This window comes from Cyprinodon tularosa, unplaced genomic scaffold (genome assembly GCF_016077235.1).
Source record: "Cyprinodon tularosa strain WSP-4 unplaced genomic scaffold, ASM1607723v1 ctg569, whole genome shotgun sequence".
Classification (NCBI taxonomy): Eukaryota; Metazoa; Chordata; class Actinopteri; order Cyprinodontiformes; family Cyprinodontidae; genus Cyprinodon; species Cyprinodon tularosa.
In genome coordinates, this window is record NW_024039306.1 from 56460 (window position 1) to 112206 (window position 55747).

At 36.8% G+C, this 55747-nt stretch overlaps 1 protein-coding gene across 8 annotated transcripts; it reads left to right on the forward strand.

Annotated features, from left to right (window-relative positions):
- The first annotated feature begins 25222 nt into the window (after window positions 1-25222).
- Window positions 25223-51833, forward strand: add3b (adducin 3 (gamma) b). Of its 8 annotated transcripts, none has more exons than XM_038305885.1 (17): window positions 25223-25313; window positions 25427-25498; window positions 25633-25675; window positions 26068-26288; window positions 31176-31320; window positions 32159-32310; window positions 32668-32748; window positions 35589-35738; window positions 36042-36185; window positions 38286-38384; window positions 39357-39530; window positions 42178-42438; window positions 42631-42747; window positions 45095-45184; window positions 47324-47447; window positions 49362-49457; window positions 51353-51833. In XM_038305885.1, the coding sequence occupies exons 4-17, from the start codon at window positions 26088-26090 to the stop codon at window positions 51601-51603; spliced, it is 2085 nt and encodes a 694-aa protein (XP_038161813.1). In that variant the 5' UTR covers window positions 25223-25313; window positions 25427-25498; window positions 25633-25675; window positions 26068-26087; the 3' UTR covers window positions 51604-51833. The 8 variants fall into 8 exon arrangements, with proteins under 8 accessions (XP_038161813.1, XP_038161816.1, XP_038161815.1 ...); XM_038305886.1 differs by having other exon boundaries at window positions 25238-25313; window positions 25427-25486; XM_038305888.1 differs by lacking the exon at window positions 25633-25675.
- Window positions 51834-55747: the final 3914 nt, after the last annotated feature.

The window sequence follows — 55747 nt, forward strand, 5'->3', positions numbered from 1 at the left end:
TTTTTTTTTTTTTTGCATTGGCTCTATTATGTGGAAGAGACTGATCATATTTTGTGTTTCGCTTTGTCTGAAAGCAGTCAGAAAAAAAGTCATACTTAGAGACAAATTTAAGAAAGACAACCCATTTGTTAAAGCCGCTTTTTCAAATTGCTGTAAAGCCACTGAAACATTTTTTTCATTGTGAAGTTTAATTAATAGCGCATATGTCACCTGAGAACTGATTCATAATTAATGTGATTAATGATGTCTGTGTGTTAGACCCTGATTGCGTGCACTGAGGTGTATATGACAATTATTTATTTTATTTTAAATAGCCCTATAGGCTCATAGGTCTGTTGTCAAAAAAAAATATACAGCACCCCATGTTTAAAATAACTTCCAGCGGCCCAACCTTTTATCCCTGCTGGTGTTTGTTAATTTGGGTAGCACTAATTTCGGTTCATTCTAAACATATTTCCAGTAAATCTATGGTCATACAGTGGCATATATGTATGTTTCTGTTGATTTTTCATACTTATATAGACAGTTTATGACCTTCTATGCATATGTGTGGACTAAATTTAGGAAACCCACGCAGGCTAAAAGGGATCATGCCAAATGCCAAAAGGAAATGCCTTGGGTGAGCTTTGAACTATAAACCCACTTGCTCCATGGTGAGTGTTCCCTCCACCCACTTACAAAAGTAAACCCAACAAGCCACCCACATTAAATACAGTGGACTATTAATGCATTCATGCTATATTGCATTACAAATGTTGAAGACAAAAAAAAAAACACAAATACTTATGCGAAAAGTAAGCCTTGAGTATTGTTGGTAAATGGTTTCAAAAATTAACTAAATTAGGTGTTTCTATAGATTTATCTCCTCTAAGCTTTACTAGGTTTAGGCAGTGAAATGTAATACATTGTCCCCTCCTTGTATCTGCTGAAAAGATTCCCTAATAATACTGTGCTTCAGAAAAAATAACCTCATGACCATTTCTCATGTCTTATGCAAGCAGCTGCTTTGTGAGAAATAAACCTCCATTCTGATGTTCTATAGTTTCACTTTTGTTTTAACTAGCCTTTCAACTTAGTAGACAAAAAATCATTAAACGTATTTTTCTCCAATTTCCACTCCAGTGTGCTGCCAGAGAGTGAATTGTAGCAGGGAATTTAAGCTGTCAGCTCCAGCTTAATTTAGGTGAAGTTTGAGCTCTGGAGATATTTTGCATTCATGATCTGATTCTCTTCCCTAAAAAGTCTGGGACTCTCCATTTACTTTTATCATTAAAGTTGCAAAAAAAAAAAAAAAAATACACAAATCAGTGCATTTCTAGTTAATGACAGAGTTTTGCTAGCTGCACCTTCTTTCTAACACTTGAGCTTTTGCGCTTTCACAAACAGATTTGTTTTTTAATACAAGTAGAAACCAGGAAGCATATAAGCAATATCCATCCATCTATTTTCCATCATTCTTTATCCCTGCTGGGATCGCAAGGGGTGCTGGTGCCTATCTCCAGCTGTCTACGGGCGAGAGGCAGGGTACACCCTGGACAGGTTGCCAGTCCATCGCAGGGCAACACAAAGACAAACAGGACAAACAACCATTCACACACACTCACACCTAAGGAGAATTTAGAGAAGCCAATTAACCTTAGAGTCGTGTTTTTGGACTCTGGGAGGAAGCCGGAGTACCTGGAGAGAACCCACACATGTTCAGGAAGAACATGGAAACTCCATGCAGAAAGATCCCGGGCGGGTAATCGAATCTGGAACCTTCTTGCTGCAAGGCAGCAGTGCTACCCACTGCGCCACTGAAAAACTTCAATATTGTTATATTAATTCTATCATCACTTTAATTCTAAAGGCAAAACTAAATATTGAAAATAAAATGGAAATCTTCAATTTTGGGGGTTTAAACTACCTGATTTCCTGAAAATGTATTTTTATTTTTAGTCTAATATCTTATTTTTTCTGTTTTTGTTTTTTGTTAATGGCTATATGTAATGAAGCTATTAAAATAAATATTTAAAGTTTATTGAATAATGATAAACTATAATTTCGCCACACTTAAGCCCCTTAACTTCCACACCTGTGGAATCAAGAGAATCCCCTCAAAAAACAGCTGTTAACATGATGTAGGCCGAAACATTTCATTTCACAAACTAAAGAAATAACAGATGTAGTGAAGAGCTTTGAAGCCATTTCCAAGGTTTTTTGACTCCAGTGAAACAAAGTCAAAGCCATTATCTACATAAAACAGCTAAATAGAGGTGAACAGTGGTGAATTTTGTGTGAGTGGTTTAGAAACCAATTACTGTAAAAGAGGGTGGATAATGCAGAACATAAAACATACACATAGATTTTGCACTGTTACACTTTAAGCGTAAACAACATCATTCTTAGTGCATTTGGTCTCTTAGCATTAAATTAAGTCTCCACATAGTGTCAATCTTACTCCAGTTCTTGTAATAACTCTAAAAGAGTCAATAAACTTTGACACTACATATTCAACACTGTGGAATAGATAGAATAGATAGAAAATGGATGAAAAATTTGCTGTCAGAATTTAATTCTACACCTTCCATAAACACTTTTGTCTTTATAATTTTAATACAGCCCTGTGATATTTCTAAAAGTTATTTTAACATAGCTGCAGACACTGAGCTTTAATAAATCAGTCAGATCTCCACAGTGTGACTATTTGACACCCTACAATGAAAAGCGATACAATGATAGCCAACAGTTTTACGAGGTGCGACAAAGCATAGCATTTAATTAAAGCTTTGTTTTTTTTACCCCACTCACTGAACACAAACCACAGCCAAATGGTGAAGCATTTCTGATATTCTATTCCTTCTTTTATGTTGAAGAGACTGAAATATTCAATGCCAATCACATAAAGAGGCACCCTGGGAACAAGCTCAGTCGCAAGTTCAGAATACGCTCACCATGCTGGAGTGTAGCTCTGAGCTTCCTCCTCAAGGATTTTTGAGAGAAAATAGCTGCAAGACAATTTCACTAAAGTTTTGGAATTATTTCTTCTTTTTTGTCATTGCACCAAAATCTAATACAAGACAAAAAGATATGGTTTATTAAGGTTGTAGGAACATAAATGGATTAGATCTGCACACAAACCCATAATTGTTTTTTTACAATCAAAAGCCCACTGGAACTAATATTTCAAAACATCCTAATTGTTATGTGGATTATACAAAACCACGTTCTGAATTTTAATTACTTTAAATGATGCGCAGGTAGATAATTGAGGACTCTGGAGGCATAGAAGATGCATTAAGGCTACACTTTGATAAATAGCAAAAAGGCTACCCTCTTATATCTAAACATAACATTCCCTATTTGCAGTGAAATTCATATATATATATATATATATATATATATATATATATATATATATATATATATATATATATATATATATATATATATATTATGCACTACAGTCAATGGTTGGTTCTACTGACCTAGAAAACAATGTGAAGATTTCTAGAAGCTTTTAAATATTTAAAATGCGCTATAGCCCCCATTAGAATGACTGTGTCCATTTTGTAACAGCATAGTATTGCTATTTTATACTAGAGTGTCTAAAATGGACATGATAATTGACAAGGTATTGGACAGACCTTAAGCCAAGGAACAATTGATTAAGTCCTGGAGACGCTTCACCTCTGGAACTTTTACCATTAGACAATTAGTGCATTAATCTATAACAACAAATTTAAGGAGGATAGAAGCTTGATTTCCAAATCCTGAGGGCATGTTCACAAAGTGAAAGAATCAAATTAACCTGTGCATGGAGTGTTCGGAAAGATGTCTTTGGAGACAAGTTTTGGCAGAACAGTCTCAGCCTTAATCAGATTTGGACACCAGCAGGATGAAGGCAATGATTGTTGCAATTGGGAATGCGGTTCTAAGGATTTCAATCTTTTTAATGAAGCATACTTTGCTCTTTTATCTCTGCCCCCTATTCTTTACAAAATTGGTAATTTCCTGTCAAGAATTTTGACGTGTAGTACACACTAAATGTGTTATCAAATATATATCTGTGTCTGTGCCCCTGGCATTATTAGGTCCTGGAGTTACCTCAGGGAATACTGTGGCTCCTCAAATTTGAAGCAATCTGTGGCACAGCGTGTGTAACTCTGCTTGCATGACCCTATTAAATGAGTTTAGTTTGAAGCCAATCCTGGTATGACAAGTATGATGAAATCAAGAACTTTGAGAGAGGAAATAAAGGTTTTTACTGAAATGTATTATATGTGTAGTGGTCCTACATTTTTGTAATGTAATTATTAACAGGTTAAGTTATTCAGATATTTTTGTTTACTGATTCTTTAGAATTTGGATAATGCACCTTTTTCTAAATTGAAAAAGAATAATAGTTTTATCACAAAATCTAAAGGCATGTTATTAAAGACTAACATCTTCAACAATGTACTGGTGCAACCTCCCCATTTTGTATTTTTTCTTTTTTTTTTTTGTAAGTCTTGTTTTATTTTCAGGTAACACTATCTTTTGTTAACACTGTTAGACATATTAAAATACTATTTTTTTAACTGATATGGTATAATAAGTAAATAAAGTTTTTAAACCACTACTTTGCACTCTAAATACACATGTAGGTTATTAAATGAAGAATAATCATTTTTTTATTAAGTGTTCTATAGGTTAATATCTTACATCGAACAACATTTACTTTGAGCCTAAATTAAAATAGTGATGTTTTTTTAAATATATCAAACACATTTTAGTATTAAAAGAGACTTTTATTTTTAATAACTTAACTGCACTAGCGTTTCCATCCAACTGAAATGCACATTTTTTAGCAAACCTTTAAAATATTGAAAATAGAAAAGAAATGCTAATTTCCATTTTGTTTTACAAAAATTGAGCAAGCATAGGAAAGGGTCATATCATCATACATCTTTTTGCATATTACATCATCATGCAGAGGCTGCAATAAAGCATTGGGCTGTCACTACCCGATCCGCACTGGAAGCACGATCCATACAGTCAGCTTATTTGCGCATGTACAACCAGATATCCGTCCAGGTCGCCATAAATAATGTAATTATGGTACTAAAAGTATTTATTTATATCCTGAAATCACTGATGAATTTTTCTGACACAATTTGATGCTTTTTACATTTTCTCCGTTAAAAAACTTGTCTGACATCATCGTCAGACATGCTCAGAGTAGTCTGGCAAAATATGATTAAACCATGTTTATCTGCATTTTAGTTGTTTATTTCTTTCGATTACGCAATATATACCATAATGTTAACACAAAAGGAAAACATGAAACTCAGAAAGACTAGATTTATGTTTAAATCCACTGCCGAGCATACTAAATATGCTTTTTCTAAAAAAAGTTTATGCCTTAAAATCCTTTCTGTTTCTTCACTCATCTGTGCCCAATCTGTATCGCAAATGGGATCCTACGCTACTTCCTGGAGCTAACTTTTTCTACTATTTTTAGGGAGGGAAAAAATGTATTTAAGTCTTTTTTACAAAGTAAAATCGAGGGCAACCCGAATGTATCTCAGGTTGCGCATGCGCAAATGAGCCGATGGTACGGATCGTACTGCCGGGATTGATTAGGTAGTGACATGGATCACAGGTCAGCAATGGGGGAAAGTTTTAATAAATGTATTGCCATCACGTAAGTTGTTCTCATGTCAATGTGTTCAGTGATAATGGTGATGTTGCTTCCAGCCATGTCTACAAACAAAATAGGAGCACCCAGGGAGACACCAACAGCAGAAACAGCTGATCAGTCATGTGAGGTAAAAGTTTGCTACATCAGAGTTGATGCAAAAAAAGTCTTTCCATCTCTGCGCATTTATATTGCAAAAGCCAGAAACCACCTCAGGCGAGTGTAAAAATGTCTGTATTTAAGGGATTTCTTTTTTATTCTGCAATTTCCATCAAGCTTATCTGATTCAATACTTCAAAACATGCTTTAGAAATACACTTACTGAAAAAAATATATATTGACAGAATCTTTGTTTCAAAGTTGACCTTAGAACTGACGGAGGTGAAACTAATCTGAAGGTGGTGACAGTGGCTTAAAGGAAAATTCCGGTTTTTAACACTTTTAGCCCATTTTCTGTAGTGTCCAGGATGAAATCGAATGATCGACACCAAAATTTTGACGATTGGTCCTGTCTCTGCTATTTGGCTCATGCAGAATCCCCCCCTGGCTGCTTCAGAATGGCTTCCATAGTGCATGTCCGATAATGTTCTTAAAACAACCTTAAACGTTCTTTTTTTTAAATATGCTACTCACCGGGTCGTCAGCGCTGTTCAATGACGTTCCAAAAAAAGTTTCGTGAAGAAAAACCGTTCCTGTCTTGTTTTATTTAGCATTTCCGGTGGCGGAGGGATATTGACTATTCCAACAGAACTCAATGGGATTTACAAAATGCTAAATAAAACAAGACAGGAACGTTTTTTCTTTACGAAACTTTTTTTGGAACGTCATTGAACAGCGCTGACGACCCGGTGAGTAGCATATTTTTAAAAAAGAACGTTTAAGGTTGTTTTAAGAACATTATCGGACATGCACTATGGAAGCCATTCTGAAGCAGCCAGGGGGGGATTCTGCATGAGCCAAATAGCAGAGACAGGACCAATTGTCAAAATTTTGGTGTCGATCATTCGATTTCATCCTAGACACTACAGAAAATGGGCTAAAAGTGTTAAAAACCGGAATTTTCCTTTAAGTTTAGTATAAATTCACAAATGTGTCACACTCAAACCTATAGATTCTTGCTTCACAACTTTAATTAACTCTTTTGTCCATACGTTAACAATCGCAAAACACATCTGGGGCGATAAATAATGATAGAGCAACAACATTAACTCACACTGGAACTGTATTCATTTCTGACTTTTTTACAGAACTTCACAATCTATGTAATCTGATATTTTTCATGAAAGGTTGATGGTGCTGATATTCAATAGTTGTGACAGAAGAAATATGAACAAAATTTAAGAGAAATTAGTAAAATTACAGGGAATTCAGTGTTCTTGAGGGATGCTGTAGATCAAGGGTCTTCAACATTTTCCAGGCCAAGGACCCCCAAACTGATGGTGAGATGGAGCAGGGACCCCCTAATTATATATATTGTATGAAATTGTGTGGAGTCATGTAACGAAAGTAATTTCACTTTGGTATTATTAAAGTATTACTGATTCGGATTCCTCTGTGATGAGACAGGTGTTGTGAATCTGTTTACTTCAGTATGTTGAATTCATGTCAATGTGTATTTCAAGACATTTCAATTAGTGGAAAAAATTACAGGGGGGATATAAAAACAAAGTCTAATCAAACAAAACTTTTGTGAACCCCATGCAGTACCTCCGTGGACCCCTAGGGGTCACGGGCCCCCTGTTAAAGACCTCTGCTGTAGAGTTATAGGCTTGCAAAAGGGGTTCTAATGGATGAAGCTGATCTTTTAGTTGTAGTTTTATTCCTTTTTACAAATATCTGATGGTGATTACAAATAAATTGGATATATTTTGAGCAACCGTAAAATAATTATATTGTTAAAAATCTGTAGTTTTAAAACGTTAACATGTTAATCACATTAAAATGTGCTATTCCATGTGATAAAGATAGAATTCAATTCATTTATGGATTTTTATAATCAAGTTTAATCGATTCACTCGTCTGAAGACAGCTGGTTTTTATAGGCAATAGTTTGTTTGCCTGTGTGCATATCGGTTCTCATGGAAGTCTTTTTGCCTGTCTTTCAAATTAATGGTTTTGTAGGCATTGATTGGATGATTCATAATCATCCAAGTAATGAAAAATAAAAAATAAACCAATAAATCTTTAATTTGCGCAAAGGAACCATGGATTATTACAGTGATTCTCTGTATTCATAAAACTTTTTATTGATTTCCATCAAAATTAGCAGTTCTCTCTGTAGACATGTTTCTTCCAAAGTTGCAAGAATCAGTGTGTTAATTCATTTCACCCAAAAGCCCAGGGATTTGTATTGCACGGCTAAAAGAATTGTGTTCCTTCTGTTTCCACTGGTCTGAAAGGGAATGGTACATTTATCTAAAGCAACCTAATACATATAGGGAGGTCTTGAAATCAACTGCTCAACAACTCTAGTCCAGTGAGGGGCAATATAAGAAACCAAATGCTAGACAATAAAAGGATAACCCTGCATCCTAGCCCATGCAAACTGGGGCTTTTACAGTGTTATTAAAATAATTATATGTGTATAGTAGGAACACAAGAGCAACAAGGCAAAACATGTCTCTGCTCCTGCGGAGCTGGTGGCACAGTGATTTGTGGGATATCTTGCTGCACATAATTCTATCCCTTTAACAATACCAAGGTAATCTTAAAATATCCAAAAGTCCAAAAGGGAAGTAATGCTTTTGAAAGCCATTACCCAGGTTTTCAAAGGTCTGAATAATGGCTTAAAGTCTCAGGATAGAAAAAAAAAAGCATCTAAGAATACTTTGATTGAGAGAATGAGGAATTTGACCAAAAATGTGTCAGTTTCCAGAGAACTACTCTTCTTTCTGATATTTACATCCATAGTTTTCTAATTCTATATCTGGAATTAAATGTGAATTCTATCTTACTCTTTGAGAATTAAAAAAAATAATACATAAAAACATTATGTCTAATTAACAATAAAAATTATTACATTACATATATAATTTTGGCTCTCATTGCGGTATAGTGGAGTCCCAATACTTTAGATTATGGCCTCATAATCCCTTCTTGACTGACGATGTCACCATACTGTAACTTCCTGATTTTTTGGGGATAACAATTTGAGATCTAGCTTTGGAGAATATTTTTGTGCATTTCACAGTTGTCCAGATGTGAGGCAACTAACCCTAACTAACATTTCACGTGTAAGTGTCTTAGTTTTTGCCTTATTTGATTTAAACTATGAAATACCTTTGGCTACCTGACTACTCTTCTGTCAATCAATCAATATATATATATATATATATATATATATATATATATATATATATATATATATATATATATATATATATATATATATATATATATATATATATATACATATAAATGTATAGATATATATACATACATATTTATTCATAGATGTCTTTGTTACTGAATTCACTGAAAATTTGCAATTCCGGAAATCAGAGAAATCTTCTTTTTTGAGTTCTTTAAAAACATTTAATGCATGTCCAAAAGCAGAATAAATGAAAAGCTGTGACTATAATGTCCACAAATGACTAAATGCTGTGAAGATGAATCTGTTGTGCAAATGTTACAAATGATTGCTTATAAGGGTATATCCAAATTCATGTTTAAGAATAAACCCATACTAGTTTCATGGGGTTTAATTTTCAAAATCAATTTTCACAAAGCACCTAGATCTGATGGAGAACCTTAGCGAGGCTGCTGATAAAGGACTGCAGTTACAAGTTTAAAGGGTTACAATTCAACCTTTATTTCCATTCATTTATTACAAACTAACCATACTATATCATTCCTTTCTATATCATCCCGTTTATTATAGGGCCTATTGTGTTCTGCCTTTGGTCTAAAATAATTGTAGTTTATCTTCACAACTACAAGGGCTGTTATCCAAGTCTCAGATAAAGTGTTAAAAGTGACCACAGAGGTGTTAGGATCAAGATGCTTTTTACTGTGTAGAAAACATAACTAGAATGTGAAACTTTAGCTCTGCTTTAGAAGACAAGAAATTACTTAGAGGAAAATGTTATACTTTAATCATATACTTTCTGAATTCATCTGCTTTAATCGATTGATTTCTGTGAGTAACAGTGAATAATTTGGCCTGAAATTAACATTTGTCGGAACCTAATTCATTTAAACCCTTTATAAGGTCAAAAAACACTCCATCCACCACTGTGGAGCTGTGTGCCTCACTTGCTCACTTGGTATTCTAGCACAGTTTGTTCACCACTCCCGGAAGGAGCTTTCAGTGTTTTGTCCAAAATGTTACAATGGGTGAGATTAGAGCATCAGGTGCATTAATATACAATACTGCTAGTTTGTGCCTGCTACTCTGAAAGCTGATCAGTTTTTGGCAGTCATTTTGTTTGGCTGTACACAGGCAGGAGATTGTTGCCTTTTCTTTATATATATATATATATATATATATATATATATATATATATATATATATATATATATATATATATATATATATATATATATATATATATATACTTTTACCCAGAAACCAATTTTATTTCAAGTGAAAAAACAAAATTATATAAAGATTTTTAGAATAGATTTTACTTAGAAATTCTGATTTTACTTAGAATTTACAAGGTTGTGCAAAATTTTAATAAATACACTTAAGCTTTTTTTTTCTTTTTTCTTTTTACAGACAATTCCAGGTTATCACAGCACCCCACATTAAAACAAGAAATCTAAACAAAGCTATTAAACAGAGCCCTCAGGAGAGATACCAATTCTAAGCAGGGTTTTTTTTCCATTTGGGTAATTTTGCCAACTTCTTTCAAGTCCAACTTTGATTTATAACTCGAGAATCTTTGCCTACAGTCTTTTATTGTTAGAATATAAACATCAATGCGGAGATAAAGTTTCCTCCTTATGAATTAAAGTTAGTTAGTGAAGCTTCAATAGAGAAATTGAACATAGAATGAATACAGATTGTAACAGAGGTAAAATGGAACTATTCACTCTCAGCCTCTCCCATCTTTTTAAGAAGCATACTGAATATTAGCTCCATTTCATCAGCCATAGTTAGGTTTTATGTTAATCGTCTGTTAATGCACAATTGTATTACAAATCATTTCCAGCAATCTCACTCACCCAGCCTTCCAAAATATCCTTCACATTAATAATTTACACATTTTGGCTGCAATTGTGGGTCTTACATGACTTTCTCGAGTTTTCCTTCTTTTTTACTTTTCTTTCTTCAAGATTTTGTTAGAATGTAATGTTGAATATCTTGTAATGTAATCTTGTAATGTTGAAAGCAAGCTACTGTTGAATATTTCTGTAACTATCTGATGGACAGAAAAATCATTAATGTTTTTTCAAAAATAGATTTTGGGATTATGAAACCATTAAGATGATGTGCTTCTATTCTAATTCTTACACCAGTAAAGGAGCTGTGTTATTTAATTAAAATTAGCAATGCTGATGTGGTCATTTTAGATTGACAATCAACCTTTATATCTCTTTTGGTTTTATTTTCACAAAATAATTGTTTCTTATGTTCACTTTTCTGGTTCTGCCAATGTTATATATAGAGGCAATGGGGTCCTTTGTATGATATCTATGTTCCCTTAATGCTTCCAACCAAATAACCCTCCTACTGAGTTAGAAAAACAAGAGCAAGTTTTACCCATAATGATGGAAGCCAAAAACATCTTTAATTCATAGAGTGATATATGTAAACCCAGTTTTAGGGGAAATTTTTTTTTTTTACAAAATAATCCTAATAATTTTATTTTAGCATGAAGTTCTAAGAAGCTTAAACACTACTGTAGCATTTGTTTCTATACAGTGACACTGCTGTTGGTTATAGATCTCAACAGCAGTTTATCCCGTCCCTGAGTTAGCTACTTTGAAAAAATGAGAATTTGTCATTCCAGCATCTTAAACTTCTTCAAACATTAAGTGAACTCAAGCTGTAACTTTGCCTCCCAGATCAAGGCCTCAGTGGTGATTATTCTAAGCAATCAATGAGAGGTCTACTTTATATATTTATCCTTCAGTACTCTGTGCTTCACATAAAGGAGTCGGCTAACCAAAGCAAACAACTTGACATGTGTTAAATGAGAACAACAAAACATCAGAATAGTCCATTCCAAAGAATCTTAAATGCACCGTTGCCCCAAACAGTTATGCCCCATGAGAGAAGCTTTGATTTCCCCTCAGCTGTTGTACTCTGGGATAACAAACAGCAGCAGAGCCGAACAGTGCTGATGCCTGTTCGTGTTGCTGCCAGTCTGAAAGCAACCTTAGAAACTGCAAGAACTTACATCTCCAGTTGTTCACAATGCGGCTCCTCTGTTCTGGACTTCCACTGTCAGCCACACCTGCCTTTGTAGCTATGGATGATAGATTTCATGTTTTCAAGTCATGCATGTGTTTTTATACCTTTATTTCTCTGCTAAGTGAGTCAGTTATACAAGGGGGTTTCCGTGTGCAATATTTTGACTTGAAATGTTTTCTTTCAGTTTTGTTATTGCAGCCAGAGGCGGCACATTATATCGCATTAAAAAGAATCTGCTGGAATTAAATCAAATTCTAGCTCTGCAAAGTTACTGTATTTGTGGAGTTTATATATAACGTTCGATGCCATATGAAGACAAGTTATATTACTTGTTCTTCTTTTTTTTCTCACCTTCCACCCACTTTTCTAACCCTTGTGTTAGCATGTCCACTCTGCCATTATGCCATGTCTTTCTGTGGCCATTTTTATTTTTTGTGATCATGCCACTGCTTTTTCACTTTCACTGAGATACAGGGCAGATCCTTCAAATGCTGAAGTCTTGTTTTGGCTGAAATCTCTATGAATATGATATTCTGTTAGAAGTCGGGTATAAAAAAAGCTTCTCCCTCTCTCTCTCTCTCTCTCTGCTTCTATATACATAAAATCTCTGACTACATATAGATAGATAGATAGATAGATAGATAGATAGATAGATAGATAGATAGATAGATAGATAGATAGATAGATAGATAGATAGATAGATAGATAGATAGATGATAGATAGATAGATAGATAGATAGATAGATAGATAGATAGATAGATAGATAGATAGATAGATAGATAGATAGATAGATAGATAGATAGATAGATAGATAGATAGATAGATAGATAGATAGATAGATAGATAGATAGATAGATAGATAGATAGATAGATAGATAGATAGATAGATAGATAGATAGATAGATAGATAGATAGATAGATAGATAGATAGATAGATAGATAGATTATTTATTTCTTTGTACTTTTTATTTCATCCTTACTTTTGTTAGATAAAATTGTGCAATAACAAAAAAAAAAAAAGATCTATGTTCATTTCTCTCCCCCTCCTGGAGCTGGAAGAGAGTTTAGCACCGCTGGATTATTATTTGGAAAACATATTTCCTCCTCTTTTGTCAGATTGTCTATACTTTGCTCTTTCAAGTGATGTTATGTTTAAAAAAATGCATGTGCAAGATTTATTTTAATTTTAGATGCCCTCCATAAAACAGCTTTAAATAAATAAATGTAAGAACCGTCAAAAACTATGTGAATTCACTCATTTTAGTTATTTGTAAGTCAACAAATCAATTTAAAAGCCCAGATCACACAGAACTTGCCCTTTTAACATTTCAAGAATTTAATAATTCAAACCTCCCAGTTGGATTTTGCTCCCAAATAGATGTTGACAGCATTTCACTGACAGAGATCTGACAAACAAACTTTGCAGCTACCAAAAAACTTGGTATTTAGATTTTCTTATTTTCTCCCCTAACATCATGGATCGATATTCTACATAGTGACAGACTGCAACATGGAGATATTGGCTGCATTTTTAAACTAGAAGGGTTCCCTAAGTTGTCACTAGATGGCAGTGTAGTGTTGCAAAAGTTCTCAGCAAGTTTTACCCCCACCCCCCGAAAAACGTAATTGCACAAACTTTCAAAGGCTTATCATTTCTGTTTCTCTAAGATCACATGAAGACATAAAGAAGGATACTTGTGTGGACCTGGGTGTTTATTTTAGGAAGTATCCTCCCTGGTGCAGAGACTCCTGACCTGATGCTTTCTTTGACTGGGGTCATCCTGTGGGTGTGGTTGCAGTGACTGCAGAGAGCTCAGGAAATGAATGTTTTATCAGCCTGCAGAAAGACAACAACAACAACAGTGTAGAGGGTGGGAACAGACAAAACTCTCTAAATTTATCCCCATCAGCTAAGGCCCACCCAAATAAAATCAGCAATAGACAGTTTCCTGTATGTTCCTCCTCCAGAACATCTGAGATTTCATTAAACAGGCTGCACCAAAGCTTACTGAGATCTCAAACATTATGGATGTGGCTTTGCAGCTGCTGCTACAGCATGGTGTTGACAATGTGAGCAGAAATCTAGGGTAGAAGTTATCACATTGCTCACTGACAGTGTTTTTTGGAGGATACATATCATTTTGGAGGACTACACATAGACCGTTCAGATCACAGGTTTGCTTCCCATCAGTGTGCCCCTGCTATGGCAGTGTATCCACCTAATTACCTCATATTTCCACCTTCCCTGCAGAAACAAAGCATACTCTCTTCAAAGATCTGCTGTATTTAGGTGGTGCAGAAGCGAGGAGAGAGAGAGAGAGAGAGAGTGGCTCTTCCTACTCATTCAGTGTAAAGAGACTATGTGGGAGGAGGTGAAAGCAGGCAGGCATTCGCTGTGTGCAATGCCATCCTCGAGAGCAAAATTTAGAACATGAGGCACAATCAGTAAGCAGAGAGAAATATGTCAAGAAGGAGATCATTGCAATTTTTGACCATTTATTTTTTGTAGAAATTAAGCAACTTACACCTGATCACCAGAGTTATTAAACAAACTACAAAAAATTCAAGCATATCTACCCAAAGGAAATCTGCTCATCATAACAATGTATATTTTAGAGAGGTGGCTTGATCCATCCATTTTTTCTTTTTGCAATCCAGTCTCATCTGAGGGTCTCTGCAAACCCCCATCTTGTCAGATTTCCTGACTCCCCATGAGAATAGCCAGCCACCATTACAGACTAACAGTGGGAGTTCAGGAGATCTGAGGCAAAGCAGCAGTTGCCTGTTTTTCTCAGGGAACCAGATGACCCGTCTCAAAGTGATAATGTAAACAGCTATCTAACAACCCCTAGAACCGTGGGACTTGGAAATAAAACCTGAGGAATTCTGCAGCAGGATACGTGAGGAAACAGCTAGGTCTTTAACGTTTGATAATTTTTTCCTTTAATTTTTATCTTGTGTAAAGAGAGTATATAAGTTACAGTGCTGCATGCTGACTTTTAGTGATACTTGGGGGTTTATGGTGGAAGAAGTGTGTCAGGCTGTTTTCAAAGGCCTGACATCTGTAAGATGACAAAATCACTGCAACAGAAGATTTTCTTTTAAGCAGAATTGTAGTGCGATTTTAGGATCCATTGCAAATGTATGCTTTAATTCATTAAATTGTATTTCTTTTCATGACATAACAAACTAAATAAATATTTGGAAAACTGTTATATGGTATCAAATTATTTTCCATGTCCGGTTAAATAAAACAGTATATGCATTAATTCCTACTGTGAAAAATGTTTTTTAAAACATTAATCCTTTCAGGTTCCATATTTAAGACTGGCCAGCTTAGAAATATCTGCCATAAGTTAATGGGAAACGTTTTGATTATTTAAATTTGAGTAATAAACAATGTGCCCTCTTGGAAAATGAGTGTAGAAAATGAATTTCTACGTATAGAAATATGCAGAAAGCCTTTTGGTCATCTGGTACTTTCCTGCATTTTGAAGATAATACCAGAGTGCCTCTGAACTCTACTAAGTGGACTGCTTGGGGCTGCACTGTCAACTCCAGCTGCAGAGGCTGCAAACAGCTGGTTTCAATAAACTTGGGCCGGCAGAAACATTACTCTGAGAGAGCATTTGTGTACTTTAGATGTGGAGCTGAGGGAGCACAGGGTTTCATAATATGTATGTCTGGTGATTTGAGTTATAGACTCCCATAAAATTAAATTAGCAGGTCATGACCCAAACCCTTTCACCCATGCAATCGATTGTTCTTTTGACATTTAAAAACGCTTTACAAGTTTTGCATGCAGTTGATTTTTTATACCAGATTAAGCTACTTTTAGTAACTGGCTGAATAATGAATGTTTTTTTCTTACTTTGCTTTTAATTATTGCTGTTATTTAAACAAATTACAAAATTTAGTTGATATAACAACTTAACAAAAATAAAAATGTTTATTATCTAAGTTTTGTCTGCAATGTGAAAGCCTACAAGTGATCTGTCATAGCCACAACACCTCCGCCCAAATTAAAGTAAACCACGTACAAACCACTGGAGGCCATCCAAAGACAACCACATCGAGGTCTCCAGCCAGTCTTTTTTCCACACAGCTGCAACTTGGTTTGTGTGTGGCTGTGGGTAATTACAGTATAAGCATGTGTAAGTTGTAGAAGGGAACGGCTCCAAGTGTAACAATGTGAATTATTTCAGGTTCAAAGTGGACGAGCAGAGAGGGGAGTAGCCCAACCATTTTCTTACCAAAAGGTGGAGTTTGCGCTCTAAATATATCCAGACAATGATACTATTTTGTTGCAGAAATACAAAGTGTCTTTTACAACACTTCCTTACATTTGCAAATACTAACTCTGTAGACTTGTCTGCATGTCATACCAAGCACACTTAGTTGCTTAGTCAGGAGAAATATAGCATATTTCCTTTGATATGAGTCTAAAAACAAATCTGAAGCATTAATTTATATGATAAATAAATTATTGTTCATATACTCACATCCAAACCAAATAATTTTCCTTGTTTTGTATCTTTTATTTTTCAGTTCTGTTTATGCTTGTAGCTAACAAGGCCGATATTCATTAGCCGAGAAAGCATCCCAAAGATCCCAGTGGGGCTGTAATGTTGTATTTGGAGTGATTAACTAGGCATCAGGGCATAATACAATGTCCACTCATTACAAAGGTAAGAAGAGCAAAATCTCCGGCTCCAAATTGAGTTTATGAAGTGAAGATTTATATGACAATGAATGGATTGAGGAGGAGCAAGTCAGGATAAATGTTGCCCCAAAATAGTACTTGGAAATCTAACAAGCCAGCACTCTACAGAGATATTTAACAGTGGGCTGTAATGAGACCCGATTACAGATATTTTACTACAGTGACAACCAATTCAGAATGATAAAATTCTTGCAGGATATAGCAGCTAATTATTTTTTCACCAACAGTTTTTCTATATTGTACATACTGTAGATGGGAGCATATTCCTTTCAGCACCTGTGTTAGCAGAATCACATGTTTTAAATAACTGAGATAGGCAATGGTGATTAATATAAATTATAAATTTCTCTACATATAATTATTCCATGTTTTACTTGTTAGGATTTAACTGCACTGCACAACTGGACTGTGACACCATCTGTCACACACCACAAAATTCTATGAGGATATCTGCAATTAGCTTTGCATTACATGCTACTTGACCCTAAAACACAGCTTAAATTATGCTACATCTATCTTTAGTCTGTCAGACAAGAGAATGTGAAAGCTGATCCACAGCTCGTCCACAGCTGAAACAAATTATTATAGCTGAATATTTAAGACGATCACATGGAGAGGGTGGTCGATTTAATAAATTCTGCAAACATCAACGGACGTGCTGGAAAAGGATGAATACTGATACAAACTGCTGTAAATAAAAATGCATTTCTTACCTGATATAGTAGTTTTGTACAAATCCAAGTTGTGGTTGACTGTGCTCTCTTCATCCTCTGACATGGGAGCTGACTCGGAGTTCATCTGCCTGGCTTTCCTAGGCCCGGGGCCCTTGACCTGGAACTTCTAGGTTTAGCATCCCTAGTGTGTTAAAGTTACACAGTGTTGCATTAAAAACAAAGATGAAGCTGATTTTGTTCATTCATATTTATGTTTATAATATGTATAGGCTTTAGCCTCTAAAGTAAAGTTTCCCGTTATGCTTTTACTTTTTTAGTATCACTGTAATACCTTTGCTGTATCTAAAATATGCTCATAACCTTATCATCTTGGCATGTTTATAGTTATGTCAAACTGATTGTAAAACTATGGGGTTATCAGCTTCACATTTTTATAGGGTGTGCTGTTATATCTAAAAAAATAAAATAAAAAGTCTTGGCTGCAGAATCAAAACTTGAAGATTCCCAGATTACCAAACTGTCAAAAACGTGGGAGCAGCCAGTATCGTTTAGCCAGCCTTCAGGGCTTAGAGTGATTGGTCTGAGAAAAAGGTGGCTTACAGACATTGATATCAGGGAAGGTTTGTGAGGCTGTGGTTATAATGGAAAAAGGTTAATGAAGAAAGAATGTCATAGTAAAAATCATAGTAAAACACACAAAGATCTCATTTATAGCATACATTTAATATAGTATATATATAGTTATTGCAATGGATGTGAAATATAGAGAAATAGGTTATTGCACATGGTATCAAATAGTAATTGCACATTATACATTGCACACATTTTTGTTGTTATAGTGTCACATTGTAGAGTCTGGTTGCAGCTGGGATGAATGACTTGCCGTACCGCTTTATTTTACAAACAGGGTGTAAAAGTCTTTCACTAAAGGAGCTCCTCTACAGTCTGGTGCAGAGGATGGAAGGTGTTGTCCATGATGGATGTAAGCCTGGACACCACCCTCCTCTCAGCCACTTCCTCCACTGAGTTCAGAGCGCAGCCTCATCAGTTTGTTCAGTCTCTTTCTGTCCCGCTCTGCACTGCCAGGGGCCCAGCAGACAACAGCTTAGAGGAGGGCCGACGACACCCAGAGTCATAGAAGGTTTTAAGCGGGGGTCTGCTCACTCCAAAGGACCTCAGCCTCCTCAGGAGGTGGAGGCAGCTCTGGCCCTTATTATACAGGGCATCAGTGTTATGAGTCCAATCCAGTTTATTATTGATGGGTACACCCAGCTATTTGAAACTCTCCCCAGTTTCTATGTCCTGCCCCTGGATGTTCACGGGGGAATCGGGTGGGGGTCTTCTCCTGAAGTCGATCACCACCTCTTTGGTCTAACTGGTGTTAAGACACAGGTAGTTCTTCTCACACCAGTCCACAAAGTTTATGATGACCGACAGCTCCTTCCCCTCAGAAACAGAGAACTTCTGGAGATGTCAGCTGTCCGTGTTGTAGGTAAAGTCTGAGGTGTAAAGGGTTAAGAGGAACGGAGACAGAATGATGCCCTGGGAGAACCCCGGTACAGCAGACTGCCACTTCGTACTGACAGCCTTGCAGCTGCAAGTACTGAGGTAGTTGATGATACAGGCTGCAAGATGCCTTTCCAATCCAGCATCCTCTAGCTTCCCTCTCAGCAGCTCTGGTCTGATGGTGTTGAAAGCACAGGAAAAGTCAAAGAACATGACTCTCACTGTTCTCCCTGTGGTCTTAAGGTGAGTGAGCTACCACTCCAACAGGTAGATGATGGCATCCTTCATTCCAATGTCAGGTCGGTAAGCAAACTGCAGCGTATCCAAGGTGAGGCTCACCATGGTGCACAGGTGGGCTAGAATGAGGCTCTCCATGGTCTTCATCGAGTGGAAGGTCAGGGTGTCTGGTCCTGGTCTAAAGTGGGCCAGTTCCTTGGCGTGCGGCATTTTGAGCTTTAGCTAATTAAAATTCATACATTATGAATTGTTTGTACGTCTTTCACGACTTTATAATTACGTTTTTTTTGTTTTTTTTTATCTCTTTATTGGTAATAATTTCAACGCAGAAAAAAAGGTCTTGGGAACACCTGGGCCCATTGGGTTTCAGCACCAGAACTGCTCCTAAAAAGAATGGAGCTTTTTTTTTGTGGTCTGAAACCATGTCTGAATCTCTCCATCTAGTTTTCTGCTCATGTATTTCCCACACCTCCATCTCTCATCTCGAGTGACATAGAAATCTCAACACAAAGAGCTGATTTTCCATTCCCTCATACTTAAAGGGCTGTCAGTCGTGTCACAGGTTGTTGGATTTTTTTGCTGTTTCCTCACTTCGGATTCAGCATCTGCCAGACTCACCAAGCATGTCTCTGATCTGGACAGGTAAAGCTTCTTCATGAGTTCAGAAGTTCAATCTTTCTGCAAGCCTAACAGCTGCTTCAAAACATGTTCTTCTGGTGGAGATGTTTTGACAATGCGATCTACAAATCAGACATAAAACTGGTATAAAACCATAGATAAGTCCCATTAAGAAGCCCATAATGAACTGACGTATGTTTACTCATTTATATACAATATAAAACTCTAGACATTACTCAAAAGTGTTTTTCTTTTTTGGATGTGCCTTGTATGTATAAGACCTTAGGACATTACTTATGTTGAAGAAGAGGTTTGGTTTTTAAAATGATAAATGTGTAACCAGGACATTTTAAAAGACCAGAAGAAAAGAGTCTTGTATGTAAAATCTCAACTTCTACTGTAGATGTTGGTGTGCAAAACAAAACAACCCAAAATTAAGATTTTAACTATCAAAATGAGCGGGAAAAAACTGGTTTGTATATATTCACCATTTAATGGCTTTGTATCTATTTATACAATGTTTATATATTACGGAATATCTTCAATAATTACTGATATTTCATTGTGAATAATTTTACAGATAAAAAAAAAATTCTTAATGTCATCCTTCCATTCTAATATTTTTACAGTTATTTGAAATTAATGAACTGATTCTAAATCGCAAAGTTCAATTTTTTTGGTAACATTTTTATTACCTTAATTAATAGACTTTACTAGCAGTGCTTTCATATTTTAGTATTAGTATACTGTTAAACTGTATAAGGCATTCCTGTTTAAAACAAATCATACCACCTTCTGCTATTGTTTTTCTTTTCTGTATGTTTAGAGAAAGAAACCAGATTCAGGACAAGCCTCCTCAAACCTCAAACCTATCCCCAGCTGAGATAAAAAACAAACTACAGGAAGGGTCAAGGGTGGACCCACTTTGTCAGCATGCTGAGCTCTGCCAGACATCTTGCTGAAAGATTCAGCCAATGACACGACTCTGAACTGATGTATCTTTGGACTTTCACAGAAGCTCCTGAGCATGACAGGCTGACATCCTTAAGATTTCATCCTAACCACAATCATAACCAACTTCTTCCTTTGGAAGTTGAACAATTTTTCACTATCTCAATACAATTATTTAAATAGTATTTAAGCTCAGTGTTGGAGAGAGGTCATGTTGATTTCAATCTTTTAGTGAATGATTTAATTGAACATTTTGAATGTACAGTCACTGAAAGATGAGCTGTTTACAACTTTACAGTGAATCTTTAAGGTGGGATCTCTCACAATATTCTTTGAGAGTTGTTTCTTGGTGGCATCTACCTTTTTTTAAAGAACCAAAATAATCACTACATCTAAAAGTAAAATAGAAAAGCAAGAGACAAGACAAAGGTGTGTTTTTGTTTGTAGCTCTCCTTACCTCTTTTGGAAAACCATCTATGTCGGCATGTACTAACTGGCATTTGACCAGTAGTTTCTAGATAAAACTGCCTTCCCTGAAAAGTTCAAGTGGTCCGAAAGAATGTGGGGGCTGGACGGAGGGAGGCTGTTGTGTGCAGGAATCTAAGTTTGCATGTGGTTTCATTGGGAGCTCTGCCAGGCATAGGGGCAGGTTTTTTTTCTTTCCTTTTATTTTGTTGGAGGGGCAGATGGGTGGGTTGAGGGGTCACATTGCTCCAGAGTGGGAAAGTTCTACCTTTCATTACAGTAACCATTAAGTCCACATATCCGCTCCACCTCTCTGACTCTGCAATGTTTCCTGATTTTTTTTTATGTTAGCAAATGATCCAGTCCTCCTCCCCCATGTTCCAAAACTAAAGATAAATTTGTTTGTGAATGCTTCATTGTGTTTAATGAAATGTGAAATAACTTTGTATTGTGACAGGAGCAATGTACAGACGATCACTAAATAGATAAGGTGGGATTCCAGAGTTGCTTTCAGTTCATAGAGGATTATTTTAAATACTGCTTTAACTATAACATCAGATGTCAGGTTGGGTGGAGGTTTGAAAGACCGAATGCAGACATCTAAGGGTTTTCAACAGAAGCAAAAATCCACAAGCATAAATCCACAAAATATTGAAATCCAGAAAAACTCACATGGAGGGTAAAGAAATGATCATGAGGAACCAGCAAACAGTGACTTAACAGGAGGTGTATATATGGGAGACAAAAACAAAGACCAGGCTAATCTGTAGATTGGGAGCAGGTGTAGACAGAGGAATCTAGAAGGAAGCTATGGGAAAGGAGACTGACACAAGAGGGCAACAAAAAATACAAGAACTCAAATACAATCAAAAATAACTACAATAACACAAAACGGGGATAAAACCAATGAAAACTGAAAGATGGGACTTGAAGAAAACAAAAACCATGACACAGAGGCTGCCTGTTAAAACTAAAAACAGAAATGTGCAAGGGATGAGATCGCTGTGCTTTTTAGTAAGTTATCACCTGCCTAAAGAAGCCATGTCTGTTATAATGCTTATTTTTTAATTTACACATTTAAAGGTTGGTACATTTTTCATAAATTTATAAAAACACTTAGCCCGTTACAGCAGGATTTGCTAATGACTATCTTAATTTTTTTAAATATATATATACAGAAGGTAGAGTAAGGCCTAAAAGTTTTAACATTGTGATTGGGGAGTCAAACCTCGAGATGGTGAGGAGAAAAGCCAAGTAGTAGAATAAAAATGTTAAACCTTTTGGAGAAGTACAGTAGCTTTTAAGGAGCAACAGTTGGGGAACAAAGTAAGGAGCATCACCAGCAAATATAAATGAAAAGCAATGCATAAGCTGTGAGTATGTATTTTTTATGAGTACCTGCAGAAGGTAATTTGTATTTAATTACTGAAACATCACAAGGTTAGACCTAGTGTGAGACACACTGTAAATATAAGAGGCTGCCTCGATCTGCCAAAACCAAAGATGGACTGGTTGAAACATCGCATTAGCAAGGCTTTTTTGGAAATAATATTTCCCCAACTTCATCCATTTGTCATTAAAATAGCCTTTCTTTGTCCATGTCTCCACAGCATGTTAAATCACTAATACTAGTTGACTTGACAGAACATTTAAAACTTGCTCCATATTTCTCAGATGTGTCTCTGCTATTTTGCAACCTCTATGTCATACATAATATTCACTTTAGACTAAATTGTGTTTAACCTGGTTAATGCAGTCTTGTGAGAAAACACGGCTAATCAGCCTTTTCTTCTTGTGACATTTCAAAAGTTTTCTTGAAATTGTATGGAAAAACAGAATGTGTAGACTTGCAGGCATTTTTCTTCACATGCCACTGTCCTGTTTGTTCCAAGAAAACCGAATCACATTGGACTGAAAGCGGTTTTGCTTTTCAGTCACACTGATTTGGTGTTTCAAACTCAGAGAAACATTCACTGTGTCTGTAAATTTGCTGGAACATAGTCATTTGGCTGGTACAAACTCTTCCAAGAGGAACAGATGCCTTGATATTTTACCCTGATCAAAGTATTTGTTGTGCTAAAAACAAATAGTTGTCTGCTAATAAGGATTATGATTGAAAACAGAATATCTGTATAGTCAGTTAAAGATATCAGATGCTAAAAATGTACAAAAACATGGAAGAGGCACATCTGAAATGACTGGCCACAACTGTTGCAGCTAAGCACAAAAAAAATGGTCTAGATTTTTTTGTATGACTACTAGATCAGGTATAAACCAGAGATGTCATACCATTTGTGTTATACATGTCTTTGACCTCTCTGCTACAAACCGCTTGATTATCAGACCAAAGGGTATCTTGGAAACCAGAAAAGGCAGTATTACATATATTATATATATACTATATATAATATATTATACTTCATATAATATATATTCTAGATTAACAGCTGATTTCTCAACACTGGGTAGTCCATGTCAGAAGTTTGACTTTCATTCACATCAATTTTCTATAAACATGAATAAAAAAAAAAGCCAAGATGTACTTTCAGCATCCAGAAGATGAAGAAATGTGATTTATATCTGTCAAACATTTACATTATATTTGGTAAATCAAAATACAAAAATACATTTTCTTCCGATAATTCTTCAGGTAGCTAATCATGTCCTTTTTTTTTTGTTCAAAGTAGATTAAAAAGATGTTTAGAGAAAGCATTAATGCACAGTCTTTGCAATACTTCAACTGTTAACGTTCCTATTCTTGTTAGACTTCCCTCTCCCCAGCCACTTCTTCCAGCTCTTCAGGAGGAACCCCAAGGCGTTCACAGGCCAGCCGAGAAACATAGTGTCTCCAGCGTGTCCTGGGTCTTCCCCGGGGCCTCCCCCCGGTGGGACGTGCCCGGAACACCTCACCAGGGAGGCGTCCAGGAGGCATCCTAAACAGATGCCCAAGCCACCTCAACTGGCTCCTCTCGACGTGGAGGAGCAGCAGCTCTACTCCGAGTCCCTCCCGGATGACCGAGCTTCTCACCCTATCTCTAAGGGGGAGCCCAGCCACCCTACAGAGGAAACCCATTTCGGCCGCTTGTATCCGCGATCTCGTTCTTTCGGTCATGACCCAGAGTTCATGACCATAGATGAGGGTAGGAACGTAGATCGACCGCTAAATCGAGAGCTTCGCTTTTTGACTCAGCTCTCTCTTCACCACGACGGACCGGTACAGCGCCCGCTTCACGGCAGACGCTGCACCAATCCGCCTGTCGATCTCCCGCTCCCTTCTTCCCTCATTCGTGAACAACATCCCAAGATACTTAAACTCCTCCTACACCACCTGTACAAGTTAAAAGGGGAAGCTACTTTTATTGAACTATGTTAGGTACATAAACATGGTCAGGAAAACATCTAAAAAATTTTAGAGGGAATCATGCTGTGGGCTCACAGCCATCTGTTTTAACACATTAGAGCCATAGAGCTTGGATGAGCTTCTCAGACAGCAGTCTTGGTTATGAAATGAAGCAGCAGGAGCTAATAAAACAAAAAAATTGACATTTCTGCAATAAGTATCATTACCTCCTTGAAATGAGGAGGTATTGATACGGACAATTTATCTTTAAAACAGGAAAACACAATTGCATTGCCTTATTTCAAGTGCATATGATCTAATTATCTTATTTTAAGACTAAAAACACAAATTCCTTATTTACCTACTCAAATTAATGGAAAATATACTACATTTAAGACATTTTTGCTCATTTTAGATCGTTTTTGGAGTGTATTCAGAAACAATAAGGAAGTTACAAAGTTTTTCTTTATTCAACAAGCTGCTTAATGGTTATTTCTAGGATGCATGCCGCAAAAATCGATTGAAAGCAGGTTGCAAATCCATCCTTTGCTTTCCCCCCGCAGCTTCAGCATGTAGTTGTAAAATCAGTACCACATCTAGCGCTGCTTTTTTTTGTCCCGCTCCCAGGGTCCGATGGTGGGTGGATAAGTGAAGTCACATGGTCACTTTTCCTTTTTTCCCACACAAACACACCCACATCCTCCTCCATGCTGCCGCGCTTCTTCCTCACTCCTCGCACTGAGAGCCGCAGCGCGCAGTCCGGCTCCTTCTGGATCCTGTAAGCACAACTTGCGCCTCACGCACTTTTTTTTTCCTCCTGCGTTTACTTTTTTTCCCATCCCAATGAATCCGGATCGACATTAACAGCCGCGCTGTTGCTCTTTATCCCAGCCTCTGTTGGAGAAAGTCCACATCACGCCGTCCTGGGAGAGTTGGAGGGGCTTTTTAGAGGTCATTTTAAGCGTGAGAGTTTGTTTTTGTTTCCTTCACTTGTTTGTGCATCATCTTATGTGTTTTTATCCTTTTTTTTTAAGTTGCAAAAATGATTGCTGCGTCGTTTGCTTTGTTTTAGTGCACTAATCCAACTTTTTACGCAGGCCCTATGTAAAGGCTGGTTCCTACCTCCACCCCCACATCCAGGTACTAACTGCTTTCCAGATGAGCTCATTTACAAGAGGCCCATACCTTTGTTTACCGTCCACCATGCTTTACAGGGGTGCTTTTAAAGCTAAACTTCTGTGTGGTAAATTTTCAGGGACCAAAATGCAACATGTTTTTCTTATTTGGGCCATGTTTTGGTATTCTAAAAGTCCCTTGCATCATTTCCAAAGCATCTCTGACTAATGGAGCTTTGCACAAATCTGCATTTGTCAAATAACAATGTTCTCCTCTCTTTTGTCTATATCATGTAATTACATGAGTCACCGCTGCAGCTAGTACAGTTTCTTTTGCAGCTAAAATAACACAGGTTGCCTTGACAGCTTTAAACTGAGTGGAGGTGAGCTGATCCTGTGTTTTTTCCCCCTAAATAGGAGACCACTGAGGAGAAGACATGAGTTTGGTGGATGTGAGGAGGGCCGCAGGGTCCTTGACCCTGCCCCTGTCTGGCAATGACCCCAAAGAGCACCACTTGGATAGCATGGGGGAAAGCGACCCAGAGTCGCAGCGAGGCAGGACCCTGTCGCCAGACCTGAGGCAGGATTTCAACATGATGGAGCAGAAGAAGAGGGTCACCCACATCCTGCAGAGTCCAGTACGTAGAACAGAGCTGCATGAGACTGCTTTCCTCCCACCCAGAGGCTTTCGCTGTGTATGAGTAATGAACAGTGCTGTTAGAGCCAGAGAAGCAGTGAAATGCATTCTTTTCCATATTTAAAAAGCTGCTGTATTTACAGATGGTATATACGCCAAGATGGCAATGAAATGCTGCCAAAAACGTTTGTCACTGTATTATGTGGTGCAGATGTAGCTATATTGCAAAATTCAATTGTAAAAGTGACAAGATTGGTGGGATTCATCTCATCCCCTCCCCCACATGTTGCTATACACTGTTGGTCAACAGGCTGAAGGAAGTCTCACAGCACTTTTTTCTTGTTCTTGACAGAAATAATGACTTGGCTCTTCAAACTTTTATGTCTGGTTATTTAAAAAAAACATTAGATCAAATGTGACAAATAAAGAGTCTTGTATTTCGTATAGCTGTGTTTTTATTACAGCTTGTGAGATATGACTGTTAACCCTTTATAGGGCAAGATGGCATTTTTGATCACTTGCATACCCCCATGGAGTCCCCCCATTCCTCAGTGAGGTCTAGAAACACAAGATCTATATCCAGCCATTCAGCAAAGATGCTGCTACATGGCTGTACGTCTTATTTTGGCATTTGACCAATTAGAAGAGCCCTTGAATGATATATTACCTACTGTAAATCAATTTAAAAAAAAAAAAAAACCTTATCAAGTTAAGAAAAAAAGGTAAAAATGTAAATGCTCAGTGGGGAAGTGCGTAAGACTGTTACCTTGCAGCAAGAAGGTTCGGGTTTGATTCCAGGCCTGGGGTCTTTCTGTATGGAGTTTGCGTGTTCTCCCTGTGCATGCGTGGGTTCTTTCTCCGGGTACTCCGGCTTCCTCCCACAGTGCAAAAATATGACTGTTAGGTTAAATTAAGTTGAAAAATAAGTTATCAAGTTAAGAAAAAAAAGGTGAAAAGTTAATAAGCCAAGTTTACACTTTTATTTAGATTTATTAACTAAAAAATGTAAATGCTAGTATTAGCATTAATGCCTCTGGTTATGTTGTACCAAAAGAAAAATGTTTTTCTTTCGCTATCTGAGTGTTTTTCATGAAATTCTTATAGAAGCACTTTTGTTATTTTTCTTATATATAATATATTCGGGAAGTTGGCGTTTCTTGTTATTACATTGACATAAATTTTTTCCATCAAAATATGCATATTTTTTTTGAATGTTACAAAGGTAATAAGGTGTTGCTCTGGATTCCAATAACACTATTGGCTTGAAACGTTGATTTTCAAAGTATTTCACTGAGTGCCCTATAAAGGGTTAATCAGCCGAGTCCAAACTCTTCTTCAGTGTGAACCTGAGTTCATATTCAGAGGAGAATAGAATATTAATTTATTGTCCCTCACTAGGGATATTAGGGTTTTTAAGAAACAAATTAGCAACCAAGTTTGTAACAGAATAATAAATATAGTAGACATAAGTAGGAAGATAAAAAAAAAAAGATTTGTAACATATCTGTCTGTAAAGGTGCATAAAAAACACCAGCAAGGTCTGTGCAAAAGAAAAAACTTAAAATTACAGTAGGGATGTAAACACATGAATAAAGAATTTTAGTTACGTTTTATAATTACAGCATAAATATGCCTAAATAGAATTCCAGCAGTGAGTGCTGCTACACCTGCCTGCAGTATTGAGGAACTGCCAGAAAGCTAGATGGCCATAATTTACTCAGCTATTTAATAAACCTCGATCATCCTGAAAGGCCCTGCAGTAAAACTACAGTTCGCTATGGTCAAAGACCAACCAGTGTTAATTAAATGAATCGATCTACAACAACTCTATTAAAAGGCTATTTCCTTGGTAAGTGCATTGTTGATGAACCCTGAATTGAATCTGATCTTGATTAGTCCTATGAACTATAGCGGCTTCCACAGAAACCTTTTATATTGCCTTTTTTTTTTTTTTTTTACAGTTTTTATGGGAGTGCTAACTTTCTTAGCAACTTTCTTCCCTGCACACATGCACAATACAATACCTCCAGTCTAGAAATCGACCGATACAGGTTTTATTGATGCCGATACCTCTTATTTTAACATTAGCATAAGTGGCGCTGATAAATGCAATCCATATCTTTGGGCTGATTCTTCAAGTCGATACTCCTTTTACTTCCTCCACTTGCATCACAAAAATTAGATAATACTTAAAAGATGTAACACAAGTCCTAATTTAAACATAAAATAAATATTTATTAATAAATCACACAAAATATTAACAATGGATAACAAATGGAGGTAACCCGATGCATGTAGTTTACTAAATAGAAAGACATGTCTGCTAAATGCGCTTATGATAGAGTGATGGCATGCATACATTGCCCAGTATTGATAAAATATTTAAAAAAAATGCGAATGTCAGCAAAATAAATCAGCAGGCCGATGTATTGGTCTCTCTCAACTTCAGTCACACTATGTTGAAATTCAGCAAACTACTGGTATATAGATTTGAGAAGTCATATAACGAGATTATTGCCCTTTAGTTTGCTGGGAGATTATAAAGTCTAGCAACTGCTGGGAGGAAGGATCTGCGATAACACTCCTTGGTGCACCAAGAGTGCAGCAGTGTTACTAAAGGAGCTTTATATTATTGTGGCAGCTTCAAGCATGACTTATCCAGTTCCAGTTTCTACTTGCCCCACACAAACTGAAATTTGTAAATTTTTCACATACCCGGTAAGTTGGAAAACTCAAAAACTGAAATTAGATTTTTTTTCTTTTTCTGGAAATGAATTGAAAAAAGACTATTAATAGATAATATTCCCATCAATTCTTTTGTGCACCCTTACACCCATATATCTCAGTTATAGATGTTTTTACTTTCAATTAAACAGATTCAGGACTTTTAAAATGCAAATTAGAGTGTGGGATTGTGTGACTGCGTAGTGTTATAATAAAGCTTTTATACAATGTTAGACACTCTTTAGTCATATGGAAAACAACAAAATTACTTGATTGTATCTGCTAAAAATTTTCATATAAACACTAAGGGCCTGATCTTCAAAGATTCCACATAAAGGGCGCTGAACTGCAAGTTTAATTTAGTTTTCTCGTCTGTATCAGTGTGCATATTGCTGGTGGTCTACAATGGTTGCTTGTGCAACTTTTAAAATATGTAAACTGGTTTGGTTCTGCCCATTTAAATGACTATATTGCATGTAATACTGGTAGTATTAGAGCAGCCATTAAAGAACAACAAGGTTCTCAGCCATGTAACTGGTGGAAATGATGACAATAATTATGAGAAAATAATTATGATATGAGATATTAGTACACTTTTCATAAGCAGCCCAATTGTAATGAACATTTTTTTAGAAAAGGTAATTACTGATCGATGACCCCCCCAATCCTACTTCCTTTCCGAGACATGAGCCATAGTCCGATTCACAGCAGATAACGCTTCAGAGGGGCTAAGAAGATGCAAAAACTACAGCTATAGTTGAGTTTCAGATTGGAAAATCTCTTAAATTTTAACGTCTGCATGTCCTCCACCCAAAAATTACATGATTTGGTCATTAGAACATGGGCTGCATATTAATGAACACAAATAACTTTGCACACGCTGCCTACTGAATTGATATAGGTAAATCACTTTGCTCTTTCTCTGAAGATCAGCTTTGTGCCTACAAATAAGTGTGCATGTTTATTAAGATGTGCAAATAATGTGAAGATTAGGTCTGTAATGTATTTAAGTTCAGCTAATAGTCATTTAATTCCATAACATGTTCAACCTATTACTCCTGTAATGTATTAAGATACCAGGGGGTTAAAAACTTTTAAAGATAACATTAAGGCTGGAGCAATTAATTGAATTAATCATGATTAACAATTATAGAAATGATCATCAACTACTTTAGTAATCATTGGTTAAGGGGAGTATAGAGACTCTAAAGATGCCTTTCGCTGACAGAGCAAACAAAAAAAAGCTAATTTGTGCCATTTAACATTAAAAAAAAAACATTATTGTCTGTCAATATGCTCTATCCAGCATTCCTCAAGTGGAAAAGTTTTAGTTTCACCTGGCTGAATTCTGTAAAAAATAGTATTTAAGGAATCTTAAATAAGATTAAATAAGGAAGCAAAATTATAATTAGTTGCAGTCCTAGATAACATAACCTTTTGGGTTTTGTTCACTTGAAAAAACAATCTGTCCTTTCTATGTTTGTTAATATGACTACACAATTTCAGGAAATCCTTCAGTGGTGTTTTCTGATCAATTTTAATAAATCCACATATTTTCTCTCTATAATCTTTGATAATGATGCTGCAGCAGTTTTTTGTGAGACAAAAAAAAAACAACAACCCTACATTGATTGCAGTTCAGAAACTATTCTCAAGCTGAAGTATTTAATCTGTATTTAATAAGATTTCAGGCTAACCTCAATCTAACTGAAGACAGCACAGTCTGGAGTACAAGGAGGTGTAATGCACAAATATCAGTGAAGTAGATAGAAATAAGACGAGCCCACACTCATCCTTGGTTGCATAACAAGCCCAACAAGTGTAATTCATCACCATGGGAACTGAACGGATGGAGCAGAATACCAGAGCTCAACCCTAGCTAACAAAAATGCTGTTCTAGGACTCACTGCTACTCTTGATGCAAAATTTGATAGTCATGTTTATTTTACACCCCTCCTCCTTGTTTCTTTTAATGAAGCCCCTTTTCACAGACTCACAAAGAGCCTTTTAATAAGCCTTTGGTGATTTGTGTACAGTGGCAATAAGGAGAACTCCCTGGACACATCCTCTGGAGGTGTTGGAATGAGGTGAAGATTGTGTTTGTCTCAGTTGTCACGGTGACAGAGCTTTACAGAACTGTTTTTCCTTCTTGCTTCGATTTCAGGTGTTTAAAGATGAGCTGGAGGGCCTGATTCAGGACCAGATGACGAAGGGCAACAACCCCTCAGGTCTCCTGGCACTGAGGCAGATTGCTGACCTGGTCATGGCCAGCACCGTGGGAGGAGCTGGCCCTTTGACTTCACCCATCAGTGAGTGGCTGTGTTTACAAAAGAATCTGTCTACGTCCCTTCGAGTCAGGTTGACACTAAGTGTGCCGCATGTGTATGAGCGTATTCTGCACACTGATTAACCTCATTGTTGGAGGGAAATCTCTCAGAATCTTGTGACACTCGACAGCCCTGAAACTGCAGAAGAAGCAGAAAGTTGTTGACAACATCCTTCATTGTTTACTCCCCTCATGACCACTCTTTGGAAGAAATTAGAGCAGTTTGCTATGGTAATTCTGTTAGTGTGACTGTTTGCCTCGGGGGAGGCTTTAACAGAGGTCATAGAAAAGACATAAACATTCGGATCAGGCCATGAAGGAAGTGGTTGCGAAGCTGTTTATGCAAACCTTTCTTTTAGAAAGCCAGAGTGGTCATAAAAAGAGATTGGGTTCTGTATCATTACATGTCCTTATATGGAGTAAAAAGCCCAAAATATCTTCTGGTTTTACGTTGGGAATTCTAAGACCTTTTAAAGCTTCGTAGCTGCATCCAGCTGTGCAGACTGGAGTTTCCTGTATGTAGTAAGAGGCATGTAGAGTGGAGGAAATCCATAAAAGTATTTTTGCTTGGCTTCTAAATTGTTTTAAAGATTGCTTGTTTATCCATTCATCAGTCCATCCTTTTGTCTGTCCATCCACCGCCTATTCACCCATCCATGTTTAATTAAAGAACTAATCTAATTGCATAACTAACTTTTTAATTTGACACTGGTAAAATATGGAATGCTGACACGAGACGAATTGTCCAAACGTAGGTGTAAAGATGTTAAGCAATGCTTTGAAACAAAGTGATGTACAGGACGTGTTATGTCTTTCTGCAGGCTTTGGGATGGTAACTCCAATTAATGACTTGTACAGCATCGAGTCTCCTTCCTTTGCCAAAGGAGAGAAACAGACCCGTTGCAAACTGGCCACCCTCTACAGGCTTGTTGATCTCTTCAGCTGGGCTCGTTTTACAAGCTCCTACATCACTGTGAGTATAACTTCACCATCTCACTTTGCTGCACGGTGGCTTATTTATGCATCACATACGTTGGCATATCTTTATGTGAGCTTGGTGCTCTGACTCGTTGTTATTCATATATGGGATTTTTAATTACAAGTGTGTGAAGGGTGACATGAATTAACTATAAAATACCTGACAAGCACTTAAAATGTCAGAGTTTGACATTTGAGTAACGAGACTAACTAGGTAAAAATATCCTGGAGATATACTTCTTCTGCATCAGAGTACACTGGCTTTTGGATTCTGATCAGAATCATTTTGTGTCATGTGGTCAAAAGTGTTGGACTGAGGTGTGAGCCTCCTGCTTTCTTCCATGTGACTCAGGTGCGTGTCAACAAAGAGCAGGATCACATCCTCATCAGTCCACAGGGCCTGTCATTCGCTGAGGTGACTGCAGCTAATTTGGTAAGAACAACCCCTGAGTCAGATGCTTTTTACCAAATGCTATTAGTTGTGTGCTGATATGCTGTTTTAATGCATTTCATTCACTCAAACACAGGAACATAAGCAGATGTTATGAATTCATTCATTGACTGCATTTGATGACTGTATTTATTTAGAAAATGAGATATATTAACAGTGTTCTTAAAGTCAGTTCTTAATCTGTGTTCTAAATGTTTTTATGTGCTAGTATATTTGTAAATTCTGTTACACTGGTTTCTGTTGTGTTTAGAAATGTGCAGAAAATTCAGAGCTCTGGTTCAGAGAATCATACCAACTAAAGCATGTTGGGGGGGTCACCTGCTCATGAATCTTAAAAATTCTTTCCTTTTTGCAATATTCTTTTTAAAAATGTCTTCTGCAGGAAGAAGCATAAAGTTCCTATCTATAGTGGTGGTTGAGTAATGCAGGGTCTGTCTGTGCAGAGGACCCGGTCCACACAGATCAACACAACCATACATGCATATCAGTGGCTGCTGCTCTTTGAAACAGGGGAGGCTCAATGGTGTTAATTAAAACCAAAAGTTATGTATTGAATTAAAAATGTTGAAAAACATAAAACACATCAATACAACGGGTGAAAATAGCTGTTCTGAAGCACTCTGAAATTATAAACTCCAGAAACCACGGGAAGAGTTCAGCACAAGACAAATTTTCTGACCGATGATCTTTTTTCCCTCTGGACTCATGAGGAAAACCTCCTCGCTATCTGGTCACTGTCAGTCTGAAATCCTCAAGAATGTTTACCAATCAGTATTCACTACAACCCCCTGCTCCAATGACCCCCCAGGATGTTTAGCCTTACAGGAAATGACATATTTTGTACTGTTATCCAATCAGAGCTCTAGTTTCTCGTTGCTTACCTCCATAGACCGAGGCTCAAACCTCAACAGGGATTTTTCATAGAGGCTGACAGGCAGTCCTGCTGTTCCAGAGCAGAGGGGAGATTTGGTCTGAGAGCAGAATAAACAGCTGATTAATGCTCAACACACCATACCACCATAGCGCATATTTAGTGCAGTATAATGACTACATTTATTAATTATGACCTTGCATATTTCACGAATAATTTTACAAAATTAACGGGGGAGGTTTAGTCTGCCTATTATTCAATGAGAAATCACCACTGATGCATGCTTAAGGGTAGAAACCGTATAACCTAACAGCCATGTTTTTGACTGTGGCTGGAAAAAGAGAACCAACATATGTAATGGAAGAGCATGCTAACTCTATGCAGCATGCAACAGCTCCTGACCTCCTTACTGCAGAGAAACAGCACCATAAGACAAATCTTTGTTGTAATACAGTAAAATCCTGTCATACAGTGGCAGCGCTCTCATACATGCTCCTAATATCATATTAATATTGACCACAGTTGGATGGTCAGAATAACACATAAAATGTTCACAATTCTCCTTTTAGTATGACATGGTATTGGTGAGAGAATCTGTTTGCACTCTATGGTTTTTAATCACCTGTTTGCTCAGAATTTAGAAAGAAAACAGTTGGAATGAGGGCTCTTTTTGTAATTATATTTATCTAAAGAATATATCAAACAGATTTTAGTGCTTAAAGTGTTTGGAGTAAATTAGTATTTCATTCTGGCTAGTATATAAACTTAGTTTAATCTGTGCAAAACTGTTTGCCCTTTTTTGTAGGATTAATTTAGTGCGAAGTTCAAACATCCAGAGTCAATTTTACTTACTGATGTAAGTTAGAAATATTAAACTAGATATTAAATACAAAGTTCAGTCTAGCATTGTTGCTGCTGATTATTCTAACAAGTTTGGCTTGAAAGTTTAAATACCCTTTAATTAAAGACAGAAAAAAATCAGGTGCAAGTTAAATAAAATAAAATGTACAAAATTAATTAATAAATAAAAAAAAAAAAAAAATATATATATATATATATATATATATATATATATATATATATATATATATATATATATATATATATATATATATATATATATATATATATATATATATAAATGGGAACCATGACATCGAATTCAATTTTTCATTGATTTTCATGTTCAGGAAATGTTCAGTCAGATTTCTGCACCTGTTAACAGCTATGTTTGTTAACAGTTCATGAGCAAGGTACTTTAATTTGTCTGAGATCGTTTTTGTTCTTCTTTTTTAAATAAAGATAGAAAATCATTATTTTACTTAACTAAACTATCATCTAGTTAATTCTTATTTATTATAAATCTTCAACTTTTTTGTTATTTGAATTTCTAGTTTAAATTGATCATTTTCTTAAATGGGAGTGTATGTAAGCTCTCAAGCACAACTGTCCAGTATGTCATAGAGTTAGTATTGGTCAATCAACTGTTATGGTTCCTTTTAGTCCAGTTCTGAGCGAGGTTTATATACCTTGTGTGTGACTTTGCTTATAAACACTGTCAAGCATTTTGTTATTATGAACAAGTGTTTCCTGCTTGAAACAACATGCATTTCGTTTATTAAAACAAAGTGGTTTATTATCCCTGATCAGAGATCGGAAACCGCTCCTGGCGTTATGAGGAGCATTCACAGACACATGATGCTGGGGTTATAAATTAAGCTGTTGACATAACACAACTGTTTGCAGAGATACCAAGACATATACAAGGGTTTTTGTTTATAAACTGTCTCCGTCCACAGCAATCCTTCACAGAAATTTAAAGTAAAACAGAACAAGGATCAAATATTTACCAGCGTGGTTGTTTTTGTGTGGGTTTCTGTTCATGTTGCACTTTCAGGGATTGTTTGAGCTCCAATACTTTAAAATTTGCATTTTTTCTCATTGCTTGTAGGTGAAGGTGAACATAGTTGGTGAAGTTGTGGACCAGGGCTCCACTGATCTGGGCCTTGACCAATTTGGATTTGCCCCACATGCTGCCATTTACTCGATGCGCCCCGATGTTAAATGCATCATCCATATACACAGCCCAGCTACAGCTGCTGTAAGTACAGTACGCTGTTGTCAAGTTTTAAAAGTAGTTGGGTATTTTTTTATATATATAAAACTGGAGAAAAACATGATTTAAATAAAACCAACCTCTTGCATGGCTTGTTGGTATAGGTATAGAGTCTCTCTGATGTAATTTTATCACCTCTTTTGAAGCCTCGCTGTAAAATGCAGAGCACGCTGTGAGCATCGCTATAAAACCAGCATTTTTATTTGTGCCCGAAAGCAAAAAATAACAGGGCCTCTGTTTAGATGCTTCTGCATCACAGTCTCGCTTGTTTTCATCCCACACTAACAGGTGTCCTCGATGAAATGTGGAATCCTGCCCATTTCCCAGGAGGCTTTGCTGCTGGGAGACGTGAGCTGCTTTGGTTACTATGGCAGCCTTGATAATAAAGAGGAGAAGGTGGAGTTTCAGAAAGCTCTGGGCCCGACTGCCAAGGTACGGCCAAACTGAAGCACCTCATTAACAGCTTGCTCACTTTAACATAAGGCAGTCTTATTATATCATAATGCCAACACACAAGGGGTTCTACAAATGTTTGATAAAACGCTTTCAATCATATGACAACTTGCCAGAAGACAGACTTTGATTACTGAACCAAATTTTGGTATTTGAAAAGTTGCAGCTTCAAAACTGTCCAGAAGTGTTCCACTTTAAAGCCTTTTCTAAGGAGCATAGAGAAACACAGCATTGTTCCCTTTCTGCACACTGCTGGTTAGCTGGCTTAAAGGAATAGTACACCCAAAACATGATTAGCCTTCATTTTCTACTCACCCCCATGCTGAACAACACTCTGGAGTACTTTTTTGATATCTCAAATGCATCTGGAGATCTGGGAGGCTTCTTGCTGTCTGCTGACATTCAAATAATGGAGGTCTATGGCGCCCGAGGCAGAAAGGTCCATAAAAGTCCACAGAAAACGTGTCAATATTCCTCCATACTGCTCGTCCAATGTATTCCAAGTGTCCTGAGTGGGTAGCATCCAGAATTTACTCGAAACGAAGTCATTTAGAATGTTTTTAGAGCATAAACAGTAGTGTATAGGATTTCCTGAAAGCGCGCGCCGGCGCGTTCATGACGCTACGGAAGCCGGCAGACCAAACCAGATGAAAGTGCGCATTCAGCGTCTGCTCTGCCAATAATGCAAGTGTAGAAGAAGAAATGTGCTGTTTACCTGTGCAAAGAAAGAAACAACGAAAGAAAAATGTCTGAGGACTTCAGTGTTGAGGAAGAGCATGAGTTCTTTGCCGAGCTGAATGCGCTGGTTTGGTCTGCCGGCTTCCGTAGCATCGGGAGCGCGCATGTGCGCGCTTTCAGGAAATCCTATACACTACTGTTTATGCTCTAAAAACATTTTAAATGACTTCGTTTCGAGTAAATTCTGGATGCTACCCACTCAGGACACTTGGAATAAATTGGACGAGCAGTATGGAGGAATATTGACACGTTTTTTGTGGACTTTTATGGACTTTTCTGTCTCGGTCACCATAGACCTCCATTATTTGAATGTCAGCAGACAGCAAGAAGCCTCCCAGATCTCCAGATGCATTTGAGATATCAAAAAAGTACTCCAGAGTGTTGTTCAGCATGGGGGTGAGTAGAAAATGAAGGCTAATCATGTTTTGGGTGTACTATTCCTTTAAAGAAGGCTTAAGCCCCCTTTTCTTTCCAGAAAACTAATATTTAAATGTTTAAAGAAAATACACAACACCCAAACAGCTGTAATTTTGTAAGTACCGTAAGAGTGCATCTTAAAGAACATCATTATTAAATGTATATCATTTCTAATCATAACTGATGTAAAGATTTGTCTAATAACAAAAAAGGTCACATTTTTAATTATAAAGTGTGAGTAGATGTTTAATTTAAGCTTTTTGTTTTTATGATAAAATGATAATGATACAGATAACAGTTTTCTAACTAATAACATTTGTATCAGTTTAGCAACAATTATATTTTTTCATCATATATTATCATATATTATCTGTTACAATTTCCTTCCCATGATCACTTTATTTATGCCCATGCTCTGAAACTTTTTAGTATTAGCTTAGTTTTTGTGTTAAGTATTTAAGAAAATAGAGAGGGATGAGCACACAGACAGACAGACAGACAGACAGACAGACAGACAGACAGACAGACAGACAGACAGACAGATAGATAGATAGTAAAGTAAAATATAATTATAAGGAGCAGTGAACAGATTGTTATGATGTTATGATATATATAATGTATATGAATATAATATGACTATTAAATGTTTAAAATCTAATATTGTTAGATCCAGTTGCATTTGATTTTATAAAAACTTTATTTTGTTGATGTTTGCCCTTTTAGTATTTGTACATTGCAAATGCTATGATAGCAACTTTGCAGAATGTGCTGCTGGTGCACAGAGCCTCTGAAGGCACAACATGGTTCTCCAGAATTGTGATTTTAAACAGCTTTAAAGTTGATCAAAGACCTTTTTTTGTGTGTGTGTATATAATTTCACTCTAAAGTAATTTCTCACTGATTTTTTCCATTTTTGTTTTTCAGGTGATGCTTTTGAGGAACCATGGACTGCTCGCTTTAGGAGAAACAGTGGAGGAAGCTTTTCATTATGTGTACCACTCGCAGCAAGCCTGTGACATCCAGGTAATTAAGTTATGTTCTTAATTATTTAACGTTTGCTGTATAAAAAATAGGTGCATTGTTTGGTGGATTTAAACCTGAAAATCTATCTTTACTCATACTTCCTACTCTTTGATCTGGTTGTTTTTGTTATTCATATGTTGCTAAATGTGACAGACAGAAGATAGAGCAGTGCCTGAAATAGAAGCACACCAGATGATGTCTGGCATGCAGGATCTCCAAGCAAATCTAAGTCAAATATGTGATTGAGGAGGCTGTTCTACTGTTTGAGTTTCCTTTTTCTTTTTTGTTGCTTAAGTCTGAAATCTGAAGTCAAGGTTTCTACAGACATAAAGTTTAAAGATGTTGGAAATAAACTTTAATCCTTTCCACATCTGGACAAGCATGAAACCAGAAAGTAAGAGGATGAAATAGATATTTGCATTTGTTGACTTAATCCTTCCTCCACTTTCTAAATGTTGTATCCTTCCTTCCTTGTGTCCTACCTAAGCCTGTCTTTTGTCCTTCTTTGTGTCCACTCTTCAGTCCTTCATGTATCTCCAGACTTCATTTCCTGCTGTCTAAATGTCCTTCCTCTTTTCTTCTATTTTCATTACACTGTCACAAGTACAGAGCAACGAAATGAACTCTGTGCATTTAACCCATCCTTTAAGGGAGCAGTGGGCTGCCATTGTGGGGTGCCCCGGAAGCAATGTGGGGTTAAGGGTCTTTTTGCAGAGGCATTCTGTTGGACTGGGGCTCTAACTCAGAACCTCAGCATTCCAGGATCTATGCCCTAACCACTAGGCCACCACTCCCCCCATTTATGTTTTCAATCAATAATAAACACTGAGATCTTTAAATATATAAGTCTACAAAAACAAGTTTTTGCCTGGACAAACCCTGTTCATGGGATTCTGTATGAAGGAGCTGCTTTAATGTTATTTTTAAATGTGAATTCTAAAATATGGAGATTTATGGACATTTTTTGTTTAGGTGAACTCTCTGAGGTGTTCAGGCAGTGTGGACGACCTTGTGCTCCTGGACAGAGAGACGTTTAAACCCCGCACCCAGGGAGTGGCTGCTGCCGGCGTGCTCATTGACAATGAGGTCAAGTGGAAGGTGGGCGAGGCTGAGTTCGAGTCCCTCATGAGAATGCTGGACAACCTGGTGAGTCAACTTTCACCTCCTTGTTCTCTAATCAGGTGCTTCCTCTGGGTTAGAGAACACAATGAAAAGAGGATATGCGTTTGTTCATCTACTCTAAAATAACGTGTGTGATTTTATGATATTGTCTTTTGTTTGCATTTCCTTATACCTCTTGAACTTTGTTTGTATTTTTGAGTTGTAACGTTTATTGAGGCCTTTTCAGGTTGGCTTGTGATCTTTGATTCCTCTGTAAGGATTTCTGTAGGGTTATAGCAGCCCCCCCTTTTATTTCAACCACACTGATTTTGGAAATGTTCTGCAGACATAGGAGATGTCAGGCTGTCTGTTTGAATGGGCTTCCTGCTAACAGCTGCTTCTGCTGCAGGAGAGTGCAGCTGTGTTAACTCTGCGGAGTCATTACCGTCCATCCACCCGATCACAGCTCTCAGATGGAAAGGCATGCTGTGGGCAGAGAACCACAGACCACACAATCGGTTATTGGAACAGCTCTAGTCCAGTCAGTTTGGATTTGGCATTTCTTCAAAGACTTTTAAGAACTGCAGAGTGAAAATAGTTCAGTAAGTCTAACTGGTGGTCTGACCTTTTGAACCGGAGGAGGAAGTGAGCTGGTTTTGAAGGTAATAAATCATAAGCAAAAGGCCTTTGCTGAAAGAATAATAAATTAGGTTGATTGTATTGGTTTTCTCAAGCAAAATAAAATGACTAAATAAACCATTCACAATTCTAGGTTGGCTTTAAAAAGCCAATACCAACTTACAGATTCTGATTTCAAAAGGAACTATATCATAACAAGAACGAAGAAAAGCACCAAAATCAGTTACTGTTATAAGCATCATTATTTGCTCAGGGTACAAACATCATGGATAAAAATGCTGATGTTTTATTTTTTAATGAGACAAAAAAAGAGCACTTTATCTACTTTGCCATCCTTATTTATTGATTTGCAGAGATGGGAAGTAACGAAGTACAAATACTTCGTTACTGTACTCAAGTAGATTTTTCTGATATTTTTACTTTACTTTACTACTTATTTTTATGGCGACTTTTTACTTCTACTCCTTACATTTTTACACAAATATCTGTACTTTCTACTCCTTACATTTTAAAAAATTGTCTCGTTACTTTAGTTTTGAATCATTTCAATGGAGTTACCGTTATTATTTTTCACGTCATCAATACCAAATTCAGTCTAATTGGATGGGAATCTACGTTGCATTTGACGCACCACTACAAGATGAATGGACAGATTCGGCGGTATTCATTGGCGGCAAATCATTGCAGCTTGGTGGCGGTGGCGTTAGCATAGTAGCATGGACGACGAGATGATTGAAAATGAACACAACGGAGATCTAGTCCTATTGGCAGACATCCATTTAAAATGTAGGCAACGGCATGAAAAAAGTGGTTTATACTTTTACTTTTATACTTTAAGTAAATTTACAAGCCTGTACTTTGTTACTTTTACTTGAGTAAAGAAGTTTAATCAGTACTTCCACTTTTACCAGAGTATTTTTTAACACAAGTATCTGTACTTTTACTCAAGTACGGAAAGTGAGTACTTTTGCCATCTCTGTTGATTTGGTATCAATTATACTATACCAAAGAAATAAAGCTCATTGTTTTGGTCAGACCTTTTGGACAAACATAGATGGATCAGTTATGTGGATTTTGATGTGAAATGATCGTATTTTCAATACTCACTTTTCTAGTATTTGTTGCAGCAAAATATGGAATATTTTGACGACCTCAGTCAGAAGAAGCATGTTGGTAAAATGAAGAGATTGCTTTAAACTTAAATCTGCAATGGATAGAAATAATTAAATCTTTCTCTGTCAGTAACAACTTTTTCGATAGCGAGTGATATATCAGCTCAAGCCGCCCTAGCAGCATAGACTTGTATATCGCTCATTTGCATTTTCATCGTTATATAATTCGCCCTTTTAAAAGTTTTAATTGGCTGGTTTGTCAGTTTTAGGAAGGTTAACAGGGCCTGATTCTCGTCACCTGTTGGAGTTTTCCCGTATATTTAAAAGACAGCTTTGAGCAATCCAAACTTAAATCCCTCTGGGTGTGAATCAAGCTATAGCCTTCAAAAATTTTGCATGTAAGTGAGGGAAGATTATTTCAATGATCTTTTCAGTATTTTAGATATTTTTAGGTTTCAGGGATACTTAAAACTGTGCTTCAGGCTCCGAAAGATAGGGGAGTGACAACATCATGCTTTTTCTGTTGCATTAAAGGCCATATGTAGGCGTGTCTCTTGTGTATAACTTATGATACTGCCTAGAAAAATACCAGTCATCTATTATTTTGCTGGGAATGATACACAGGCAGCCTCAGTGTGTGCTTTGTATTTTCGAAGTGCCCATAGCTATTTCTCCCTCTGTCCTTTTGTTGTGTTATTAACACAATTAACTTTTCATGCCTAAATTGGCAAGATTTATTAAAATGGTTTGCTAATGTGTTGGTCTATTTAAACATTTAAAAGCTAAATTGAAACAGATCTTTGGCCTGTGAATCATTTTCAATTTTAAGTATTATATTGCCTACACTATGAAGGGCTACTATGCCCTTCATAGTTTAGGTATGTTCCATTTTCCCTGCATATTTTAAGCCAATTGTTGTCTCTCTTAATGTGACCTGGTAGGGATACAGAACAGGTTATTCATACCGGAACCCGATTGTCCGTGAGAAGCCGCGTTCTAAGAACGATGTGGAAATCCCCGCCACGGTGTCTGCGGTGCCGCCAGAGGACAGTGAGCTGGGTCTACGCAGCCCCTTCAAGTTTATGGCACAGAAACAGCAGAGGGAGAGAACCAGGTGGCTCACCTCACCCAACAGCTACCTGAAGGTCAATGTTCCTGAACAGTCACCCAGCGGGGATGTCAGCCCACGGACCAAAATCATGGTACACTGACTTTAAATTTCATTAAGACACTGTCTCATATACAATGTTTGCTTCTGCTTTGGTTCAAGAAGCAAATTGGTCTTAGTAGGTTTTCTTTTTATAAGCCTGCCCTCTTGTGGTTGATTTGAAAATAAGCATCTGTTGGATGGTTCTTTTTAATCTTTGTAATAAATCTATTCTGACTATTTTCAGTGGATGAAGTCGTCAGAACCAGGCAACAGCGTCGGGACCCCGATAAAAATTGAGGATCCTAACCAGTTTGTCCCACTTAACACCAATCCTACAGAGGTTCTGGACAAGAGGAACCGGGTCAGTTTTTGCTTCACAAAATCAAATTCTGTCACAGTTTAAGAATATCATTGTCATTATAACAACACGCAGACCGGACATGTTAATTTATGATTGTCAATGTTGAATTATATTACATTATTTTCTAGTCTAAAAAGTAAGAAACCAAACCAGTCAAAATATTGTTCAGGCGTTGCTACAAAACAGTTTTCAAAAATTCCATAAAAGGAAGCATGGACTTCTTCTTTTTTTTTTTTTAAGCAATAGTTTTTTTTTTTTTTTTTTTTTTTAATTTGTCAAGAAAAAAAATGTTTTAAATACTAGCAGCTACAAAAACCTAAATCTAAATTAGTATCTCAATATTAAAATGATTATATTTATACCTGCTTACTTAACATTAAATTAATATTTATTTACAAATCTGCTATGTTAATCTTTTAACATATTTAGAAAAAAAAAAGTTTTTTCCTCCATATTAAAGACATGAGCTTCAAAGTATTTTTCTTTGGTTCTTTAAGGTATAGATCAACAGGAAGTAGTAAATAACAGGGATTATGAAGACATACTGGCCCAAGATTTTTATTTAGTTTAGATGTTTTGAATTTGTGTCCTGCTCCCATAGTAGGAAATTGCAAAATAAAATGTGATACAAACAATTTATTTCTATAGTCACCTAATTGGTTTACAGGATCTACCTGTGAAGAATGTATTGTTAGTGTGCAGCTGTTAAATGAAGGCTTCAAAGGCCTGTCAGAGAACATCAGTGAACAAGCATCCTCAGGAGAACAAGGAACACAGCAGACTGGTCGGGGATAAAGCTGTGAAGATATTTAAAGCAGGTTTAGCTAGATCAGACTAAAGGGGAAATTAAATTAAGCTTAATAATGGCCAGTGATTAAAAAACACTTAGGTTCAGGTTGGGATTTCCTTCTAACAGGCAAAGTTTAACATAAAACCAGAATGGTTTGGAACAAAGCACATTGAATGTGCTAGATAGAACACTAATCTAGCCAGCCAGACTAGTTAACGCCATAAACTCAACATATTAGTCAAGAAAAGGAGAGGGTTTAAATTTCCAAGCCAGGACTAACAAGAGGAAACAGTTTAGAACCAGATTACTACGATTGTGACATAAAATCACATATTTTAAAAAGAAAAAGTTCTCAACGAAGAAGCCAGTTGTTTACATTGTCCGGTCAGTGTAAGTTTGATTAACTCTGATTTATAATCCATGGCAAGACTTTAATGTGGCTGAACATCCACATATTATACACACATGTATATACAGACAAATCCTAAAATACCCACAGCTGTTCCTGCAGAGAAATGCCGCTTTGTAAGATGTAAGGCTAAAGACATGAGCGCCGTAGATACTGTATTTCAGATTTTTTAAATTATTTTTTTCATCCACTTAACAGCTGGGCAGTGCATTGTGTTGTTGAATCACATAAAATCTCAACAAAGTACATAAAAGTTTTTATAGTTGCAAAATTCAGACATGCTCAAGATGTGTAAAATACTCTCTCATATACTGTAGATATATTTTGCTGTTCTTTTTATTGTCTTGGTGCCTTTGCCTTCCGTGTTATAGCATATCAGCAGAAACAGAGAACACTTAAACACAGATAAGAACACACATAAATAAACCCAAACACTTATTACAACATTGATAAACATACAAAAAATATTCATCCATTAAAAAATACTTATACAAAATGCCTCAATGAAAAAGGCTTTTTGTTCTGCAGCTCCCTCTGTGCTTTAATGTTCTGATAAAATAGCTTTTCTAAGCAGCCAAATATTCATATAAAACAGATTAGCCCAAATAACAAATAATCCACTTGATCAATTTTTAAACTGAATAATTCAGCACGTCTAATCCTGATTTTGGCATCCCATGTTTTTCAGCTAAGTCCACAAACTGTTTAGTTCAAGCGCAGCTTCAGAGAGAGGAAAAATCATACAATGATTAAAAGCATCTCAGAGACTCTCTTTCCCTCAAATAAAATTGGAAGTTTTTCTCGGCAAATTTTTTTTTTTGTGTTAGAATCTGGTTTCAACTTTCTTAGCTTGAGCTAAAAAAAATTAATCTTTGACATTTTCAAAGAGAAAAGAGGTTGGTGATTACGGTAGTTTACTTAGAAAATTATGCTAAATATCATTAATATTGACAAACTTTATAAATATAATTTTAAAAGTCATAAACATCTAGTGACACATCCTTGGCAAGCATGAAATCCCAAAACATACCATTACAAAGTATCTTAAAGGATCTTTATAAAGCTAATGGATGCCTTTGAAAACTGCTTTATTTTTGAACTTTTAGTTTTGTGCTAAAAAAAAAACTACTTTCAAAATGTCTTCTCAGATAAAGGAACAGCACAGAGGTGATCAGATGACTCCAGGACCAAAATCTCAATTACTGGCAGGCATTGTAGTGGACACCAAACCAGGACCGGTGAGTATACATGTAATCTGTGTGACATGTGTAACTATAGTTTACTAGATTTTGTCCTTTCCTCATACATATTAAACACCATAGTTCCATCATCACAGAACGACATAGTTTTTTTTTTTTTTTTTTATGAAAATAGAAAATGTCAAAGACAACAAATACTCAGTAGTGAACATGATCCATGTATTCTTTGTTGTCACACCATAGAGTTTTTTGTAAACTTAATTAAAGCTTGAAAAATAAAAACACCATGATATGTTTTTGCTAAAGTGTTGTCTCTACCCCACACTGCTCCCCAAGGGGATGGGTTAAATGCAGAGAGTTAATTTTGTTCCTATGTACTTGTGAAAGTTTAGCGACAATAAAAGCTGGAGGAAAAAGAAATAAATTGAAGCTTTACTCTGTTGACTTGATAAAGACATTGGTCATTTGGCAAAATAGTATTTTTGAAATATCTCATCTATGGTCTCCTCTTATGAGCTGAATCATTACTAAGCTCTCTAAAAGTAAGACAGGAGTGAAAAATGAACAGACTACCACACTCAGAGACTGAGTGTGGAAGCCAAGAGCTTCTATCAGTAGCTGTGCATAGTGTTAAGGCTAACTATTATTAGCATTACAAGCTAACCACTATTTATTTGTTATGTAGCATTGCTTTTCTGGCAGTACTCCATTGATCTATTAAAGGTTATATGATGAGAGAAGAAGTTCTCATAGATAGTTCAGATATGCCGTTTCTCAATTCACTAGAACGCAAGTACGGATTTTCTTTAGAAGAACAAAGGAAAGTCTGGACTTGGTGAGAACAGGAGCACGCAAAATAAATATGGGGAATAAGAATGAACACAGTCAGATAAAAGCAAATCAAATAAAAATTTTGCCAAATAAATCTAAAAAATCGCCATCAGAGCCAGCGTTATTTCACACACGGCTATGCCGAGAGAGGGCTGCTGCAGACGGACTGCATTTAGCCCTGGCTGCAGTTAGCCTCGGAGGTCCACTGGTTGCTGCGGTCCTCTCAGCTTCGGGACATTTCTTTTTAACCTCTTACACCCTAAGGGGGTATAAATACATTTCTGCCTGACAAAAACACACAAAAGTAAATCACTTATAGCCTCACAGCTATTAGATTTAAGAAGAAACTTTTGGTACGTCTGTAAAGGTAAGATGTCATAGAATGGTTTTCTGGTGTCAGCACCATTGTAGCTTTGACCCTGCCTGAAATATTAGGGACAAAATACAAAATATTTTGCATTTTTTGAACCTCGCCAAAATTTTCTTTGAAATAAACATTGCAAAACACTACCAAAATATTATTTATAGCACAAAAAAGTAGTACAGACTTTTAAATCTAAATATTGTGTAAAAATATACCAAATTTGGACTCAATCAGATGAATCATATTTCTTTTAGAATGGTATTAGTGAGAAATTTCTTAGGCGGAGGGGCCATTTTGGCACATTTATCGTAAAAATGTCACCAAACTGTGCCAAATATGTTTTTACATCAATGCTGGGGGTTTGTTAAAATTACGAGGTCACGTAGCAGCTGGACCCACCGGTGGGTCCGTAGGGTTCTAGGGGTTAAATTACACATAAAATCGATAAATGGGCCATATAGTGACGCTTTGAAGTATAATATTCTCAGCTCAAATGATCTTAAAACATACTTTTGTTGAACAACAGCAACAGAAAAGAGAACTATTAACTTTCAATGGAGCGCTCCATTGAAAGCTGCTGCTGCCGCATTGCATGCTGGGACAGCTGTCAATCTCAAGAACGGACAAGTCTGCTCTGATGCATACTCGGTAAATAGGGAGGGGCAAGAACAACATCCGGAGACTTTATCTGTTCTCGGTCTGCTGTTCTTGTGAATTGAAACAGTACTAGGGCTGAGGTTGATGACCTTTCACGAGCACACGAGAACGTACAAGTACACATATTGAGAAACGGCCATAGATTCACCAGGAAGGCTATCACCATGTTTCATTCAAATGGCAGCCATATTGGATTTTATGATCTCTTTGTTAAGGCCATATTGAATTCTGACCTCAGGCTGATTCGGTCTGATTTAGAAACAGGAAATTATGACGTCTAAGCACAAACAGAAAACATTATTAAAATATAATTTTTGTTCTTCCAGGCCTTCATCGTTGAAGATGAGGAGCTCACCCGCTCTCTTCCACCAAACCCTTTCAATGATCTCAATGAAAAGGAGCTTGAGGATTATAAGAGCTTGGTTGAAAGAAAGCAGCAAGGCCAAGAAGGTATACATATGTATTATTACTATAGTGATCTGGTGTGTTCTTTCTTCTTTGTTTTATTAAATATACGGGTGCATTTGAATTAAGTGCAATATTTAAAAAATGTATTTTAGCACTTTAGTTTTTAACATGTCTAACATATGAAGAGTCAGTAGATTGATGTAATTAGTATATTTCTGATTAGTATGGACTACAGATGCTTGTCCATGTAGGCTACAACATATACACTCAATACTTGCTCACTGTGCCTTTTCAATTAAATTCAGTTTTTTTAATGTAGCGCCAATTCACAACACATCTCATCTCAAGGCACTTTACAGTTCACAAGATCAAAGTGATTCAAATTGATTCAAATTTTTCTATCTAAAGAAAACCAGTTGTTTGCAGCAAATCATTAACTCGGATGCAATCCCTCACACTAAGCATGCTTGTAGCGACAGTGGAGAGGAAAAACTCTCTTTTAACAATAAGAAACCTCCAGCAGAACAAGGCTCAGTGTGAGTGGCCATCTGCTGAGGCCGACTGGGGTTAGGGGAGACAGAAGCAGAGATATAAAAAGCAACTGTAAAAGGCCCCGTCCTTTTGCATGACTTGTTGCTCTATCAAGGAATAATGGCCATTGGCTCAGGGGCTTTTCTTTCTCATCTTTTTCTTGTTAAACTCTGGATATTGTTGGTGGGGTTTAGGCCTAGAGATTTTGCCGGCCTTGTATGAACACTGACACCAAGGCCATTTAGCAGATATCGTTTCTTTTCCATGTCGGGCGTGATTATTTAATGAAGCATTTGAAATTATTCATTAAATAAATACTAATTAAATTAAAGGTGTAAATCCATAATAGAATAAAAAAACTGGACCATTGAATCCATCCATCTACCTCCCCATATCTGTCAGGGTCATGGTGCTTATCTCCAGCAGTCTATTGGTGAACAGTAGGGTACACCCTGGACAGGTTGCTAGTCTATTGCAGGGCAACACAGAAACACACATACACGTAAGAGCAATTTAGAGAGATCAATTAACTTAACAGTCATGTTTTTGGACTGTGGGAGGAAGGCGGACTGACCTGAAATCAAATTACACAAACTTAGCAAAGAATTCATACCTAGGACCTTCTTGCTGAAAGGCACCAGTGCTACAAACTGCAACACGGTGCCGCTCACTATTAAATCATCAAATAATGAAACGCCATTTAATGATTAAGTCTAGATTTTCATTTATCTAATTCAATAATTGTCATTTACATATGCATTCTACTATCCTTTTTTTCTTCATTTATTTATTTCATGGCATCCTTGCACAGACTCATCATGAAATGATTTAAACTGTCAACTTCAAAGTAAGTGGGTGGGAATAGGGCCACAATCATAGAAACCCCAATATTTGATTGGTTCGATCATATATCAATTAATTTATTTACTTTACTGAGAAAGATTTTAAATGGCATTCAGATATTTAAATGTGCCTCTAAATGAGCCTGTTGTTAAATAAAAATATTGAAGCAAGTTAGCTAAACCTTAGAGTTTCCTACCAATAACGACTGGGACACAGTCTGCGCTGGGAAGTCAGCTCACAAGACTATGAAGAATGAGCAGCAAAGACTTTCAGTTTCATCTAACTCTTCGTGGCTCGTTAATGAAATCACACAGGAATATCAGGTTCCTACAGGAGAAATGTTTGTCTGACTGCACATCAGAGTGTCACTTTTATTTTTCTTAATAAGGATTTTTTTTTTTAAGTGAACAGTTTTGATAGATCTTTGAAGCTTGTTTTGTTATCTTGATGTTTTCTGTCATGCTAACAGTGCTGATTTGTAAACACCTTGGTATAGACCTAACCATCTGAAGAACTGTCGGGTAAAGGAAGGATGACATGTTTAATCCAAAACTGTCCTTTGTGATTCAATTTCTCCTGTAGAGGATGAAGATGCCACTGATGCTGAAGAGATGACAACATTTGATGGCTCTACTATCTCCCTGTCGCTTTCTCCTATAATGACACCAGCGAAACAAGGTTACTGGAAAATCCACTGAATTATAAAATACTTCACCAACCCTGAAAATTCTCTCACTTTTTAAGATTATATTAGGATTGAAAGTAGAGTTTCTACAGAATAAAAAAAAAATTAGAAATGGACCTTAACCCTTTTAGAGAAAACCTGGTTGGTTGGAAGAACTTTGATCAGAGCAGCATCTAAAAAGCATATGGTAATTGTGGAGGAGCTGCAAAGATCCACAGCTCAGGTGGGAAAATCTGTTGATGGGACGGCTTTTTAACCTGACAACAGCCAGATGCATGTCTCGCTCCGCCCAGCTCCACTCACATACATCTGGGAACCCGCTCATTGAAAGTGATTTCCCCAACCGAATTTATGGTCTGGCCAATCAGGACGCAGGGTGGGTGTGTCCTGGAGTGGAGAAGCGACCGTGAGATTCCAACAACAATGGCGGCTCGCATTGAGGAAGCAAGCGTTAGCATTGATGCTGCTATTTCTTCTGTGTTGTCCAATCTATCTGATATTGTTTCATCAAAAGAACATCAGAGAACGGCTTTGAAGGCTTTTGTTGGTGGAAACGATGTTTTCGCCCTTCTCCCGACCGGATTTGGCAAGAGCTTGATCTACCAAATGGCTCCTCCTCTCACAGCGTCACGGGTTAGCTTCGTTGTGAGTGGTTGAAATAGCACGTCAATAAAGATGACAGACAAGTGGCTTATCCAATCATATGCAAGGAGTTTTGATAAGGCCCAGCCTTCAGTAAAGGCAATTCCTATGGCGGGTTCCCAGATGTATGTGAGTGGAGCTAGGCGGAGCGAGACATGCATCTGGCTGTTGTCAGGTTAACGGCTTTTAGCATAAGCTCCACAAACATGGTTTTAATGGAAAAGTCATATAATCTAACATGTAATAAGTTGGTCCCCTCTTAAAAAATATTTGAAACTAATTACTTTGAAAAATTTTAGTAAATATAACTACTAGTTTTATATTATTAATGTTCCCCAAGATAGACTTATTTTGTGTACTGAACTGATTTATATTAAATTAATTAATTTAATTCAGTAAATTTGCAAAGCAGGTGAAAAAGAAAAACTTCCACTTTTATGAGGAGCTTCCCTTTTCATTCCCAAAAGGCCAAATATGTTTTTACATCACAGAATAGAAGCCATTAAATGTGGCTCAGCCTCCCTCATGCTGTTGTCTAGCCAAAGCCATTGCATAAAGTCAGCCAATGAGGTCCCACTGTTTGGAATCAAAATTTTAGGTTATCAGGTATTTTTTATCCAGCAGTCAGCACTTATTTAAGATGTGTATAAAGACGCATGGGAGGCATCTACATAGGAGTTAGCTGCATGCCGTTGAAAGGACTCAGCTAAAAATTTAGAAACGTTGTGCAATAGTGACGCCGAATGCCTGTGTTTGACAGGACAGAGAAGCTGCTCGGAGTTCAAGGAGAGATGGGTGAAGCATGAACAGCCCTGTGATAAAAGAAGCCTTTTAAATAGTGTAAAACTCTATGGAGTAGGGATGAGGTTCACCTTCTAAAAAGACTTAAAAAAGGAAGCTTCAGTGAAATGGATTGGATTCAAGCTTATTGTATGTTTTTTAAACACCAGTCTAAATCCAGACCTAAATCATTTTTAAGTCAAAAATGGGAAAGATCATGTTCACAGTCACTAACCCAGAATAGGTCTTTATTCATCATGATTTTACCCAGGAGATTTGACATTATTCAGCAAAATGTGAAAACATAAATAATAATTTTCCTTAAAAATGTAAAAAAAAGAGTATGAATCATTTGGTGAGGTACTGTGGATCTTAGAACAAAATTATAGTTTAGCTCATAATTAATGGCTTTTCTGTGGGGCCTTTTTTTGCCACACCTCTCTGACTCAGTTTTATCTGTCGACAGACACAATACCAAATGGAAAGGACCACTTGTCAGAGACGGAGGAGGATCTGAGCATCGAGGTATCCAAGCTGAGTGTGAGCACTTCAGAAACGGTGGAAATCTCCATAACAACAAGGGAGAAAACGGGGGAGCCTCAGACCCCGGAGAGCCAGAGCAAGTCCCCCAAGAAAAAGAAAAATAAGTTCCGCACTCCCTCGTTCTTGAAGAAGAGTAAGAAAAAGAAGGAGGAGAAGGCAAAAACAGAAGCTTGAGCAAAGAGTTTCATTTGAGGGGGAAAGCGTGATATGAATTCCTTATTTTTGCTGAGTTAAAGAGAAGTGAAATAAGAGAAATGGAGCTATGACAAGAGAGCCTTCTGTATGTTTTAACAATCATTCAAAGTTCTTTCGATGATCCTTCAAAGATCTTTCTATGTGTTGGGACTTTTTTCAACCTTATGACTGACAACTGAGAACTTTATATGGATGAATCTGTTTAAAAAGGAATGCCAGTGTTCCTGTGCCTCCAACCCATATTTTAATGGGCCTTCATGGGTATAATGAAGTAATTCATATAATGAAACATCAAGTGGACCTTACATTTTTGTGATTTCTTTTCTTATTATTGCACAAGTTGTTGAATGTATTCAAAGTTAGAGGATTTTTTAAAAATGTTTAGGTAACAGTAGTTTAAGAGTGGCTGAAAAGTGTAAAGTTATATGATGTTTAGCCTTATAAACAGTATATGTGTTTGAGCTTTGAATCTATTCATAGTTATACTTGTAATAATATATGTGTGTTTATATAACAGTATAGTGTTGGATAGTAAATGATTTGATAGTCTTTATATACTCTTACACTAAAATACGCTGTGATGAATCAAACGGTAACAATCCATGTTCTTACATGTTTGTGTCTTTTGCTGCTTTTATGGTATTTTTGACAAGGAACCAACTGTGACTAATAGAGAAAGCTTTGCAAGTGATTTTTATGAGTTTGACTTTTACCAATAGCTTTTTTATTTTATTTTGGGATTGCAATTATGAAAGTGCCATGGGTGAATCACAGCAAGTAGATTTTGATGTCTTTTGTTTGCTTAGCTTGTAATTTAAGGCATCTGAGTAATGAAATCTCTTCTTCTTGCTCAATGTTGGAGTTTTACATGAAGGATAATGGAGGTTTGTGTATTTCTAACCCGGTCAACAATGTGAATGGTGAATTTCAACCCAAAGGGAGTTTCTTGTAAATAGTATTTTTTTTCTGAAGTTCCTTTGCTATGATAAACCAAATAGCAACAAATCTTTAAAAAGTGAGAGAACAATCGAATATCCATATTCTAACACTCCCTGTATTATGCTGTTACTTTACTTACTATAAATAAGCTCCATAATTTGTGTTTACATTTGTACTGCTAATGTATGCTTGTGTTTCTCTTCTTGTTTACATTCCTCTTTGTTTATTAGCAAGATTTTTTTTTTGCTAGACAAAATAACACCTGTAATATGAAATAAAACTTTTTGTGATACAAATTTCCCAGTCCTCTTGTCTTAAAAACGCTCCAACCTCTCCTCCACCCAACAGAAAACAATACATTCACTCCATTTGGTGATAATTACGCCTGTAAAGCTGCATAATCAGCCTTCAGCCATGATATGAATGAGCGTTGTCATGGTGAAACACTGAGTGTGGGGTCTGTGGAGACAAAAGAGGGGATTTGTTGTCTCCAACAGGTGTTCACGGTGGGGGAAGTGGCGGGATCTGCACCTTCACGACCCCTTAAGCCACACACATTCACCTCCATAGAACATGCAGAGATACACATTTTATCTGACATGTTTTATTTACATTTTTTTTGTCTGATTAATAACTAAAGGTTTTTGGATTTTTGATTTCTTTATTAGATCTTCACCATTTGTGCGCCTCCAATGCGTGGCCACCATCAGTGTGTGAAAACCAATGCGTTTTCTGCCCTCGCTGTGGCAGCCTACAAAGGGTAAAGAGCAGGTGACAAATGTGACCTGCAGCACTGTTGTGCTTTGACCTCTCAACAAAGGGTTTCGGTTGTTGTAAAACAACTATAGAATCAACAGACCACCAGTGTGCTTCAAATGAGTTTGAACATTTTAGGATTTTGTCAACTGAAGTAAAAAATATATATATTTTAACATAACATCACAAAAAAGGACTCATGGCTGTCCAAAACATCTTAGAACAACATAGTTATTCATATATAATTAATTCATAATTAGTCAAAACATGTTACAATCTTAGTATGAACCACACTGTTCTTCGAAGACCTCCACAGCCTAAACAAATCAGTTCTTAGTTTCTAACCCCGCTATGTTTTAAGGAACGATATCAGTATTTAAAGTTAGTCACAATGCATCTCATTTGCATGCTGCCACAAGCCATGTAGGAGGTAAAGTAAACACTGAGGCACAGAGCTATGGATGGATGAGCTTAAACTCTGACTTAGCACAACATGCAAAATAAAAAAAAGTCTTTCTCTGAACACTTCATTATCATGTTGTAGCATGGTAGTGTCAGCATCATGCTGTGGAAATGCATGATTCCTTAGTTTAGTCACTGGTCAGAACTGGTGCGTGGATGTATGAGACTAAATGCATGGAAACCCTCTAAGAAAACCTGTTATAGTGTGAGATAGATAGATAGATAGATAGATAGATAGATAGATAGATAGATAGATAGATAGATAGATAGATAGATAGATAGATAGATAGATAGATAGATAGATAGATAGATAGATAGATAGATAGATAGATAGATAGATAGATAGATAGATAGATAGATAGATAGATAGATAGATAGATAGATAGATAGATAGATAGATAGATAGATAGATAGATAGATAGATAGATAGATAGATAGATAGATAGATAATTTTCAGTTTAAAAAATATGCAGCACTCTGTGTCTGCCTCTGCTGTGATGACAGACGAGCCACTGGTGTAATCCTCAGGCTTTTCAGATTACTCCAGTTGGGGTCACATTCTACACCAACCTACAGCGGGTCAGCTTTCCACTCCCTCTCTATCACTCAGCCATTCTGCACACAATCCTTACTGCACAGATGAAGCTTTTCCTGGTGAAATGCTGTCAGTTTCCCTCCCCCACTGATCTCTTGGTCCAAATCTGTCCTTTTGAGCCAGAGAGCTGGGAGCTGAATTTGATGTGTGAGTTATACATCAGTGATGCTGGAGCAATAAAAGCTCAGTTAACTGGAGTTCTTAACAGTGCAAATTAGCATAAAAGCGAATGAGCATCTTCCCCTTTTTTTTATCAAATTATAAGGTATCAGGGCTCCACGTCGCACCAGGCGACTGAAATAGACTCCATGGCAGAGTGAACTCTCTTTCACTCGGGCGTCTGTTACAGGCCTGGCCACATCTGCAGCATGCAAGCCATCTGCACCTATTGTCTCAGAGCCGAAACACGGCCCCGCACGCATGGCTGGCCTTGTAAAGGCAGCGAGTCCCTTTCCACTCTGTTCTCTACCATCCCTCACTGAGAGAGGGGAAAATGACTTGTTAATCTCACAAAAGCAACAAACAGCATTGACACACTAAACTTGAAAGAGATTTAACTTCAAGGTAAGCTTTATCTTTTTAATAAAAGGATAACTAAAAAAATCAATGAGGTCATTATCACTATCAGGGAATTGGTGGTGAAAAAAAGAATGGGTTGAGCTTATTGAGATCACTATGTTCACTGATTCACTATGTTCTTGCTCACATTGTGGGAGTTGGAATGTTTTGAGTGTGAGAAGTAAGGTTGAGGGTGGGAACAAGACCAATGGCAAAGAGATAAATAGCAGGAATCTGAATAAAAATGAAATATAAAAAGTTTGAATGTTCTTATGACTCATTTTAGGAAGCGAAACCTAAGAGATAACATATGTTGGTTATTAGATATCAAAGACTGAATATTCAGTGTCTTTGAATTTGAATGGCCATGAAAGCTTACTGCTAAAGGAGCCGTTTGTTCAAAGAAGGTTTTGTGAAAGGAAAACCTGTAACAGGAAGGAGCACAACTTTGAGGAGATTGTCACCTGAAATCCATCAAGGCTGAGGGGATGTGTGTGTATGTGTGCAGATCTAAGATCAAAATAAAGTTTGTATCCACTTTGTTTTCTGAAGAGTAGTCAACACAGATATCCCCCTGGATATGTCATTGCTCTTCATGCTTTCTTTCGCTTACAAGCTTTGTGAAGATGTTTTGTTTTTCTGTTGTTTTCTTCCAGGACCTGGCACCTGCCCACACTTCCAAAGATATGAAAGCTTTGCTCTATGACCATGTTGTTACTGTGCCAGCAGACTGGCCTGACCTGAGACCCATGGAGAATCTCAGGGGTGCTATCAAAATGGAAGATGAGAGACACCAGAACAAACAATGCATAT

Excerpts from the sequence above, each read along its gene's own strand:
- add3b (XM_038305885.1), top strand. The coding sequence starts at position 26,088 with ATGAGTTTGGTGGATGTGAGGAGGGCCGCAGGGTCCTTGACCCTGCCC. Across the intron at positions 32,311-32,667 it reads TTACAAGCTCCTACATCACT|GTGCGTGTCAACAAAGAGCA; the intron begins GTGAGTATAACT and ends CATGTGACTCAG. Across the intron at positions 39,531-42,177 it reads TGAGAATGCTGGACAACCTG|GGATACAGAACAGGTTATTC; the intron begins GTGAGTCAACTT and ends GTGACCTGGTAG.